Raw genomic sequence first — 72,089 nt, 5'->3', positions numbered from 1 at the left:
GTCAGGTGGATATTAGCTCAAGTAACTGATAATGTTTAGTTTGGTAAAGATAAGACTTATGGGGCACTAGACAGATATCTAATATTTAAAGGAATAGAATGATGGGAAAAGGATTAGCTTTATTCTATTTTTTTCACTGAATGTAGAGCTTAATTGAATTGAAAATATACAAAATGAGTTTACACTTGCATTATACAACATGTCTAATAATTAGGTCTATAGAAAAGTAAAATGGGCTATCTAGTTAGGTAGCGTGTTCCCCTTCATTGGAGATTTTCAAAGAAAACCTGGCGACCATGTATTGGGGCAGAATACTTTGTTCAGGTTTGGATAGGAAAAGATAATCTGTGAACTTCTTTCAAACAAGAAGATCTTATCATGTATTTCCTTACTATTGAATTTATCAAATTGCTACATTATTTATGGTGATATTGTGTGGCAAATTTAAAATCCTTTTACATGAAATGCTGGAATAGGGTGAGATATATTGAATAATTTGATTTTCTTGGCAATAGAATCCTACAAGGAATACTCTACATTTTCAGGTTTTTTTATAGGTTGTGCCAAGATGTTAGGTCAACATTTACCATTAATCTACTTTTTCTAGGTACACTTAGGTTCCCGAGATGATTTTTGAATTAAAAATACAGGCCAAATGAAAGGTTATGTAATTTTTGAGGTTATCATTTTCATTTCATTTTTAACATTTTCATTTTAATTTTTTAAAAATTGTAAACTTAGCAGACATAAACAACCCTAAACATGTTCATTCATATATGTATATATATATGTGTGTGTAATATCATGCTTCCAAGTGACCCTTTATAATTTGTTATTAGAGGTCAGTTTGTGTGTGTCAGTACAGGGATATATTCTACAAGTTTTCTTCAGTTTCCTATAGAGTCATTATACTTATTTGGTAAACAATTTGGTGAGGGAAATAAATGTTTAATAGGTATTTGCATGCTTCCTTAAATTGGAATTCAATAGGGGACTTGAATAAAATAATTATGTATTTCACACCAAGTATAAAAAAATATTGAATTTTTTTTCAAGGATAGATAATACAGACTAGATGTGTTTCTTTTAAGAATCCCTAAGAGGGCTATATTCAAGGGTACAGATATGCCTCTCGGCACCAAAGAATTGCAAAATCCCAGAATTGGAAGGTAAATCAGAAGTCCATCAAGTAAAAACAGTACCTGAGCAGGTATCCCTTTTACAAATAAATGTAAGGGGATAAAGTATAAAGGGCACTGGGTCAAAGGACCTGCGTTTTAAATCTTACTAAATACTTCTATTAATATCCTGTTAAATCCTTTAAATACTCTGAGTGACCTTGCTCAGGTCACTTCACCTCTATGAACCCTGATATCTTTAGTTATAAAGGACCTAGATTAGAAAATGTCTAGTTTCTTCCAACTCTAAATATGTCATCTTTGTCTAGTCATCATCCTGTCTTTATTTGAAGACTTCTGGTGAAGTCTAAACTCTTACCTCCTAAAGTCATTACTTCTACTTTTTTGAGTGACTCATCAGTAGGACATGTTTTCTTACATTAAGCCCAAATCCTTTACACTGTGAAGATTGGATTTGGCTATCTCATGATTGTAACAATGAAGGTACCTAGTTCTTCCTTGATAGTGAAAATAAAATTGTAATCCCATGTCTATTTTTAGATTTTAATCCCCAATGTGTGAACTCAGTATTTAAAGTAGATCTACCCATTTAACTACAAAAAGGTGTTAATTAACTACAAAAAGGTGTTAACTAACCAAAAAGTTGTAAACTAACTACAAAAAGTGTGACACCCATTTCATACATTGAGTGGGCAGTCCTGGAGAGGAGCCTCTGCTGTGATTGGCAGATGTAAAATTTAGGGGAGGTGACACTAGAGAAAAAGGTCTTCAAATAGAGGAAACAGAGGCACATGGAGATATATTGAATGATTAGTCACTAGGAGCTGGACTAGAGATTAGTGACTTGGGCTTGAAGTGAAGAAGAGTCACTCAGAGAAGAGACTGTAAAACAGACACTTGAGGAGAAACTGGAAGACAGACACTCAGATTTGGAGTGAAGACACTTGGCTGTGGAACTGGACCCCTGGAGGAGTTCATGCAGGAGACCTCAGACTGCTTTTCAGACTGCTTTCCTTTTAGAAGGTCATTGTGGTAAGTGAAAGGCTGACTCAGTTTCCTTGCCTTTCTGGAGGTATGAACCTCTGGGAAAGGCCCATCATCTTGAGGCTCCTTTCCCCTGGCTGGGGCTTAGAATTTCTACCTGACTTTGAGGAAAACAGAGCTCTCGCTCCCTCTCTCTCTCCCCTTTTCTCTCTTCCTTAATATCTCCCCTCTATTGTAAATCAACTATCATAAATTCCATTTACTTGAGTAAATTCATTTTGGGATTTAGAAATCAAATCCCTGGCAACCCCAATTTTAATATTAAGTCCAACCATAAAAAATTTAACAACACCATAACCTTGACTCATTTACTTCTAGTTCCTCCCCTCTGGTAGCAAGCAATGTAAATGTAACCCCTTTTGCCATGTGACAACTTATGGTTAACTTATGGTCAACTATTCATGTCCTCCTTTATAATTTTTTATTCAAGCATAACATTCTTAGTTCATTCAAATGATTGTCATGAGGCATGATACTCAGTTTCATCAGTATCCATGCCTTTTCCCACAGCTTGATATTTTCTGTAAAGAGGAGAACACAGACTTGCCAATGAATTCTGAACAGCCCAGACTATAACAGAACTAATTTCCTTCCTTGATCGGAATAGTACACTCTTCTGAATTCAGACTAGGATCAAATTAATCTTTGCTGCCATGTCACAATGATGGCAAACCAGAATCATGGTCCCATACATAGCCTTGTCATCAATTATCTTTAACTTAAAAGTATATAGCAGCATCTATCTCATCATATACTTTGGAAGTAAATTTTTTGAACCCAACAGTAAGGTTTTACAGTTATCCCTATTAAATTTAACTTCTTTAGATTTGCTGGAACATTCTCATTTGTTGAGATATTTTTTGCATCCTGAATGTGATATAGTGTATTAACCACTCCAGCATCATTCTGTCCTCAAATTTGGTAAGAATTATATTTATACATATATATATATATACATACATATGTATATATATATAGTAGTCTCTTGGTAACCGAGTATGATGATACACATACACATATGTGCATATTAAAGTATATATGCATTTGTGTGTATATATATTAGATATACATATATAGGTGTGTTTATATGTATAAAAATACTTTCATTTAAGTCATGGGTAAAAATTTCTTAAAGCAACAGCAACAATTATTAAAGATTTTCAAGATTTCTCTGCTAAATATTTTTCTTCTATATGCATGTCAGACCATTCATGATTGTTCTTTAGATACAGGAATGTACCCAGTTCCATAATCTACTCAATGGTACTTTAATATAACCCATATCTCCTATCACTGTCCAAAAAGACACTATAAATATTACTTCTTTTTATACTTTACAAAAATCTAAGAATATTATATTTATAACATTCCTAAAATATACCAAGTCTAGTCAAGCTATGAGACAAGGATGTCATCTTAATCTGGCAGGACTTTTTAATGCTGTCTTTGAGTTATCTTTACTTTTCATTCTCACAAACTATCTACAAAATAGTATTTTCTGTAGTTTTCAAGGGATTTCTTTGAAAGTTACTAGTCTTTAGTTTTCACTCTCATTTTCTGAACATTGTGATTATACTTGAGTTTCTCAAGTCCTATAGCACCTATATTCTTCATAATTTTTGAAAAGCTCCTGAACTTAACAGTCACATTTGGCTTAAAAATAATTATTTACTATAGAAAATGATTCATATGGGTGAATTTAATAAAGGTAGACACATTCTATTCCAAACTACTAAGTTAGGATGAATTTCAACTCTGTAATTTTTTTTAAAATTTAAATTTGTTTGTTACATTAAAATACCCAACTAACTCCCTCTCTCCCTTCTCCCCATTAGAAAGTCATCATATGATAAAAAAGATATTTATGTATATATAAAACTACATCTTACTTATTTTTTATGGGCTTCCCCTTATAGAATTTTAGCCTCTAGGCTTATACCTATAATTTCTCTAAATTTTTCTAGAACTTTTCCTCAAGTTTTTAATGTATGAAGAAATCTATGTCTAGCTTTCTTTTCTTTCTCTCTCTCATGAATTCTAAGAGAGTGGAGGAGTCAATTTCTCACTTTTTTCTACTTCAGCACCATCATTTTTTGACAGAATTAGTCACAATATATCTATTATTCCTATCATTTCCCCCCACTTTTTGAAGAATAGAAATGTTATTAATTTTCTTGTTTTATAGACTTTGTGTTGAGAAAATACTGAAGTAAGAGTAGTAGAATTTTTAACCATTAAATAAGTCCTTTCCTTAAGACTTTGTCATTTGATAGTTTCCTTTGTAAATGTGTTTTTTGGTGTAACCTATGATGAGAACTGAGCATGAATGTGTTATCACATTATCTTTTATCATTCAGGAGAGAACTGAGCCTTAAGTGACCTGAGACAAAGAGCAGAATAGTTTTATTTAAGGACAGTATGTCCCAAGCATGGAGCCTCACCTGAGGAGAGCAGGTAGTCAATTTTCAAGGGTAGAATAAGGGCTTTGTGGTAGAAATTCTGATATGAGAGGAACAAAGAAGGGGGTATGCCCAAACCAAATTTTGAACAGTATCATTTTCATAGAATTGTGTGATTATATTTAGCTATTGCCCAGGAAGAATCATACTTTTGACAAACTCAGTTCAATTAAAACAAAATTATTAAATAGTATGTGAAAATATACACACACATATACACACAGTCTTTGCCCTTAAGAAGTTTCCATTCTATATATACATACAAAATACACAAAAAGACTGGTATAGTAAGGGTTATATCAACAACTGGAGCAATCAGGAAAGGTTTCATAAGAGACGTGGAAATAGATCTATTTAACAAGAAAGATTTTCAAAAGGAAAAGGAGAAAACTTTTGCAATGGCAAAGAGATATAATGCATTATAGAAGGAATAATGAACAAAAGTTGTCTGGAATGTAAAGTGAGCTGCAACATCATGAAATCAGCCTGGAAATGTATCTTGGAGCCCTACTGTGAAGGATTTTAATTACCAAGCAGAAGAGGTTAAATTTTATACTAAAAGCGAGAGGGAGCCACTAATACTTCTCTAGAAGTAAAATGACATGTTGACAGCTATATTTTATGAATATCATTCTTGTAGGTATCTGAGAGAATGAAAAATGGAAAGGCTGAATGCAAGGAAATTAATTATAATTCTGACATAGCCATATAGGCAAGAGGTGAAGGTGGCCTGAAGTAGATAGTAATTTAGTAGCCATGTGAATAGAGGGAAGGAGATGAATGCAAGGGATGTTATCAAGGAAGAATCAATAGATTGAGCAACTAATAAGTTATTGAAGAAGGAGAAGGACAATCATAAAGTCTAAGGTTGTGAATAACAATATAGTGATTATGCTTTGACAGAATAAGTCACGGTATAGCTAATATACCTTTGGAAGAATAGAAATATGATTTTCTTGATTCATGGATTGTCTGTTGGGAAAATATCAGTTAGAGTAACACAAATTTTGATCATTAAATAAGTTCTTTCCTTAAGACTTCAATGTATACACATATTTGCTATCACATTACTTTCACTTACATTGGTTTGCAACTTTGGAATCATTCATCCTTGACTCTTCTCTCTCCCTCAACCTCAATAACTCATAAAATGATCAGGGGAAAGGAATGAGTAACGTTTGCCTCAAGATGTGTTGATGCACTTGAACTACATTCTCTATAGACATGTATAGTTGATACCATCAACAGAAATATAGAAGGTTGAAAGAGAGGTGAGTTTTCAAGAAAAGTCCCATTTTCTCGGTGTTGAGTTTGAGATGACTGTGTTGCATCTTGGTGGAGATATCAAGTGGTCAACTGGGAATGTAGAACTGGAGCTAAGAAGAGAGATGTAAGCTGCACCTTGGAGTCATCTGACAAGTGATAATAATTGAATCCATTGAAAAGAGATCATTTATCATTGAAGTGTAAAGAGAGAAGAAAAATGTATCCTGTATAGTCACAGAGTAAATCTACTTATAGCAACAAGAAACTGATGATATAGGAAAGGAAATTGAGGAGTAGATAGACAAGTGGAAAAGGAACCGAAAGAGAACAATATAATGAAAATCTAGAGAGGAAAGAGTATTCAGGAAGAGAAAGTGGTCAACAGAGTCAAATGTTGCAAAAAAATCTAGGAGAATAACTGAAACAAAATAAAAATAAGATATTTACTTAAATTAATTGACAATGGCTTCCTGAATCATGTTCTAAATCATATTTTGTAATGAAAATAAGACTTGTCTCAGTTTTTTATTCAGAGTCAAGAGGCTAGGCTTCCTACTTGGCTTATATAAACTCTGAGAACTTACTTGATATATACTTACTTTTCAGAAATGTGTGAGCAAATTAATATGTTTATAAACTGCTGAATTTTAAATAATGAATTCTACAATGATTTATTAATTGTGTATCTGCTCGTCCCTTAGACAGCAGGGAAACTACTTTAATACTTTAATACTCACTGCAGTCAAGGATCTCTTACCTTGTTGGGGTGACAGAAATACATGTACAGAGGTAAGAAAATAAAGATAGATGCCATATTAATTTTAAAAAAATCATGAAAGGCACTAACACCTATAGGAAGCAGTAAGGCCTCTTGGAGGTGGCAATGAAAGCTAAGACTTCTGGGAATGGTATTGAGAGGATTAGGGGAATGGCTTCAGGTAAAGAACAATAAGTAGGCTAGTTTGTTTTGAATGTAGTAGGCATAATGAGAAGTGATGTGTAATCCATCTGGAAAGATAGACTGGAGACAGATGGTGTAGCATTTTAAATGCTAAGCAAGAGAAGCTTGCATTTTATCCTAGAGGGAATAAGAGGCCATCTTGAGTAAGGAAGTGATGGGGAAATGCATGCTTTAGGGATATAGGTTTAGTAGCTAAGTGGAGTCGAGTCTAGATGCAAGGAGACCAAATAAAATACTATTGCAATAGTTTAGGTGAAGGGGGATTAGGGCCTTAAAAGGGGAGTTGTTTGAAGAGAAAGAATGGGATGTATTTGAAAGATGTTATAAGCAGAAAGTTGATAAGACTTGACAACTGATCAGATAAAAGGATGGTAGCAAGTAGGAATGACTCCTGGCTTGTGAACCCAGGTGATGGGAAAATTCTGGGTAACATTTGACAAGTACATCTACACACAATGTACAAATGTAAACATCTGACATACAAGAAAAGAATACAAATACATAATGATGATGTACTCCATCTTGCCTACAGCCACGTATATTGAGCTTCCACTGGTGGTAGGAAAGATTGTGCCCATTTGAGCCCTATTAAATTTTGGACCCAAAAAAAACCCTAATGTGACAAAACAGGAGATTTCTTCAAGATATTGATATAAATAAGGTTTAAAATTAAACCTGAAACAGGATAATTTACACAGAGAGGACATGTACACATATGTAAATATTTATTCCGGATGATTTCTCTGAACATAAGGCTTTTGATTTTGCTTTTTAATTTGTTGAATCAAAAATTTATCATGAGTAGGAATGTTTTGTACTCCTCAATACAGATCCTATTCTCTTTAACTTAAGAAAAAGATCACTCTTTTTGAATCTATAAGTATAAGAAGACCTTTTTTTTTTTAATTAACAGACTGGGTGAAACTACTGTAACTTTTTTGTATAATCTTCATGTACATAATAACATTTTAATAATCACATTCCTTATCCTAGCTGATAAAGCAATAACCTTACCACAATCAGATCTACTATTTGTATTAACAACAAATATTTTCTGTGTGTGAGGCAAAAGAAAAATTGTCCATATTAAGAAGAAAAATTTAAACACAGAGAATCCTAATAATCCCCCTTTTTTTTCAGTTCTAGATGATGTGAGCAAGGTTTCGTTACTAGACAAGGTAAATGAAAATTTATTCTAGAAATGAAATTATTCAGTAAATGAAAACATGAATGTGACATTTAGGTAGTAAGCATGAAAAACCTTTCCAAAATGTACAAGCTCCCATTAACCATCATTTAAATGTTGTCAATCAAAGCTGTTTGCATCTGGTACTGATACCATGTGAAATTTATTTATTGAAACTTTCAGTCACACTTGGAAAGTTTTGCAGATGGTGTCTCTTCCATTTAATTTTTTTCCATTCCCCCCTCTGTAACTCCAACTCTCAGTCCCTCTATCCCCCAATTCGATTCTTTTTTTTTAAATAGATCTAATCAGTGGCATGTTAAACAAGAGGGGATCTTTTATGTATTCTATGTTAGGACAAGCAAAGCACTGCTGTAGATCACTAGAATAAACAACTCAGACTGATTCAATTACAATGCCTGGGCCAGGCTTTTATCTGTTGGTGACATCATTTCAATCAAAATGTAAAATAATACAATCCCATAGATGCGAGAGGGAGAGATAGGACACAGACTGCTGCACTTAGTCATTTAATAAAAAAAAAAAGTGGGGGGAAGGCTCCCTCTGACAGGCTGCTAGAGCTTCCATTCCAAAACTCTATTACCTTCTATAATAGTATTCAAAAGAATTGAATGCAGGAAATTGTCTATTACTTTTTATTAGTAGAAGCTGTTATGCAGGATACAGCCTACTGCACTGTTTTTTTTTTCTTTGTTCCTTTAATTAACAAAAGCATGAAATCCCCCTATTGGCAGGGTTTCTCTATGTAGTTTCTATTGCCTTCTTTCCTTCCCAGTCATTCCTACCAAAATAGGAAAAGAAATTTTATGTTTCCTTTGAAAAAAATTTAATGGTGATTTTTAAAAGCACCACACCTTAATAGAAAACAATAAAAAATAGTTCAAGGGGAGCCAGCCAAACTGTAAGTTGTGACAATAGAGGCACTTACACTTCTGCAGGTGTAAGACTTTTAACAGAAGTTTCTTTGAGTTTCCAGACTGAGGCAGCATGGTATAGGGTAAGGAGAGAAGGGTATGTAAGCAGGAAGACCTCTGTTCAAATCTTGCTGCTGCCATTCACCAGCTATGTGACTGAGTAAATAACCCTTTAGTATCTTAATCCATTCTCTAAAATTTTAAGTTGCAAAAAAGATTATGACCTACATTGGAAAAAGAAGGTTCCTTACTTGCACGTTTCTTATGCAGAAGAAGTAAAGAGGGAAAAGAGAACTACATCCAGGAAAGATACAGAGTATACCTACTTAGAACAAAAAGACTATAATGATCTATCAAAGGAGACTGAAAAAGGAGCAGACAGGTAGGAAAATAACTAAGAGAACAATTTAACAAAAGTTCAGAGTGAAAAGAGTAGCCAGGAAGAAAAGAAAGAAGTCAACAAAGTAAAATGGTGCAAAGAAAACCAGAGGAATGATGACAATCACAGCTGAAATGAAAGCTGTTTGCCTAAAGTAATTGACAATGGTTTTGTGAATCCTGATTTCTTAAATCATCTTTTCTAATGGAAATAGGACTTTTTGCTCCAGTTTTATGTTGAATCAAGAGCATAGGCCCCTTCCTTGGCTTGTATAAACTTGGTTTATATAAATTTTGGTCCCTAAGCCTGTATTTTAATAGAATGTAAAGTCCTTAAGGACTGGGATGCTTTCCTTTTTGTTTTTGTCTCTCAGACTCATACTGTTTAGCAACCATCCATTTGTAATCAATTTATATTAGTTTACAAAATTTTTATATCCAAAATTCTTGCCTCTTACAGTCTCTTAGGTATAGAAACAAATAACCAAATCCAACTTCTCCTAAACTTCTTCTATGCCGTGTTCTCCTTCCATTCTGGGCTTTTTTCTTCATGGGTCAATCTCCATCCTAGCCAACCTAATGATTAAAGAGTTATCTCTCATTCATTCATTCAATAGTTATTGAAACTTGAAAGGTAAAATATTCACACTTAAAAGAATCTGTGCTCTCTGGAACAATCTAGTAGGCAAAATAAAGCCAAACTGTGAAATTTTAAATAACACCAAAAGAAGTAAATAACAATGTCACAAAATCAATATGTAATTACATTCCAAATGAATGGAGTGGAAAATAAATACCTGAAATTCATAGGAAAAAAAGAAGACAATGTGTGGGAATGGTCAATCAGTTTCATAGAAGATAGGCAAATAGAATTTGGCCTTGATTAATGAATGGGTAGGAACTGGATAAGTAGACAGCAATGGGGAGGTTTTTGAACTAGACTGTTCCTAAGGTTCTTTTTACCTCTGACATTCTTGGATTCTAATAAACCAGTGCTTTAGAAATAGTATCTATGGTTCTTGGCCACTGAGAAGTATCAAATTGACTTCAGTAAATCACATTGAAGTAATTTTTCACTTTCCTCTGAATCAGTGGCATTTGAATAGAAACGGTCAAGTCTAAGAGTTCCAGTTTACCATTGATAAGAACTTTAAGGATGTTTAATTGCTTACATACCTAACTCAGGAGTTGGGGTACATCCTAGAGATCTTGAGCTAAAACTAAACATGTACATCTTTGCTCTCTTCTATAGGTCTTGTCAGCTGTACCACCCCCAACACACACACACATATATACACACACACACACCCTTCCTGCAAATGCCCCCTTCCCTTTTTCTCACCCAGATTGGACAATTAGCCACTGACTTCAAATCTACTAGAGGGAAAGCAGAATCCTCAATCCAACATCTGGATCTTGATACTACCCTTGTTTTATTCTTTGGTTTACTTCCCTCCCCAGTGATGGTGTACTAGTCCCCATACAGGTTTCCAGTTGACTATTTAAATACCCAGATACATTCTAACTATTCTTTTACCTTGCATGTCATGGATGTTATCCCAAATTTAAGTACGAGCTTCCTGAGAGGAAGGGTATTTCCTACTTAACTGACCAATATCTGGCACATAATAAATGCTTTTACATTTCTCCATTTAGTCATAGCCATCAATATTATAGAAACTATTTTTAAAATGATATAATTTTGGAGAATTCTAAGAACAAAATAATTAATAGTATTGATAGTCTTGGGTTTGAATCTTTTTGTTGTATTCTTTATTTTAAAGACTATCTTACATATTGAAGAACCTGATAGACTCAGTCATCCAAAGCAGTTGTGAAATTCTAGATATATAATACCAAAGAAAGCCTTCTCAGAATAGAATTTAAGCCTGAATTTAATGTTTTGAATATCTGTTATTGTAGCTATGATTAATGAGATCATCACAAATATCCACTTTTTCTTATACTGTCTAGGCACAGTCACCTAGCATTTATTAGTTTTCTTAAACATTTCAGTTGTCTCTTCCTCTCTCTGTTCTTTTCTACAGACATTTACTTACATATTTGTATGTATGTATACAGTACATATATTTCTACCTTATCCCCATAATATATTACCTATATATGCATTATAAATGTATAGATATGATATATATTTTATAATATATGTGTATATTATATATGTGTTTATCTATAGATAGATGATAGATATGTGATAGATAAATAGACAGATTGGTAGATAGATCAATGGATGAATGGATGGATAGATAGATAACTTAAGCTCTTCCTGGTTTCTTATCTAATTTTCTCTCTCTATTTCTCTCTCTGTCTCTGTCTCTCTCTGTCCCTCTCTCTCTCTGTCTCTGTCTCTCTCTCTCTCTCTCTCTCTCTCTCTCTCTCTCTCTATCTATCTATCTATAACCCAAGTTTCTTTATAGTTCACTACTCCATTGCCAGCCTAATCAAGTTTATGCCCAGTCAGCCAGAGATGGTTTCCCAGCTTAGGTAGGCCGAACAGCCTTGCCTTCACTTCTTTAGACACAGAGAGTTAAAAGCAAAAGATCTTCTTTCTTCTGTCTGTTAGTTTCTCCTGTAGTCACTGCCAAACTTACTTTCTCTCTTCCAAAGTGCCAGTCTGGTATTCCCAAGGTTTGAAAGGGAAATCCCAGAGAGCCAACAACCACCAGCCTCCAGAGCCAAGCTCAGCTTCCAGAGACTCTGACAGTTGGAAACTCCAACCCTTCTCAGTACCTCAGAATTCCAAAAGGAACTCTGGCTCCAAGTTCCAAACTAGATCTTAAACCCTGAGACTGTATTCCTTAGCCACTAATCTCTTTTAATTAACCCAAGTCTTATAATATTCCCAATGCATAAGGATGCAGCCATAAGTGACAGTGTCTGGAGATATTCTAAAATTCTCTTAGACCTCTGCTTAGAAAGATTCTGTTAAAAATAAATAGCTTGAATCCATGCTCTTTAACACTGAATGCTGCTGATGGGCATCATCTGAAAAGGCCATTACATTTCAACTCTATGGTCTTTTTAGTCTCTTTTGGATACTGGCATTTGGCACGGTCTCATCTGGACTTGTAGATCTAAATATGCCTTAAGGCCTTGGCTGCTGGTCCTTGATGCTTAGCAGTAGAAGTAATTCTGATTCTATTTATTTTACTCCTTAGTTCATAGAATGAAAGCACAAAACAACAATAAAACCCTCCAAAGTATTCATTCATTACAGGAAATTTTACAAGATCCCAGTAAGAACTTACTCTTCTGGGAATTTATGAATACAAACATTATAAATATTTTTGGCAATACAATTATTATCAATTTTTTACTGTACCACACAATGGAATGAATCTTAACTTTCATTGGAAAAAGAATTTTGTAAAGCAATTGGGACCAAACTAATTTCCTTTGAAGATCATGCCTAAAATGTTTCATAAGTTTCATAAGAAAATACTAGGCATATTTTGGTACAACAGATAAGATTATACTAGTTTAATACAGTGTGGTAGTATGTTATTGGTGGACTGAGGCCACACTTTATCTTTCTTAAAAATGATCATCATTATTTTTTTATTTATTTATTTATTAACAAGCATTGATGTTGAAGATATTGTGCTAAGTCCTGGCATAATAATTAATATTATCTCATCGGGATCTTAGACCTTATAATCTTTTGACAGAAGATTATACAAAAACAGAGAGCAAAAGTGACAAAATAAAGTTATGAATGAATGGATGGATAGGCTGGAAAATCATTTGTTAAACATTTAGTATTTTAAAATCATTGCTCTAATCATTGAGGATGCAAATAGAAAAGCAAGAAAAGTTCCTGTTTCTAAGTTGCTCACATAGTTCTTATATGGGGAAATTGCACAACTAGGAGATGGTAGTTACAAGTTAGGGCTCCTTACAATATGGTGGCAAAGCAAATGGAAATATGCCTTAAATGCAATTATCATTGATAAGACCAATTGCTTTCATTAAGTTGAACCATTTGCCAGGGTTTAAGACTGTGAGAAATATTTTTCCTTTTAAGATCTGCAATAGCTGAGGCTGCTGAGAAGGTAGAGGCTATAGCGTCTGCTGAGGCATTTTATAGAAAGAATGCTAGTTATGAGTCTAAACAATCTAGTCAGATAAAGAATGTTGACTGGCCTGTTCCATTTTCTGCAACTTTCCATAGCCTCATATATAGAAATTGAATATTATTGGTGTAAATCAGATAATAATGCAGTGGAATATGCAGTGCAATACAATTCAGACTTCTAGCTTTGTGTTCACTTTCCAGTGTATGCTGGGATCTCACAGTCAAGAAAAATACTAGGTTTTGAAGAGTGCTTAGATTCACACTTGGTCTACCAAATTCCTTTCCTTGAAATGTAAGTTAATTTTTATTTCTTTTGCCTAGCATAACCTCTTTTCTACTCCCCAAATCCCCACCAATTCTATTTATCTATTTCTTGTCCTTCTTAGTGTATCCAATTGTTGATCTGGCTGGAACACGTAGATGCAAATTTGGTGCCCTCTTTAAGCCAACACATTTATTACTTATGTACTTTTTTCCTTTGAGAGAAACTTTCGTGCCCTGTAATTCTCAATGTACTTTCACATTCTACTTTGCATTGTTGTCCATTGTGCACATACCTTTGTTAGACTGATTTTATGTAGGAGTGAATTCAATGGATAGTACTTAAGAAAGTTGGTTTTGCAGAATTTTTGGACACATCTACATAACTTAAGCCAGGATCTCCAAATCGGCCTTTGACCTCATTCTCTCTCACATTTTCCAGGATCTTATTTAACTAATTTAATTATTTATAAAACATCATGTTTCAGTCATCCTCTATGTAATACTGTCTAATAGTTAATTTCCTTTTGCAGAGAACTTTATATCTTGAGGAAAAAAAAAACAATTTTCACTTGCCTTTCCTCTCTTATCTATAGTTACTATCCTATTTCCCATATTCCTTTTGCAACAACACATATAATGTATAATCTACAGATGCTGCTTCTGACTCCTTATCAGCCTTTATTCTCTTACAACATAACCTCTGTTAGTGAATCTCTTCTTTCACTAGCCAATGGGCATCTCAAAATTATCCAGGGTTAATTTATCTGTGTTCATCCTTGATATACAATAATTGACATTGCTCACCATGTATTGTATTGAGTTTCCTTTGCATCAGGTTCTGTGTTTAATATTGTGAAGAATATGAAGGCATAAGGCTATCTACTTTCTGCTGTGGAAATTTTGCAGGTGAGCAGGGGAATCAAATGGAACATATAGGACTTACTATTAATTGCATCAGTTCAATGAGAGATACAAGATGATAGAACTATTCTGGAAAAGGGGAGATGAGTGTTAGGTAAAGGCAATCAGGGAAGAAAATCCATTTAGGATTGTCCTTAGAATGAATTGTAAGGGATAAAGAGGATTAATTGTAGGGGGGGATGGCAAAAAGGACTGTAGGTAGACAAAGCAATAGGAGCAAAGTTAAGGATGTGGGATTTGGGACTGGTTGAGGAATTGACAAAAATCCTTTATGACTAGAATTGATTCAGAACCCTCTCCTTGGCATTCTTTTCATTTTTGGTCCTTTTTGATTTTTTCTGACCACTCCTTTCCCAACCCCTTCCCTGGTTCTGGCTTCTCTTTAATTTCCCTATATATGGATGGTCCTCATTATTCTTTTCTAACTCTTCTCCTTTATTCTCTTTACATTATTTTTATTAGAGATACATTTCCACAATTTTAAATATAATTCCTTGCATTATCATCCTGACATGTATCACCAACTTCAACCACTGTCTACTATTGTAGATTACTATTTCTGACTGCCTTATAGACATTTCTACTTTTCATGCCAGGATCTTAAATTCAGCATATCTAAAGGAACACATCATACCCCATTCCAAAAACCAGACTTCCTAATGACTTTCTTTTCCCCCTGTAGTAATACCAACGTCTTCCCAGTCACCCAATCTCCAAATTATAGAATTATCTAAAATCTTTGTTTTTTCCTCTTCCTTTACCCTGCCCCCATATCCAACTTAATTACTCAAACCTATCATCTATATCTCTTTAACAAATGTATTTAGGGGCAACTAAGTGGCTCAATGGATGGAGAACCAGTATGGGAAATGGGAGGTCCTGGGTTCAAAGACATTTTCTAAATATGTGACCCGGGGCAAGTCACTTAACCCTAATTGCCTAACCTTTACCACTCTTCTGCTTTGGAACTAATTCTTAAAATAGGTTCTAAGACAGAATAAATAGTTTTAAAATTTTTATTTAGAATATTTTTACATGGTTACATGATTCATGATTTTCTCCACCCCTTCTCTCCTCCTGGAACTGACAAGCAATTCCATTGAATTATACAGAAGGCATAGTTAAAAAAAGAAAAATGTTAAATTTTTTTTCCATCCCTATTTTATCCAAGTTCAGATCCTTATCACTTTATCTCTAAATTATTGCTTTAGTTTATTAACCATTTCTGTTTTTGCTAATCTCTTCCCTATCTAATCTATCCTGTCCACCTCTAAAGGCAGCAAGGAAAATATGACCCAGTATAGACTGCTACACATAAAATCAAGAAAGAACTCAACTTGAGTCACTTCTTTGGCAGATATTTGCTTATATAGTCAAGGCCAAGTCTTTTAACCTGAGTTTCAGTTTCCCCATATACAAAATAGCAATAATAACTTCTGTCTCACAGTGTTATTGTGTGACTCAAATGAGGATAATATGTGTGATGTGCTTTGCATGTCACAAAGTTCTATTTTAAGTGTCAGCTTTTATTTAATTTTTCCTAAAGATTCACCTTGACTCCAGGACTCTGTAACCTTCAATCATATTTCATACAAGATGAGTCTCAATCACTTAGCATTCAAAGTCTTCCAAAATGAAACCAATTTATCTCTTCTTTGCACATAGTAGGAGTTTGTTATGTATTTGTTGAAAAAAATGTGTTAATGAGGAAGTGAACAAAAGATTTGGAAATATTGGTCCTAGTGCTCTTAAATTGCTAATATGGCTCATAGCAAACCTGAAAAGCCAAAATCTTTAGTATGATTGGTTTCAACCATTATCATATAAAGATAGTTTGAGATAGTAAATTTTTTGCTTAATATTAAAATTTTATTCGTATTACATTATCAATGCCAAAATTAATCTGGCATTGACATCATTTTTTGTATGATTGATCTTTAGATATGAAAGAGTAACTGTTAATGGTTTTGTTTTCTGTGCCTAGAATCAGCAAAACCCAAACTTCAATTACAAATGAGGTGATAGTTGAACATACAGTAAAAATATTTCATAGTTCAATATACATTGATTCACTGATGAAGTAATCAATTCTAATCACTGAGGGGTTTTAGAAGGTCAATGTATGTTGCTTTCAAATGGATTTTGAAATGTTAGTTATTGGTCATTGTGTTATTAATGAGGCATTTTCAATTTTAACAAGTGTAACTGGTTTTGATTTCTTCAAGTAGAGTTTGCAAAAGTCATTCTGATATTTTGTCATTTTACAAGAGAAGGAACAGCAAAATGATATTCTCTCACATTTATGGACAGCAATGAGTTTTAAGTTAAATGATTAATTCATCTTATTTAGACAAAACATATGCAAAGCATATGTGCATTTTGTGTATGTGTTTGTACATATATTTTTAAACAGTCATATTTTTCTCAACATAGATTAAATCAGGGAAGTAAATTTATCCATTTAGGCCTTTAGCTACCATACAGAAAGAGATAGATATAACTATAGGCACACATACACACACAGAGACAGAAAATGAGAGAGAGAATTATGAATTATGATAAAACCATTTCTTAAGATTCAAAAGATCTTGGTTTGAGTTCAAGCTCAGTCTCTAAAGAGTTGGGCGACAATGACCAAATCAATTAGATTCTGTGCTTCTTTTCCCAAATCTATATATAGCACTTGAAAATCTCCATGACATATACCCTATTTCTCAAAAAAAGGCCAGGTTTGAGGCATTCTGTAGATCATCATTCATTCAAAACTGTATCACATGAGATCCCACCAGTGTATTTATATTTGATAAAGGCAATACTTGATTTTTTTATCCCCAAAATATAATTAATCAAATAGCATAGCAAATAGAGTGATGAGTAAGGAAAGCATATGGTCAGAGAATATATGTGATAAGGCACATGCCAGGTATCTATGAAAAGTAAGGGTTCATACATGGAGGAAACACTCATAGGAAAAATTTTTGTTCAGAAAACACATATGGCCAGGACTACTCACACTTCCAATGTTACATAGCTGCCAATGTCTTCTTGTGATATGATCTTCTCTGCTAGGCTTCACAATTCTGCCTAGTGTGTTTATCTTTTCTGTTGACCATGACATCTCCATTTAGTACATAACTTTTGCTTGGTGTTACATCTTTGTTTTGAGTATCATATTGCCTTTTCTGGCTTTTGTGAGTTCTGAGCTATCCTTCAGCTATCTGGGCCACACAGCATTGAAATCCATTGATATTATGGCTAGCTAAGGTGCAATAATTAGAAAGCCTCTCCCTTTAGGAACTTTTGCTCTTGTAAAGATTAGCCAACTACTACAAGCCATGGCACCCATCCTAATGGCACCCAACAACAGCCATCAGAATATCTTTGTCTAAATTAAGCCTATTCATAGCATTTTAAAGCTAAGATGAATTTGTGACAATATAGTCCAAATAATATTCAAAATGAATCCTCACCATAACAATTCTAAAGTAGTTATAGAATCTCTGCTTGAAGATTTCCAAATAAAAGGAAGAACTCGCTATCCCTCCACTATCCCTCCAGCTCTATTTATGAACAAGTTTTTCCTGCCATTGAACCTAAATTCACTTCTTTTCAATTTCTACACAATATTGTGGCTTCTGATTTCTGAGGATACACTGAGAAACTCTACGCTCCCAATGACATCACTTTGGACATTTGAAAACAGCTATCATATCCAGGAAACCCATTTTCTTTTCGTTAAACATGTTGATTTTCCTCAAAAGTTTCTCATTTGACATCAAGATTTTTCATAATTGTGGCTAACTTTCTGTGGTCATTCTCCAGCTTCTCATTATCCTTCTTAAACTCTGGTTTTCTAATCAAGCACAAAATTTTAAATGAAATCTTAATGCACAATGAAATTATCTTATGATGATAGAGTCCAGTGCACAATGGAATTTTGTCCCCTCTTTATTTCTGGAAGTTGTGAACCTGCTAATGTAACCCATGTTTGCATTAGCTTTTATTTTTTAATGGACACATTATACTGCTAACTAATATCGACTTTGCAATCTACTAAAACTTCCAAATAAATTTTCATATAACTGCTGACTGTTCAATAGAGTTTGCATTATGCTGTAGACAATTAAGATCCTTTCAGATCTTAAATCTGTTGGTCTCTATGGTAGCTATCTGTTCCAGTTTTTTTAAAAATCCTTACTTTCCATCTTAGAATCTCTACTATGTATTAGTTCTAATGCAGAAGAACAGTAAGGTCTAGGCAATGAGGGTAAAATGACTTGCCCAGGGTCACACAGATAGAAAGTTTCTGTGGTTAGATTTGAGTTCACGAGCTCCCATTTCTAGGTCTGGCTCTCAATCCACTAAGCCAGCTAGCTCACTCCAGTTCCATTTATACCATCTGCTAAATTGCTGAGCATATCTTCTATGTCTTTTACTGTTTCAACCCAAGACCAAGCAGAGATCCTTGGGAAAGATCCTTCCTGTCATATTGACATAGGATCATTAAAAACTATATTTTTAGTTCCCTCATTAAAACATACTTCTAAACCCAATCCAATCAATACATCCATACAAACAATACTTCTGATAATACTAATACTCCATTTTTACAACAAGAAAAGTGTGATATGCTATCAAAAATTTTCCTAAATCAAAATAAAATATATTAATTATTTTCCTAACATAAAGTAGTGTGATAACCATGTAAAACAAAAAAGTAAGCCTTGCATTGTTTATTCTTTTTTTTAAACCCACACCTTCTGTCTTGGAGTCAATACTGTGTATTGGCTTTAAGGCAGAAGAGTGGTAAGGGCTAGGCAATGGGGGTCAAGTGACTTGCCCAGGGTCACAGCTGGGAAGTGTCTGAGGCCAGATTTGAATCTAGGACCTCCCATCACTATGCCTGGTTCTCAATCCACTCTGAGCCACCCAGCTGCCCCAGCATTGTTTATTCTTGGTATATGGTGGCTTGCTGTAATTATTGCTTATTCCCCTTTTTGGATATTTCCATTTTATCTTAATGGCCTATTCTAAAATTTTTCCCAGAATTGAAGCCAAGCTCATTGGTTTATAGTTTTGAGAATGTATTCTCTTTACTTTCTGAAAATGTAGACATTTGCCCTTCTTTGAGCTCATAGTACTTCTCTAATTTTACATCATTTTTCCAATATAATGGATAATAAAGAATTGGTCAGTTATGCTAATTCTTTCAGTATTACAGGATGCAGCTCAGCCAGTTGTTGTGACTTGGACTTATTAGGGTTAATTAGATACTTTTTAACAATGTCCATTTTGGATATCAACTCTCTGTTAGTCATTTTCTTCTATTATATTGAGCAAATAGGTAATTCTATTTTGAAAACAAGGAAAATTAAGAACCAATCAGTTCTATATTTGCTCAATTTTTATTGTCCTTTCCATCTAATGCAAAAAGTAATTTCTTTTTTGAGCCTTCTTTTTCTCAGAACACTGCTAGATTTAAACTAACTCTGTGGTGATTATTTGAAGAACCTGGTTCTATAAAATCACCTCATTAAGGATCACAAATTCCTATGAAGTTACAGTCTGCAATGAGAACCTGTTTTCCCCAAATATACTTTTTTTGTGAATTTTCCCACCACCTTCCAAACCCCATAGTTCCTATAGGGAAGTTAGTAGTAGATTTAAACCTATGCCCAAGATAATTTTTTTATATACAAATATATAAAATATGTACTAAAATATATAGAAAAAACAAAATATATACAAATATATAAAAAATTTTTAATATACAAATGAAACTTAGATCCAGAATAACAGACACATAAAGAAAAACAGACACATATCCTTAAATACTTGAAGGAAACTAATGTGCTGCCCTTAAGTCTTCTCTTCTACCAGCTTAACACAACAATTTAATTCAATGTATTTTCTTCTGGAATGGTCTTAAGGTTCTTTTTCATTCTGGTTTATCTCTTCTGGACATTCTCTAGGACGTCAATATATCTGGTAAAACAAGAGCATCCAGAATTGAACAATGCTCCAGATGTTGCCTGATTAGTTTGGATATCCTTAGACCTATATTCCGTGACTTTCATAATGTAGCCTGGATTTATCATATTGTTCCATAATGGGCTTGGAGTCCACTAAAAGCTCTAGATCTTTTTCAAATGATTTGTTGTGTAGTTATGCCTGCCTCCCAAATCAGTGTGATTTTTTTAAGCCCAAATATGATCTCTTACATTCATTCTTATTCAATATGCATCCTATTACACTATTTAAACTTGTATCAATTGTCCTAATTCACAATAACCTTTTAATTACTATGTTAAAATTATCCAAATTGAATATATATTCTAATGGTTGAGGATAGTAAGTTCACTTTCACAGAAGAATGGTTCCCCAGAAGGAAATAAAATGTCTCATAGTGACTCATCAGTCTAAGTGAACTTAAAAGGCCCAAGTTTCCTTCCTTTTCCCTTCCCATCAATTTTCTGCTTAACATGAGAAGTAACCTTCAAAATCTAAAAAGTCACCTACAAGGTTACTTGAAAATATTTTTCCATATATGAGGTGCTTAATAAGTGGTTATTGAGTGGATTAATGAATGAATGAATCAATGAACTCTCAAAGGAGAATGTAATCTAACTCTTTTGTCAGGCAAAAGGCATAATTCTACTGTTAAAATGCACAGAGGGTTATACTCAGAAAAAGAAAATTATACTGTTCTATTGAGATACATATATGGACAAATGTGCTATTCATCATAACTTTCATCAGTTTTACACCAGAGCAAAAAAAAAAAAAACTTTTATGCCCTAACACAGGCTATTATATGGAGACATCTTTTAGAAAGGAGCTATTCTTAATATCACTTCACTATAATTACTTACAAGTGTTATCATAACAAGGTCTTATTAATTGGCACATGCCCCAGTGAAAGTAGGAACATTTCAATTAATTGATTCTTTCGATTATCAAGGACTCATAGGAATAGGATGTGCTAGAAGATAATCCATTTCATTTCATGAATTCCTTCAGAAAGAACCAAAGGGATATAGGGAAAAGTGGTGACTCATTTTCAGGGCAGCATCATGAAAGGAATTAGAAAGTCATTATTGAAGATTATATGTCAGGAAAATCAGCACTCATATAAGTAGAAAAAATTATCTCCATGGTTCCAAGGAATGGTTTCAGAGTTTAAGGTGATATGAATAAAATATGTTTTTAAGTCATCTAGATGATTTTTCTTTTGCAGTGACCCCCCCACCCCATACAAGGTGAACATATTCATTCTCTTTATCAAAGGTAGTGTTCAGAAGGATTCAATGGGATTTATGTTCATAGTTTGGGGAATCCCTGAATCAATAAATCTTAGTTTGCTTTGAAGTCAATAATCAGAAATGAACAGATGTTATATCTGTTTAAAAGGTTTTAGTGTTCTTGGATTTATGTTTTCATTAGAAACTTTTCACTGATTTTGATTTCATTTAGAAAAAAATAACCATACATTTTGTATATTTTCCAGGCTTCTATTTATTTTCTATACAAAATCATCACAATTTCATCATGAGGCTCAAGCTCAATTCAAAGTTAGGAATACAGGGATTCAAGTTATATTTTGGCTACATATTAGCTGTAGGATGATGGGTGAGTTACTTAATTTCTCAGCTCCCCAGGCAGCTCTCTAATATTATCAGTTACAGAGGAAGTATTAATATGCATTGGTAGAAGAAATTCCTTTCTGGGAATTCCCTATGCCAAGAAAATCACATACAATAGGTAGGGGTAGATCGATGAATAGATAGATAGATAGATAGATAGATATAGAGAGATAGATTGATCGATTGATAGAGATGATATAAAATTCCCTGAATAGCATTTATATCACATTTCATGCTTGAAAAATATATCATGACTATCTACTATCTACTACTAAGTGGATAAAATTGTTGCTTCTAACTCTAGTATATAAGGCCCTTTCAAATCTGATTCCAATGTCTCTTTCCAACAACATCTCCCATTACCTGTTACATAAACTACCTGGTCAAGACAACCTGGCTTATTCATGGCAGTCTAAAATATCTTGCCTATCCTTAAACTCAATCCCTTTGTTCAAGTTGTTTCTCCTGATTGTATTTTTTTTTGTCTCATTTACATCTTTCAACAATGTTAATCATGTTTAAGGATCAAACTCAAGCCTTTCTCTATTGAGTCTTTTATGACCAGTCAAGTCCCAAATTATTTTTCCTCTAAATCAAAAGGTAGCATATTGAATACTAGTCTTGCAGTCAGCAAGACAATTTTCCCTGACAATTTCTGTGTGATGAAAGGCAAATCCTTTAAATTCTCTAGACTTCAACAGATTCATGAATAAAATTAAAATTGTACTCAGTGGCTTCTAATTCCCTTCCATATGTAAGACAATTATTTTATATGATTTGTCCGTACCTCTCATTTAGTACTTAACTAATGGTTTGTGTTAACATTCATGGAGGGAGCATGATACCATGATAGCAAGACAGCTTAGTGGCAAGTACAGCTAAGTGATCCAGTGGATAAAATGTCAGGCCTGAAGTCAGGAAGACTCATCTTTTTTTTCATTTAAATCTGGCCTCAGACACTTACTACTTGTGTGACCCTAGGCAGGTCACTTAACCCTGTTTTCTTTAGTTTCTCATCTGTAAAATGAGCAGGAGAAGGAAATGGAGAACCATTCCTATATCTTTGTCAAGAAAACCCCAAATAGGGTCAGAGAGAGTCAAATATGATGGAACAAAAACATGGTACAGTGAAAAGACCTCTGGCTGAAGCAAGAGGACCTAGGTTCGAAAATTATCTCTGATAATTATTACCTGTTTGAATTAGGGAAAGTCCCTTGAACTGCCTGGGCTTCATTGTCCTTAGCTTTAAAAAGAAGGCTTGTACTAAATAATGTCTAAGGCCCCTTACAACTCTGGTTCTCTAATCCCTATGATTTTTTTTTAATAATACCTCCACTAATGACTTATCCTGTTGTCTAATTGTGGCAGAGAGGTGAGTTTGGATCCTCAAAGACTATACCAGTGTGATAAAAGCTCTGACAGGTCTTACCTATTTCTAATAGTTTTAAACATAGAGTGAATGACTCTATGCCTTTTATATAAAGACCAGGTAACATCTATGAAAATATTTTAGAAAAATAAAAAGTTGATTATGAGGCTTTTTTTTAACACTGCAATTTATATAACCATTTCAAAGGGAACAGAGTGTTTGAATTTGATATCATTGGCATGAGAGAAGAAATACACACAGTAAGGAAATCCAGTATCTTATGGAAATGAAATTTGAGGTTTATACAGCAAAATCGCATTTATTTACCATTATTGGTGAATGACTCATTTCACATAATGAACTTATTAGATAATTGAAGTTAACCCCCATTCAAGTACTGAAATCTCACTTATATTAGTTTTTAACTGAAATTTCCCTTGATTCAATAAATATACATAGAGGATACTGATGACAATATAAACTTCATTGGTGATTTAAGGACTTCATTAGAAATATCAATTATTGTTTTCTGCCATCTTACTCTTCTGTGTCTCCTCTGTACAAATATAAAAAAAAGATAAAAGACAATCCTTCTTTTCAAGGATCTTACATTCTAAAAAAGCAGGAAAAACATATAAAAAGTGAGTTGAAGAGAAGAGGGGAAAAGAATAGATTAAAAGCTAGATAATGAAGGATGAGTACTCTGAGCCCTTATTTAAAATGGAAATTGTCTGAGGGACTTACTAATGGGAGAAATGAGACATAGGAATAGAAGGATAAGGCAACTGAATCATAATGTTAAAATCAGGAGAGTGAAATATGGGTGGTATGGGACACTTGTAACAGTTACATTAGATTCTCTAATAAAAGTATTATATTTTTAGAAGTTTATTAAAGATTATTAGAAATCAAGGATAAAGAAATACAAAATAAGAAATAAAATAAGGTCACATAGCCCATTCAATTTCACTTACTACAAATTGAGAGACTCGTGTGCTTAGAAGCGGAAACAGAGAGACCAAGTCAGCAGTACGGTCAGTTTAAATACAAATTTTGTTCTCGACCCAGGTGCAGATTCAGATGAGATTATAGGGAATTCTGGGAACTGCCAAGGACTTCTGGGGATTGAAGTATGAGGTTCAAATCTCCATTTTTACACACTGAAGAAAATTAATTTTAATGTTGTGTCATTTGATTATAAATATTTTTGTAGTATTCCCTTCTGTGTTCAACAGTCTCCATCCCTTAAGTCTTGCTTAAAGGGAGAACTCTATTTTAGCCAGGTAATGTCATCATGTTCTAACTCCTGTGAAGACCAGATCTTTTGATTATTCTGTGAACACATAAGCCAGCATGAATTCCTCCCCAATAACTAAGAAGGTACTTTTGTGTCCTTGCTTTCTAATCAAATTTGGGGGTGAGATTTTCTCTAAAGGGGGGTCCTAATTATGATGATTCATCTAGCCTAGATTACTAGGGGTAATTGAATCACATTCCAGGTCACATTTCCCAGCTGACTCTTCCTCCCATAATGAGAGTAATAGGGAGGAGTTGAGAACTTTTAGCTAAACTCCTCCTTCAATGATCCTGGAGCCTAGACTATATCTACTGGTACAGATAAGTCATTCACAGTTGATCATCATATATTAAAGTTGTTACTGTGTATAGCATTCTCCTGGTTCTACTCACTTGACTTTGCATCACTTCATACATTTTTTCCAGTGTTTGTTTTTATAATCATCTTGTTTTTAATTAATTATGGTACCGTTGTATTTTGTTATGATAATATCACTATTGAGGGTTGCCTTTCAATTGTCAGGAGAGTTTCCAGAGATGACATACTGCCAGAAGAAAGACATCTTGATTTAAAGAACTGTGTGACTCTCAGTATTTTTACTCACCAAGAGACTACTGACCTCAGTTTACTATTGATTGCTGGCCTTAATAATAATACTCCAAACTCTGTCTTGGAATTTCATACAATAGAGCCACATTTTGTTGAACTTCTCTTAAGGTTTTATGCTATTGTCTGCCATAACCTTTCAAGTTCTTTGTATTATTAAAATTAAGAAGCATTATAAATACTTTTAATTCATTTTATTTATTGAGTTACTTTTTTGTTTTTTATGTATATGACAATATAATATATAACATAACAATAGAAACACATGATCATTATGAATGTGTCAAATTATGATAAATATGTTTATCCAAGAGAAATAAATTCTCAAATTAGCTATGCCCAAAAAATTTTATCTCATTCTTTATTTTCCCTCCCTCTCACTCCTCCCATCATCCCAAGAAAGCAGACACTATGATAAAGGCTGTACACATATATCATAAAATATATATTTCCTTGTTTGTCATGCTATTGAATCAAAACACATATTGCTTACACTAGAGAAAAATTCATAGAGGAAATAAAATGAAGAATAACATATTTCAATCTGTGTTTAGACTCCATCTAGGTCAGTGGAAATTTTTTTTCCATCATGAGTTCCTTGGAATTATCCTGGACCCTTGCCCTGTGATAACAGTTAAGTCATTCTCAGTTGATAATCATATATTATTTTTGTTACTGTGTACAGCATTCTCCTTGTTCTGCTCAACACAATAGTATTAATAAGTATTTAAGTGTCTACTATGCACTAAGCACTTTGCTAAATTTTTCTTAGTTATAATCTCATTTGATCTTTACATGGACCCCTGTGTGGTAGATATCCTTCTTCTCATTCTATAGTTTAGGAAACTGAGGGAGACATTGGTGAAGCAACTTGTCCAGGGTCACAAAATAAGTGTCTAAGGTCTAATTTTTGAACTAGTTTTCCTGGCTCTAGTCCCAGTGCTCTATCTGCTGTTCTAACTAGCTGCTAGAACCATGCACTATACATGAAGTGTGGTCTGACCATGGCAGACATTAGCCTGAGATTCCTTTAAATTTCTTTGCTTCCCTTCCATGTTATTAACTCATTCAGCTTGATTTCCACTAAAAACCTATAGATAGATTTTTCAGACAAGCTGCATTATAAGCATGCTTCCCCCATCTTATACTTGTGGTGTTGATTATTTTTATTTGAGTTCAAGGATAGGGATTTATATTTATCTTGAAATGTGAAACTTCCTCTCATGTGTTTTTTCCCAACTATTCTAGTTTCTCAAAATTATATTGGAACATTACTTTGTCACATAATTTGTTCACTATATCATTCAGTTTTTTTGTCATCTGAAAACTTGGTAAACAAGTATTTTATATCTTCATTTAAGACAATTATAAAAAATATTAAGCTGCATAGGATCAAGGACAAATTTCTATAAGTCTTCACTAAAGAACTCCACTTATGTTGATGTCAGTTCTTTAGGTCCTGTGCTTCATGCAATTCATATTCTTCTTAACATTACTGTCTTATATACATTATTTTATTCTATACATTATTTTTTCCATCTTCCAGAATGGCAGGGTCATAGCTTAGAGAATCAGCAATCATCTATTTGCACGCTCTACTTATATAAATGAAGAAAATGGAATCTGGGGAAGTTGACTGACATGACATCACACACATTTCTATGAGTATATCCTAAGAGAATTTGGCAGCCATTCTAGAAAAAAAGACTCTATTATATGCATATCACTATCAATAAAAATACTTGCCCTTTGTACCTGCTAGAATTGAAATTCTCAGTATTTTCTCATTCTCATGGGAAGTTCTTGTGGTATATTGTTCTGAATATATATTCTGTTGGCCAATTGCCCCTTTGGGGAAATCAGTTGCCAGTAGCTCTTGAAAGAGTATTTATCTATTATTTGTTAGTTTGATTGGTTGATCATTAATAACATTTTTTCCTCTCTTCTCATGAGATGATTACCTTTCAACTGCTTTTGAACTTCATCTAGCACTTTTCTGTCCAATGCCAAGGGCAAAACACTGTTAGCTACAACTGATAGATCCAAAGGAAAACCTCTTGCAGTTCTTAAATACTTAAATTTTTTTATAATTTTTGTAATCAGTTCTGGAAAGCAAATCTCTTATTTTTCTTCTATTCTTCCTCTGGTTAATTATATGAAAGTCACAACAGCATTTTTATGACTTTGTGGGTATTATTTCATGGTATCTAGAACTTTTTATTTGGTACTTTTTCAGTTGTATCCAACTTTTCATGATCTCTTTTTTTCTTTTTTTTCCAGCAAAGATGGTAGGGGTTTGCCATTTCCTTCTCAAACTTATTTTACAGATGAGGAAAGTAAGGCAAACAGGGTTAAGTAACTTGTCCAGAGTCATACAGTGACTATATATATGAGGACAGATTTGAACTTAAAAAGAATTTTCCTGACTCCAGACTGAGATTCTTTCTACTGAACCACTTGGCTGTCCTACTTAGGACCAGAGGTAATTTAAACTTCATTTAGGACAACTGTATTATTTTTATACAAAGTAGTGAATGTCCAGAGAGTTTACATTGAAAAGGTCACTCAGCTTGCATATGTAGCAAAATCAAAATTTGATTCCATTAGGAATGTTTTATCCACACTACAGCTTTAATACACATAGTAATTATTGTTTTTTAATAGCTGATTTTTAAAAATAAAGGATTAAAATCTTGGATAAAATAATAAGTTGCAAATGAACCCTGTAGTTGGATATTTATTTTTAAAATCAACTTGATTTGGGGCAATTAAATAAATATTTACACCATTTGTTTTTGTGCATTAAAATTTAAAATGGCCCTAGAATAAAAAGAAACTTTATTAAAAAGTATTTTATACTGTTATTATTATTATATAAAATGTCCAATGAGAGGGCATATTGCCCATCTCCTGAATAAAAGTGATCAATTCAGGGTTTATAATAAAATATGGCCAATTTAAGAATTTATTTTGCTTGGCTATCATATTTCTCATAAGGGTTTTCTACATATGATTGATCATGTGGTTTGATGGGGATATGATTGCGGTTTTGGCTTTAAAAGATCACTTTATTGCAAATAAGAATAATATGGAAATAGGTTTTGAACAATGATACATGTATAACCCAGTGGAATTGCTTGTCAGCTCCAGGAGTGGGGAGGGAAGAGGAGAAGGAAAAATCATTTATCATGTAACCAGGGAAAAATATTCTAATCAATTGATTATTTAAAAAATAAGGGTTTTTGTTTTCTTTTGGGGGGATGTTTTTATTCTGATATTTATTAGCTGTATGTCCATGGGAAAATCATTTAAACCCCTGACCCTCAGTTTCCTAAGCTCTGAAATGATGATAAAGATACTTGCATTATCTACCTCATAGAGATGTTTTGAGGAAAGTTCTTTTCAAATGTTAAAACTATATTAATATGTAAATTATTTTCCAAGGCAAAGATATATAGGAAATTCAGGATGGGGAAGTGGGGACGATCCATTTGTTTGTTTTCTTAATAACCCAAATGATCTCTAAAAAGGTGGAAGTTTAGATATGGATGAATATAGAATTAATTAGCTGCACATTTTTCAGATCTGATGGACAATTTACAATAATATAATTGTGCTTTTTACACAGATGATTCTATGAGCAAACCACTGACATAGAATGGAATTTGCAAAGCAAACTTTGTTGAGGTAATGAGGTGGCTCAGTGAAGAAAATGTTGGGTTTGGCCTGAAAAATGCTTAAGTTGAAATATTGACTCAAATACTTTCTAGTTGTGTGACTCCTGACAAGTTCCTTAATTTATTTCAGCCTCCATTTCTTCATTTGCAAAATATGAATAATGAAGGGACCTACCTCAAAGGAGTTTTGAAAGAATCAAATGAAATTATATTTATTCAGTAATTTATAAACCTTAAAGTACTATATGAATGCTAATTATTATTACTAATGTCATTATCAGGATGATGATCATCATCTTCTAAAATTTTCCTCATTTAGATTGTTATGAAAATAAACTCCCTTTTGAGAAATAAAATAAAAATTGCTATTAAAAATCAAAGATTTTTTGGTAAAGTTTTCTATACAAATAATTTTCTTAGAGAATATACTTAACTTAGTAAGAAAACATGATGGAAATATTTCAGTGAAGCTGACATCCTCGATGAGTGCAAAACTGATACGATAAGCAGAGACAATACCTTTTGATTGAAGTTGTGGTTGTTCATATGGACACTAGCTATACCAAATATCAAAATTATTGGCTATCTAATTAAATATGCATGCTATCATATCTGTCTTTTGTGAAGCTCACAATAATTTTTACTTATTTTCCTCTCAGGAAGTCCTATCATCTCCTTAGTCATACTTCCTAGATGTGGAAACAGATGTGGTAGCATTTGTTGAATTTCCATATATTTCTAATAATGTCAGTGTCCTTTTTGAGCAATGGGAATTGTTTGGATCTTAGGAAGAAAAAGCAGTGCCTTCCCAATCAATCTTCTGGAGAGATTGAGACATTTTGATTCAATCTCACAACCAGGATTTAAACTATGGAACTTTGGGTCAATCAACTGGTCTACTAAGTCCAATCACTAGTTTAAGCATGTGAATTTTTTCTGGGGACCATCCAACATATGTGGGGGGAGGGATCCACATAGAGGTTGGGAGATATTGAAGAACAAAGTAGGTGACATTTCAGGTGTTATGTTGCTTCTACATCTAAACTTAAAATTTTTGTGTTGCTATACATTTTGTTAATTTATCCTAGAGAATATGTATTTTAAATGAAATGGCTTGATTATTAAGGGCCCTTGAATCATATTTTCAAAGAAAGTGAAGGATATCGTGTTTACATTTGGGGATCATGTCAACAGATACATACATACATCCTCCTTGTGGGTAACCTTCATTTTATGTGGACAGACCATCAATGCTGTATATGTTTAGTGACTGAACCATCTTGTGAGGGCACATGGGTAAAAAGAAGAAAGAATGAAAAAGGTAGGACCAACATATTTCATGTCTCCTCTCTTTCCCTTGCTCTCTTTTTTTTCTAAACAAGTTAAGAGTTTTTATAATTCATCACCTGGCTGACAGATGAGTTCTGCCGGAGAATATTAGAGAATGTCTCAAATCTCATATATATGCTAATGGTATGCTGAGGCGGGTTGGTGGTATGCTGGAGTTTTTAATCTGTCTCGACCAGTGTGGAAAGTGGAGGAGACAAGTCATTGCACTCGACAATTTATGATCAAACAACTGAATTGTAAAGGAAGAAGGACATGCAGAAAGGGAGAGTAATTTTCTGATTTAACAGCGTTGTTACTACAAATAAAGAAATCTTGATTTTGACTGCACTCGACATTAAATGAGTTTCCTGTGCCCTGCTCTGAATTTTTCATTTTCAGATTTGTATAAAGCACCCTGCTTAGATACAAGTGACAGATAAGGAAACGATTGCATATGGAAATCAAATGTGTATAATAAAGCCATCTTCTGTTTATTAAATAAACACATGTAGATGACTTCTGTGGAGAATGCACTGATAATTCTTCATTGTGTTCCCCCCTCCTCTTTTTTGCAAGTCAAAAAGAATCTTATTTAACAACCAAGAATGACTAGACATAAGCTTTTTCAGTTTATTACCTTTCAACAAACCAGGGGGTCCAATATATGGCATTTATAGCTAACATTTTATTTTGATTCTTCAGTCCCTGCTTCCACTGTATTATTACGGTAAATCAATGTGAACACAACCATAATTTTGGAGGATGTGCCTTCACATTAATATTTTCACCAATGTTATTACATTTTCATTATAAAAATGGCAAGGATGAGCCAATAAGTAAGAAGAGTGAAGCATAATTCTAAAAAGCTTCTTTATGTAGTCTTTCAGTTTTACCATTATATTATGACATTAATACAGAACAATATCCCAGGAGGTGAACAAAGCAGAATTAGCCTAAAACTTGAGCACCAGATCTGAACTTCAAATGCTGTTAACATCACAGAGATGAGCTTGTTGAAGCAGTTGTGTGAACGTGCATCACACATTCTGTTTATTATTATTATTATTATACATGATTGGAATCTTCAAGAAATAGACTGTTCAATCCTCCTCTGTGCACAGAGTGCAGTGAGGAATGACCCATTCTCTTTGTACTTCTCACACTATCTCCTGGAGAGCTTTGGGCTCCTTAGAAGGTAATAGAAGAGAGGAACACATGCATCCAGGCCCCTGGGGAAAAGCCTAAGAGTGAACATAGTGAGCTGTTTATCATTGAGAATGAAGATGTAGAATCATTAGAGGTATTGTCTTCTCACTTGTGTGTAGTCAGGCAATCTTCCTTTTCTGTTACCTCTGGGATAAAGCTTAGGAGGAATCAGAGATTTTTCTTTTAATTTGAGAAATCTAAGTGCAATTTCAAACTCATGTCTTTTCTTTCTGACACCAGGAAGCTTAATCATTAAAATTATAGGGAAGAGAAAATTTCACAGATAACAAGTTCAGATCTTTCTTCATCTGTTAGCTGTGTTCATTGAAGTTTCCATGGAACTCTCCTTAGGTCAGGATGCTTTAAGAGGAGAAGAGCTTAGAGTAGTAGAAAGTTTTAGATTTAGAACTAGTATCATCTGGGTTCAGATCTTACTTCAGGCATTTAATAGTTGTGACCCCAGCCTTAATTTGACCATTTGGAGGCTTGATTTCCTATATGTAAAAAGGAGAAAATTATAGCACCTATCTGAGAGTTGTTATGAAGAATAAATGAGATCATATGTGGATCATATGGAAAATGATATGCAAATCTTAAATTGCTATATAAATATAAATTATTGTTATTATTTAAATTATTGAAAAGGTCACAATTAGGGTTGATTCATGCATGAATTTGATACAACTGGGTAAAAAAAAACTGTTGCATTTGAGATACTATATTCAAGATGTGATATAAAGAATTCCTGGACTTTCTCCCTACATTCAAGTAGGAGACATATTTGCCAACATTGCCTTTGAAGTTATTTGCTCCTTTTTTCTCCTTTCTCTATTCTTACTGTCATCTTCCTAATTTATTCTTTATTCCAATTGAACCATCTTCTCCACTAATCTTTCTTCCCTGCAACAATTTCGTTGTCTCATACCTCTGCTCAAAAATTCTCTCCGGTATTCTACAAATTATTTCATTGTACCTACATTTCTAAGCCTGGCTTTAAAAGTCCTCCATAATCTCCCTCCACCTTACCTGTTATTTTCTTCTATTTCTCAATGCTCAGGTTCTATGGCAGTCAGGAGAGAATGATACATGCCCTATATCCACCCCAACTCCTACATGCCTCTGCATTTAATCCTGGCAATTATTCATACAGAAATCCTACTGTTCCTTACTTTGCTAAGCCAAACATTATAAGACTCATTTTAATTTTTTCCAAGAATAGCCCTGCTGTTTTTGTTCTCCTGGATCTCCTACTTTTCTGAGATTTTTCCAATAGTTATTGACCCTTATATCTGCTGTTGTTCCCAATTATGCAATGTCTTGTGTTATTCAATGCTGTTTTTCATGTGCTCAAATTGTCTCCTTATTTGGAATTTATGTATTGCCTAATGATTGGCACTCATTAATCTGATCAAGTGGTTTACATGAGTGGAATTTTAAATAAAATATCAGAAACCTGAAGGAAATTTCAAGGTTGATAGATTGAAATAGCATATCACTGTCATTTTGCAAACCAGAGAAATTTTCCTTTTTAAAGAAAGAGCTCATGCATAGTTACAAAAAACAAATCCAGTGACTTTGGGAGTTGCTAAAAATCCCTCCAATAACATTTCCATTAATTTCCACTTTGGAGAGACACAAGTTAATAGTCAGACTTGGAGGGTAACAATGATTATGTAGTTAATAATTTTGATATTGACATTTTGTTTTCACATAATGTTACTATACTTACCAACTTTATATTTTATTTGAAACAATATTAATTGGCATTTCTATAGAACTTTAAAGTTTGCAAAGTGCTCATAAGCATTACCTTATTTGAGCATCAGAAATATCCTGAGGGTTTATATTAACCCTATTTTCCAGATGGAAGTAGTAAATCTCAAAGGCATTAAATGATTTGCTCTTCATCAATCAGCTAATAAGTGTCATGGGAAGGTTTTAAATCTACTTCTTCCTGATTCTAGATTCAACACTTCCCCTGTTACCATATCTTCCTCTCAAATTTAGTATTCTTGACTTAATGATCTAGGTACTGTCATGATGTGATCTAGGCATTATTCCTATTTTGCAGATAAGAAAGTTAAGTCTTAAAGAATATTAAGTGATTTGCCTAAGGTCATGTAACTTGTTAGTGACAGAGTTGAAGATAAATATACTGAATGTACTATAAAATCCTGTTAATGAACATTTATTTTCAATAACATATTGCTGAAACATTTTATCAGCCTTTTTCTAGAGACTAAAAACTTTAATGGGCGAAAAGTACAATTTCATTGTTCTTCTATTTTTAAAAATTCTATTACATTTTTTGAATATGAAAAAAATTGAGTACAGATATTGTCATATTAATAGCAATAAAAGAGATAACTTACTCAATCTGAAGATACATATAAGAAAGAAAGTAACTAAAGAATTTGAAAATGAGAATCAAAGATCCCAAGGTGGTATAAGAGAATATTTTTACAAAGTCTGTATAAGAAACAGTGATTCTTTTATGAATACATATGTTTTATATGCATGCATGTACCAGTATATGTGATATACTTATGTGTATGTATATACATATATATATATATATATATATATTTACTGTATGGAATTGCTTTGTATCAAATTATTCAATGGCTCTGAATGTGCAAACTGGCAAATATTTTGGTGTATAGCTCTACAGTTAATGCAAAGATCAGGGACTATGAAAAGAAGTAGTCTAGTGAGATGAAAGTGAAGCTCCCTCTAGAAAGGAAGAGAAACAAGAAGTTACAAGAGTGACTTTGTGCTTAATAACCCCCTCAAATATCAATAAAAGTATATAGAATCACCAAAGCTCTTAAAAAGGAAATTTGAACATGAATGGAAAAAGTAAAATGAAATTTCATTTAATGAAAAAACACATATTAAAAGAAACAAATCAGTAAAATATTTTTATTTACACACACATATATATACATACTAATCATATCAATCCAATGAATACCAACAAAAATTCCAGAAGAGAAACTAGAATTGTATCAAGACAAAATAAAGTAGATATTGCTATATTAAAGGGATAAAAGGTAAAATTATAAAAATTCATATCATTAAGAAGGTAAGAAAGCAATAGAGTATGACTTTAAAATCTTAGGATAAGATAGTAATAAAGCAGCAATTAATAGATATTTATGTAAAATAGGAACAAATATTCATATACATTAATATGAATTATTTCATAGGATAATAAAATTACTTTCATAGGATAATAAAATCAGAGGAAAAATAAAACATGTTCAGAAAATTACTTATCTGGAAAAATGGAATATATATGTACATATATAAGTAAAATGACATATAAGGAAGCAATATCAAGGAGAGACAATTCAAAATTTCAAATTTTCCAAATTTTTGAGGAAAAAAGAATATGGCCATTATATTTCAGGAAACTACACAAGAAAAAAATTTCAAAAATCAGGAAAAAATAAAGAGAAGTGAAAAATTGATGGAATTTATTGGATATCTATGAATGCTACCTTAAATTTATTACATATGTACATAATATTCAAGTCATTTGAATATGACAATAAGATGAATTTGCAATTATCTAACAAAATGATCATTCCATAAGCAAAAATATTAGAATTTCAAAAGTTTTTTTTTTTCTCTACAAGAATAAGACATAAGAAGCTAAGCTTGGCATACTGAGAATTTCAATAGATAGAGGAGAGGACTTCATTGCCAAATTGGCATCTTGGAAAAGCTAAACATATTTTTATAAATAAAAAAGAGTCATTCAATAATTCAGATGAATCTGAACAACTTGTGGAGAGTAGAAAAATTAGAAACCATATTTTAATATACCAAAAGAGGACTGAATCTGAATTGCACCAACAAAGTAAATGCTAGTGACATATTCTTTTGCAAATGAGTTATTTGAATAATTACCATGAAAAGATAATAATAATACACATGAGCTTGAGGGGGAAAATAGGAGGATGAACAAACTGATAGTGTCATAGATCAATAATGTAAGAATAAAAGAGTAGGTTATTAAAGAGTAAAAATTATTTAAATATTCATGCAATTTGACACAGTGACCTCATTGTCAAAATTACACCATAAGGAAATGATGGACTAGGAAGAACCACTCTGAGAAAAATATCCTAAACAGTTTTGATACATACATAATAGAGGGAGAAAGAAAGACCCCAAAGCAACTTTAGTTAACAATTTTCATATGTTAATATAATCAAATAACATAATGCTTAGTCTAGAAACATCTAAGGACTTAATTTGCAACAGGTACTGTGCTAAGATCTGGGAATACAGATACAATTAAAAGGAACGACCATCCCTGTTCTGATGGAGCTTACTTGAATTCTAATGGACAAAGACAATACACAGAGGGAAGCAGATAGAAGTGGAAGAAAATGGAAGGTAGAGTGAGTCTATAGTTCAACTTGGATGGAAATGAGATATGGGTTGCCTACGCACTTTTCATCATATGGAGATTTTTGAGGACCCATTCAATCAGAGGAGAGGGCTCAAATATTGCAATGTTCTTTTTTTTTTTTTTTGGTAATCACACCACTTTATTTCCTGTTTTTTAATTTAATATCTACCAGCATGTAACACTGTGAAAAACATACTATTTTTATGCTTTTATAATTGCAGAATTGCAAGGGACCTTAGAGGTATTTACTCCAACCCCCTGTAACTACCATTAGCACCAATGGGTTCAACATGATCATTTAGTCTCTGCTTGAAGAGTGGAGAGGAAGAATCCATTTTCTTTAAGGCAACTCATTCCCCAAGTGGATAGCATTAATTGTTAAGTTTTTCAAAATTACTGAGTACAAAGCTATTCCTTTTTAATTACTGCTAAATGGCCATATTTCTAGCCTTCAGGATCAGAGTAAATCTAATACTCCAATATAACAAAGTGCCAGATATTTAAAGACATTTTTCTTATGTCTCTCTGTATTTTAATTTCCCCATTATGAACATTCTATCTTTTTTTCAGTTAATTCTTATATGGCAACAAGCTGGTATTTTCTGTCTGAATGAACTTCAATTTATCAGCAGCTCTATTTGTGGCACCTAGAACTGGACAGAGTACCCTACATATAATTTAGTCAAGAAGTACAATAGGATTAGTACCTCCTCTACTTTGTACTCTAATTCTACTAATTAATACAGCTGAACACTAGATCTTTATTATTACTATAATCACATTAATGGTTCATTATTAATCATGTAGTTCTTTAAAACTCCTGCCTTTTTCACACATTTCTAGACATAGAGCAAGGCCCTATTTTAGATTAATGTAGATGATTGTTTTGAATCTGTGACAATTCTTACACTGATTTTTATTCTGTTTCATGTTCTTTAGCCTCAGCCTGTTCTATCTGTTCTATGATCATCTTTTCAAAATTTCATGTAGAAACAATTTTTGACAATTGTTTTCTGACCCTTTGTGATTCAGATTCTCTCTCTCCCTCTTCTATGAGGTGGTCATCTGCTTTAGATTATACTAGTGCTTTCATGCAATATGTATTTCCATATTAACTATGTTGTGACTGAAAACACATATTACATATATAATTAAAAGAAAACCACTGAAAAAAATATAGTGAAGGATGGTGTGCTTTGATCTGCAATCAGACTAAAGGTTCCTTCTTTGGCTGTGGAGAGAATTTTTTTTTTCATGAGTTCTTTGGGGTTATTTTAGAACCTTGTTTTGCTGATAATAATATAGTCCTTCACAATTTGTAATTGTGTAATATTTCTGTTGTTCTAAACACTGTTCTCCTGGTTCTTTGTACTTCAATTTGCATCAGTTCATGTCTTTCAAAGTTTTTCTTTTTCTTTTTTTAATTTTTATTTGGTCATTTCCAAACATTATTCATTGGAAACAAAGATCATTTTCTTTTCTTCCCTCCCCTCCCTCCCACCACCTCTCCCATAGCCCACGCACAATTACATTGGGTATCACATGTGTTCTTGGTTCGAACCCATTTCCATGTTGTTGGTATTTGCATTAGAGTGTTCATTTAGAGTCTCTCCTCAGTCATATGCCCTCCAACCCTGTAGTCAAGCAGTTGCTTTTCCTCAGTGTTTTTACTCCCAGAGTTTATCTTCTGCTTGTGGATAGTGTTTTTTAGATCCTTGCAGATTGTTCAGGGACACTGCATTGCCACTAATGGAGAAGTCCATTACCTTTGATTGTACCACAATGTATCAGTCTCTGTGTACAATGTTTTCCTGGTTCTGCTCCTTTCGCTCTGCATCACTTCCTGGAGGTTGTTCCAGTCTCCATGTAATTCCTCCAGTTCATTGTTCCTTTGAGCACAATAGTATTCCATCACCAACAGATACCACAATTTGTTCAGCCATTCCCCAATTGAAGGGCATCCCCTCATTTTCCAATTTTTGGCCACCACAGAGAGCGCAGCTATGAATATTCTTGTACAAGTCTTTTTCCTTATTATCTCTTTGGGGTACAAACCCAGTAGTGCTATGGCTGGATCAAAGGGCAGACAGTCTTTTATCGCCTTTTGGGCATAGTTCCAAATTGCCCTCCAGAATGGTTGGATTAATTCACAACTCCACCAGCAATGAATTAGTGTCCCTACTTTGCCACATCCCCTCCAACATTCATTACTTTCCATAGCTGTTATGTTAGCCAAACTGCTAGGTGTGAGGTGATCCCTCAGAGTTGTTTTGATTTGCATCTCTCTGATAATAAGAGATGTAGAACACGTTTTCATGTGCTTATTAATAGTTTTGATTTCTTTATCTGAGAACTGCCTATCCATGTCCCTTGCCCATTTATCAATTGGAGAATGGCTTGATTTTTTTGTACAATTGCTGTAGCTCTTTGTAAATTTGAGTAATTAAACCTTTGTTAGAGGTTTTTATGAAGATTGTTTCCCAATTTGTTGCTACCCTTCTGATTTTAGTTACATTGGTTTTGTTTGTACAAAAACTTTTTAATTCGATGTAGTCAAAATTATTTATTTTACATTTTGTGACTCTTTCTAAGTATTGCTTGGTTTTAAAATCTTTCCCTTCCCAAAGGTCTAACAGGTATACTATTCTGTGTTCACCTAATTTACTTCTAGTTTCCTTCTTTATGTTCAAGTCATTCACCCATTCTGAATTTATTTTGGTGTAGGGTGTGAGGTGTTGATCCAAACCTAATCTCTCCCACACTGTCTTCTAATTTTCCCAGCAGTTTTTATCAAATAATGGATTTTTGTCCCCAAAGCTGGGGTCTTTGGGTTTGTCATAAACTGTCTTGCTGAGATCATTTATGCCAAGTCTGTTCCACTGATCCTCCTTTCTGTCTCTTAGCCAGTACCAAATTGTTTTGATAACCACTGCTTTATAGTATAATTTGAAATCTGGGACTGCAAGTCCTCCTTTCTTTGCATTTTTTTTTCATGATTTCCCTGGATATCCTTGATCTTTTGTTCTTCCAAATGAAATTAGTTATGGTTTTTTCTAATTCAGCAAAGAAGTTTTTTGGTAGTTCAATGGTATGGCACTAAATAAGTAAATTAATTTGGGTAGGATTGTCATTTTTATTATGTTAGCTCATCCCACCCATGAGCAATCAATGTTTTTCCAATTGTTTAGATCTAGTTTTAGCTGTGTGGAAAGTGTTTTGTAGTTGTGTTCATATTGTTCCTGTGTTTGTCTGGGCAGATAGATTCCTAAGTATTTTATATTGTCTAGGGTGATTTTGAATGGTATTTCACTTTCTAATTCTTGCTGCTGGAATGGGTTAGAGATATATAGAAATGCTGATGACTTATGCGGGTTTATTTTGTATCCTGCAACTTTGCTAAAGTTGTTGATTATTTTGACTAGCTTTTTGGTTGATTCTCTAGGATTCCTTAAGTAAACCATCATATCATCTGCAAAGAGTGATAGCTTGGTCTCCTCATTGCCAATTTTAATACCTTCAATTTCTTTTTCTTCTCTAATTGTTACTGCTAGTGTTTCTAGTACAACATTAAATAATAGAGTTGATAATGGGCATCCTTGTTTTACTCCTGATCTTATTGGAAAGGCTTCTAGTTTATCCCCATTGCAGATGATGTTTGCTGATGGTTTTAGATTTATACTGTTTATTATTTTTAGGAAAGGCCCTTCTATTCCTATACTTTCTAGTGTTTTCAATAGGAATGGGTGTTGTATTTTATCAAAGGCTTTTTCTGCATCTATTGAGATAATCATGTGATTTTTGTCAGTTTGCTTGTTAATGTGGTTAATTATGTGGATGTTTTTTCCTAATATTGAACCATCCTTGCATTACTGGTATGAATACTGCCTGGTCATAGTGGATGACCCTTCTGATCACTTGCTGGAGTCTTTTTGGTAGTATCCTATTTAGGATTTTTGCGTCTATATTCATTAGGGAGATTGGTCTATAGTTTTCTTTCTCTGTTTTTGACCTGCCTGGCTTTGGGATCAGTACCATGTTTGTGTCATAGAATGAATTTGGTACAACTCCTTCTTGGCCTATTCTGTCAAATAGTTTGTTTAATATTGGGATTAGTTGTTCTTTGAATGTTTGATAGAATTCATTTGTGAATCCATCTGGACCTGGGGAGTTTTTCTTAGGGAGTTCTTTGATGGCTTGTTCAATTTCTTTTTCTGAAATGGGGTTGGTAAGGTAATTTATTTCTTCCTCTTTTAGTCTAGGCAATTTATATTTTTGTAAGTATTCATTCATATCACCTAGATTGCCATATTTGTTGCCATATAATTGGGCATAGTAGTTTTTAATGATTGCCTTAATTTCCTCTTCATTAGAGGTGAGGTCTCCTTTTTCATCTTGGATACTGTCAATTTGGTTTATTTCTTTCCTTTTTTTAATTAGACTGACTAGTACTTTGTCTATTTTATTTGTTTTTTCAAAGTACCAGCTTCTAGTCTTATTTATTAAATCAATAGTTCTTTGACTTTCAATTTTATTAATTTCTCCTTTGAGTTTTAGGATCTCTAATTTAGTCTTTATCTGAGGATTTTTAATTTGTTCACTTCCTAATTTTTTAATTTGCATGCCCAATTCATTGACTTCTGCCCTTCTTAATTTGTTAATATATGAAGTCAAGGATATAAATTTCCCCCGAGTACTGCTTTGGCTTCATTCCATAGGTTTTGAAAGGATGTCTCATCATTGTCATTTTCTTCAATGAAGTTATTAATTGTTTCTATGATTTGTTCTTTAACTAACTGGTTTTGGAGAATCGTATTGTTTAATTTCCAATTAATTTTCGATTTACCTCTCCATGTTCCCTTACTAATTATTATTTTCATTGCATTGTGATCTGAGAAAGTTGCATTTATTATTTCTGCTCTTTTGCACTTGTTTGCAATGTTTTTATGCCCTAATACATGGTCAATTTTTGTAAATGTACCATGTGCTGCAGAAAAGAAGGTATATTCCTTTTTGTCCCTATTTATTTTTCTCCACATGTCCACTAACTCTAATTTTTCTAAGATTTCATTCACTTCTCTTACCTCTTTCTTATTTATTTTTTGGTTTGATTTATCTAGTTCAGATAGAGGAAGGTTCAGATTTCCCACTAGTATAGTTTTTCTATCTATTTCGTTCTTGAGTTCCTCTAGTTTCTCCTTTAGAAATTTGGATGCTATGCCATTTGGTGCATACATGTTGAGTACAGATATTTCCTCACTGTCTATACTGCCTTTTATCAGGATGTAATTACCTTCCCTATCTCTTTTAACTAGATTTATTTTTACTTTGGCTTTGTCGGATATCATGATTGCGACGCCTGCCTTCTTTTTGTCAGTTGATGCCCAATAGATTTGGCTCCACCCTCTTACTTTCACCCTATGTGTATCTACCTTTCTCATATGTGTTTCTTGTAGACAGCATATAGTAGGGTTTTGAACTCTAATCCACTCTGCTATTCACTTGCATTTTATGGGTGAGTTCATTCCATTCACATTCAGAGTTATGATTACTAGCTGTGTATTTCCCAGCATTTTGATTTCTGCTCCTTTACCTGCCTTTTCTTCTTTCACTATTTCCTTCTACACCAATGTTTGCTTTTGAACCATTCCCCTTGTTCCCACCCTTATTTTACTTCCCTTTTTACCCCCCTCCCTATTTATCCCCCCCTTATTTTCCCTGTAGTCTTTCTAAAATTAACCCCCCGTTCCCTCCCTCTCTTGTACTGCTTCCCTCCCCACCAGACCATTTGTTACCCTTCTACTCCCCTATAGGGTGCAAATCTATTCTCTGCCCCGAATGGATTGGATTGTTTTTCCCTCTTTGAGTCACTTTCAAAGCATGTAAAAGTTGAGTATTTTCTGTCTCTGATCTCTTTACCCTTCCAGTGTATTGATGTTCTCCCCCCTCCCACCATGAGCTTCTTTATGACATATAAATTTACCCCCATTTGTTTCTTTTCCCATTTCTTTTAATATTAACCTATTTTAAGCTCTAGTTATATATGTAAATATATATATACATATATATATGCATACTCATGCGTATTTTTTTGCATGCATATATCTATATACCTATTTGTGTCTTGTCCTTTCATCCTATACAGTTTGTTGCTGTTCTCTCTAAATATACTTCTTTTTGCTGCCCAGCTAATAACAACAGTTTTTAAGAGTTACCAATGACCTCTTTTCTTATAGGGATACATATCATTTTAACTTATTGAGTCTCTTAAATTTTTTTCCTTTTTTCCCTTCTTTTTTAATTACCTTTTGATGATTCTCTTGAGTTCTGTGCTTGGACATCAAATTTTCTGTTCAGGTCAGGTCTTTTCTTTACGAATTCTTGAAATTCTTCTATTTTGTTGAATGACCATACTTTCCCCTGTAAGAATATAGTCAGTTTTGCTGGGTAGTTGATTCTTGGTTGTAGACCTAGTTCCCTTGCTTTCCAGAATATCGTGTTCTATGCCTTTCTTTTTTTCAGTGTGGTTCCTTGGTATCTGAATGACTTCTTCTTGGCAGCTTGTAATATCTTTTCTTTGATCTCATAGTTCTTGAATTTGGCTATAACATTCCTGGGTGTTTTCAGTTGGGGATTAAGTACAGGAGGTGATCTGTGGATTCTATCAATATCCACTTTTCCCTCTTGTTCAAGGATTTCGGGGCAGTTTTCTTTAATAATTTCCTTTAATATAATGTCCAGGCTTTTTCTTTTGTCATGGTCTTCTGGTAGGCCAATAATTCTTAAATTGTCTCTCCTTGAAAGATTTTCTAAATCCTCTGTTTTGTGAATGAGATGCTTCATATTTTCCTCAAATTTTTTCATTCTTTTGGTTTTGTTTTATAGTGTCTAGCTGCCTTGTGAGGCCTCTCGATTCAAGTTGTATTCTGGTTCTTAAAGACTAGATTTCATCCTTAGTTTTTTGGTCGTCCTTTTCCTTTTGGTTGGATTTTCTTTGGAGGTCATCTTTCATCTGCTTTGCCTCATGTTTCATCTCCTTTGCCTCATTTTCCAGCTGGTTGATTTTGGCTTTCAAGACATTATTTTCTGTTTCCAGATTACTCATCTTAGTTTTTACGTTCTTTTCCCAATTGTCTTCAGCCTCTCTTAATTGTGTTTTGAATTGCATTTTGAGTTCTTCCAAAGCCTGTATCCAATTCACTGGGATTTCTGATTTTTCCTTTGCTGGGTCCTCCCCCTCTGTTTCATTCGCTCTTTGCTCATTACCTGTGCAGAAGCTGTCTATTGTAATTTCTTTCTTCCTTTTCTGTTGTTTGCTTGAGTTTATCCCTTCTTTGCTCCCCATATTTGGCTGTGCTCTTGCTCCTCTCATTTTGTTTTGGTTTTGGGGCTGTCAGTCTCCCCTCTTGGAGCTTTGTCAGATCTCTTGGTACAGTCTCTAGGGGAGGAATGTTAGCTTCCCTGTCCTCTGGAGGCTTTTGATTGGATTGACTTCAATTGGGTTGGGCTATATGTGGTATGAAGCACTGAGGATCTGAAGACTCCTGGAAGGTTGGGCTGCCCAGGCTCTCTCCAGTTCTCTCCAGCTGCTTCTCAGCTGTCCACAAGTGCCTTTGCCAGCCTCCCTAAACTCTGAGGTGTTCTGATGGGATTAGTTCAACTGGATTGGTCTGGATGTGCCCGAGGGAAGGGTGAGACTGGAGCCTGATGGAGGGACCCAGCCACTGTCCATTTCTCCCTGGCTTCCTCCCTGCTGTCCAAGCTGGATGCTCCGAACCCGGTGCCCCGCTGCTCACAAGGTAGACCCTGCAAACCAGCACCTTTGCCCGCTCAGAGGTTCCCGCTGCTGCTGGGGGCTCAGCCCTCTGGGTTGTGGGGGAGGGGTCCTGGGACCTTTGCTCTGCCTTCCCCTTAGCCCTGAATATTCTCAGATTCTGGCTTTTGGGGGGGCGTACCTTTTGATTTGAGTCCAGAAGGAGGGTTCCCCGCTTCTGTCCTATTGTTCAGATTGAATTTCGGTGCCCTAGGAGCATTCAGTCTATATCTGTAAGGAAGGGTCTTCCACGAGGTCTGAACTTTTGCTGCATGCTAAGCTTCCATCTTGACTCCGCCCCCTCAAAGTTTTTCTGACCTTATCCTGCCAATCAGTTCTTATGTATATATAATATGTATATACATTGTATATATATATACAATATATGTACATATACCATACCTTGTTCAGCCATTTCTCAAGTAATGGACAAGCTCTCAGTTTATAATTTTTTTCTGCTCCGAAAAGAGTTGGTAAAAATAATTTTGTACAAATGGACTTTTTCCCATTATCTCTGATCTCTTTTTGATGTGGACCCAGTAGGGATACTGCTGGGTCAAAGGGTATGATAGTTTAATGGCCCCTTAGGTGTAGTTCCATATTGCTCTTCAGAATAGTTTTTTATCAGTGCACAGTTCCACTAAAGGTGCATTAGTGTCCCAAATTTCCCACATCCCCTCCAGTACTTATAATTTTCCATTTTGGTCATGTTAGCCACTCTGATAGGTGTGAGGTGGTATCTCAGAGCTGTTCTAATTTCCGTTTCTCTAAACAATAGTGATTTGGAGCAGTTCCTTATATGACTCTATGTAGTTTTAATTTCTCCCCCTTCTCTTCTGCCCCATTCCTAAACTCATCTTCCCTATCCCTTGCCTTCTTCCCTTAGAATAAAACAGTTTAATAAGAACAAGTGGCTGACTCCATCACTTCTAGAGAAAGACTTGAAGTTAGGGGGATGGAAGTGCCATCTCTCTCCCCAGGGAGAAGGAAGCTAACTGTATCAAGCCTGTTTAGCAAGGTCTCTGAGGGTACCGATGTTAAGGTCTGGAAGGCAACCAGAGTGGGCTTGGTCAGGGAGAGCTGAGAGGGAAGAGGGAACAGGGGGTCCCTAGAATAATTGAAATCCCTTCTCCCAAAAGTCTGGCAGATCAGGCTTTGTTGATCTAAACCCCTGGGGTCAGTTAGTGAAGAAGCCCTGGTTCTCTAGCTGCCTTGGCAACTGTAACCAGTCCAGGACTTTAGGGGATCTGGAGGAAATCTTTCTTCTAGTGAACAGCTTCCAGGTGAAGTCCTATTCACTTAGTTGTCTTCTTGAGGTATTGGGTCAAGCTTTCACAGGAGGAGATGAGTGCTGGTTCAGAGATCTACCCAGTCCACCTTCCTGGTAGTCTCTCAGAGAGGAGAAGAATCTTTCCAACTGTCCAGGTCATCTCACTTACTCTCTTTTTTCCCCAGAATTCTCTCTCCTTCCCACCCTTCCCCCATTCCTGCAAAATTCTCCAGCTTGCCAAATCTGCTTCTGTCTTTTCTGCTGGCAGATTAAATCCAGTCCCTCTCTTACAATGCATATTAGTTGTGTAGCTATTCCTGATTTCTTTCTTCTCTGTCTCAAGCACTAAAACACTAATTTACAAATGAGTTGATATTTTGTATTATTGGGAGAATTTTCAACATTATGTGTTCTCATCAAAATAAAATCAATAGTCTAAATTAAAAAAAAAACACCACCACCAAACATTCAATTTCCTAGTCAATTAAAAAAAACATCAAGAGGCAAAAGATAGTACAATTACTATATTGTTACTTTTTAGATATTAAAAAAATTAAACAGATGAAAAACTATGAGTAGGTCAGCAGCATATTAGAAGGAGCCTCTGTGGAAAAGTTACAGAAACATATAAAAAACAGTTGTAGTGATGAAGTATGGAGGTATTATAAGATACAGTCATGGAGGGAATATGCAAACTGAGGAGATCACAGATCCATCTCACTAACTAAAATATAGATAGCTTTTATTCAGGGAAATATATTAGCCATTTTTGTCATTTGCTCTCTTTTAAAAACATTTACCAACATTGTGTATGAGTTTTAAGGCAGAAAAGTGGTAAGAGCAAGACAACAGGGGATAAGTGACTTGCCCTGGAAATTTCACACAGTCAGGAAATGTCTGAGGTCAGATTTGAAGCCAGGACTTTTCATCTCTAGGTGTGGATCTCTTTCCATTAAGCCACCTAGATGGCCCCTTGTCATTCACTTTTAATCATTTGTTGCAGAGAAGGCTTTTAGAAGACCCAAACTTATTGCTAGCAGTCTGTTTTGAATCTCTAACATTATCTTTCAACTTGGGTTCATCAGCTTCAAATGAGTGCAACCTGGACTCAAGATATAATTGATGAATAAAGAACCTCTTAAATTTAAAATGGGACTTAGAGGCAGAATAACATTTTAAAAACTCAAAGAAATTTGCAAAGTATTTATCTCTACATCATGCTCTATCATAGCAGTTTTCTTGAATTAAACTGAAGCCTGTGATGATATTCTAAGTGGTTGCCTTACACAAAAATCTCTTTTGTGAAGCAAGGTGATGAATTGACATAGGAAGAAAGTCATATCATTTGAAGGATTCTCCTCTCAGTTTTCTTCCCCAAACAAACAGATTTTGGAAGCAATCTTCTTTGAAAGAAAGCTAAACTTTCTGTTACATAAGGAATATGCAAATGGGACCTGTACTTTCATAGTTATATCCCATTCATGCAAGTGCTCAATGAGGACTTTTCCCCTAGTATCCCCAGTAGATATTGACAAAGAATGGCTGTTTGATTCCTTTCTGTTAGTAACTAATGAAGTTTCCATCTCTTCCTTATTTCTTTGATATAAGATCTAACACATCCATGGAGTTTTTGATTATGAGATTTTCTCCCTAATTCCAAATTCTACAAGCACTGAAATTCATATATTTTATGAATCTTGAGGTAGAGTACCACAGTTTCAAAATTGCTAATGTCAGAGTCAGATAATGTATGTTCAAATCTGGCCTATCACACTTACTACTGATGTGATCGTAGGAAAATCTCTTAACATTTCAATGTAAAATTAGAAGATTGTACTATAGGTTCTTTGTACCTAAAATTATGTTCATATGGACACTTCCTATATGAATTTGAGAAAATAATTCCCCATTACTTCATTTAGTTTTTTTGTTTGTTTGTTTGTTTTTAAAGTATAAAATGAGTTGTTGGATTAGAAGCTTCTGGACCTCTCTTCTAACTCTGAATCTGTGATCTAATATTATTCTTCTTTCTTACACTTATATATAGCAAATGCTTATTTCATAGAATGCCCTAAAGGGGATGCCAGGTATTGTTCCAATAGTCAGATTACTTGAATTTATTAGCAATAGGGAATTTGTCAAGAGCGTAGATGATATTGAATTCATTGGAATGATCTTCTGAGCAGCAACAGAACTGTCTTTTTTCCCCTGATAGATATTTTGCTGCTGAAAAGGGGATTGATTGCATTGATTTATGATAGGCACTAAAATTATTTCAGCTGAATTAAAAATGGCATGCATATTTTTCACTTTCTGGAAGGTATGTTATATCCCTAAAAGAAAAGATACATATTATTATTATCTACTCCAAGTTTCCACATTATAGATTGCTAAGGATACAAATAAAATGGAAATGAAATTTAGCTTCTTTTAGTCTAATAATATGATTGATCTATGTTCTATCTGACATTCTTTTAGACCAGGAATAAGCAAACTTTTTTGTAAATGGACAAATAGTAAATATTTTAAGCTTTGAAAGCTGACTCAAAATTAAGGATTTTATATAAAAGAAAGGAGAAAAGTTTCTAGAATTTTTTTTAGAAAATCCAAATATAACAACAACAATAATAAATTATTTTTTAATACAGGCCTACTAACAAGAATGGAATTTTTTTGGGGGAATGTGTTTTGCTTATAGGATTCAAAGTTAGTGTTCCTGGAGGAATTCCATGTAAACTGGAAACATCTCCAGGAATTTATGCAGTGAAAGGAGCAGAACCAGAAGAACATTGTACACAGAGATTGATACATTATGGCACAATCAAATGTAACAGACTTTTCTACTAGAAGCAATGCAAAGACCCAGGACAATCCAGAGGAATTTATGAGAAAGAATGCTATTCATATCCAGAGAAAGAATTGTGGAAACAGAAATGCAGAAGAAAAACATAGGATCAATCATATGTTTTCATAAGGATATGGTTAAGGTTTCGATGTTAAAAGATCACTCTACTACAAATATGAATAACTTGGAAATAAGTTTTGAACAATGCTTGCCAGTTCCAGGAGTGGGGAAGGAAGATGGGAGGAAAATTAAGAATCATGTAACCCTGGAAAATCATTCTAAATAAAATATATAAATAAATTAAGTTAATGTTCCTTATTGTCAAATTTTGCTCCAGATATTCTTTTGGCAATTCTGATATATAATTAGATTTTATGTATTTAATCTTTGAAAATGACCATTCCTACATATAGGAATAACAAAATACTAATATCAGTCCATAATCATGATTTTTATTGAATACATTCATTACTTGAAAGACATTTACAGAATCCTATTAAATTCTCCTTGATTTTTTTTTATCATATCATCAAATTTCAAATTAACATTCCCAAATGAAGGTTACATGGAAGTTCATCAACTGCCAAGTTAGATATATTTTGACACAAGGAAATGTAATTTGCATTTGTATTGAGGTTTAGGAAACACTGCTGAAACTGTAGTTTGAGCTCAGGAAACATCTACTTCAAATTTGTATGAGAGGCATTTTTTTAAACTTTGGACAGATCAGGAAATCAGTAAAGCAGCTTAACATTTGTGATTCAAAGATCAACTATAATTGAATGAACTTTACCATGGTATCTTTTATATATGAATATTGTTTTGCCTTGTAATTTTAGGTTGATTTCACAAAATATTATCATCTTCAGCAACAGCTAATTTCCATAGTCATTAAATGTCCAGAAATAATGATTGAGAGCAATTCTTTTCATTCAGAAAAAAATTCACTCATTCCTGAGCTCAAAATGTCAAAGTAAATTTTCCTTTTCTTTTCTCATATTTAGAACATGTGTAGGTATTTGTAAAATGAAATAAATAAAATCTCATGGTATCAGTGATATGTATGACTCTAGAAACACTATCAAGTTATAATGATGTCACTGAGATTTATAGTGTGCCAAGGAGCAGCACAAAGTAATGAGTGGCACATACTCTTTCTGTTGCATGTACTCAACTCTGCTATTACATGATAAAAACAACCATAAACAATACATGAATGAATCAGTGTAGTTGTATTCCAGTAAAACTTTATTCATGGGCACTGACATTTGAATTTTGTATGATTTTATGTGCCATAAAATATTACTCTTCTTTTGATTTTTTTTCCAACCTTTTAAAAGTGTAAACATTTTTAGCTCTCAGGGCAAACAAAATGAGACTGGCAGATTGTATTTGGTCTTAGGGCTATTGTTTGCCTATCCCTGGTTTTGACTCTATAACTACTTTGCTTAGTTCAACATTAGACATGAAGTAGGAGGGAAAATATTACTAAAAATTGATCATACTTTTTTTCTGAAAAGTCATGAATGGAACTTTCGATATAACTAAGTGATTTCATTTTCCTTTGGGCAAAGGAGAAGAGCAAAATGCAGGTAATAGAGCAGAAGAGTATATAAAGGTGAAGACTGGAGAACAATTAATTGGCTGGATTTCAAATCATATAGAAAGAAGGTTACCATCATGGCTATATGTCAGAATTGGAATGGAACACAGTAGCTAAAGTGTGAATTAGTGGAAAGAATGCTAGATCCAGAATCAGGTATCTTTAATTCAAATCATTATGCTACTACTTACCCACCATCTTTGTGCTCTTGGGCAAATAGTTTAACATATCTGAGTTTCAGTTTTCCTGTCTGTAGATGGTAGGTGAATGGAATTGAATCTGATGGCCTGTGAAGACCCTTCCAGATTAAAGACTATAATAATAATAAGTGCATCAGCTTTATTAAACATTTAGCCTCTTTACTCTTTCTTTGACTCTACTGGTGGCAACGAGACCCCATTTAGTCCCAGAAGATTTGAACCAATAATCAGGATAACACAGTGTCTCAAATTTATTGCTCAACAGAGGAAAATTCACTGATTTTTACTGTGATTTATCCAGATTAGTCATCTATACTATGAGATCTTTATTGCATTTTACCTTTAGAAAGTCTGAGCTTGCAAGTTATTCAGTTCTGGGGATAACTGATCTCATTTATTAAATGTAATAAGGTGCCAAACACTCAAAAAAGCTTGAAATTTTTTGGGAAAATAGACAATATGTGGTTTTATCCCCTGGAAAGTGAAATAAGGCAAATATTTTTAAACAATCATCTTAAGTCAGTGTTCCACATCATAAACTAATTGGTGACACATTTTGTACACATACGTGCCTGTGTGCAGATTTCTGAGCCAGGACAGCACAGCTGAGAATGTAAAAACTTTTGTTGTTCTCCCTTTGGGGAGGTGAGGAGATTCTTTTTCCTCTGTGTGTTTCTTGCAAATGTTTGATGAAATGTACAATGTACAACTTGGAGAAGAGGGAACATTCAAGGAAAATTCCAAAGCAGGTTGTGGACACAAAAGTAGACAGAGTGTTTCTACAAGTGTGCCAGCTTCTGATTTATAATCCCTTTTGATTCTTTTGAAGGCTGTAGAATCTTGAAGGAAGGTTTGATGTTTCTTCAAATCTCTAATTGTATTCTTATTTGGATTTTCCATAATGCAATCAGATTAATCACTGACTCAGGCAGGAGGCTGCTTGGAAGAAATTTGACTCCCTCAAAAGGCTCATTTCAGTTCTAAGATAATTTTCAAAAGGAGATGCAACATTCTTCTCTCCCAAATGTTAAGTCAATAATTTGATGATCCCAGAATCTACCTCATTCCACCTGATATTCTATTTGACAACTAAAAACACAGAAGAGAGAGGAAAATCATATATTATTGATTTCTCAATATGGAAAGAACCTGAAGAAGTCTTTCAGTCTGCTTTCAAGAAACACTCCTATAATCCTAAACATTATTTTTGTACCCATTTCCATAAAAGGAGATTCAATTCAATAAATATTTATTAAAAACCTCTGATGTGGGATGCACGATAAAGACATCAGCAAAACAATGAGACTGCTATGCATTATTTGCATTTAAGGAGCTTGAATTTTACTCAGAGGTGCAGTAGAGAATCTACTTATGTTCTTGGTAAATGATTCAATTTCAACACAGGTGTTTTCCTTTTTTTAAGACATTTTTTGTTAATAAAATTTCTTGTTCAAACTTCTACCTGTCTTCTTATTTGTCATCATGATATGAAGAAGACCCTAAGTTCTTGAAATTTATTCCTGAAGAACCCAAGCTTGGTGTGGGATATTTTTAAGGCTAGGCCCTCAATAGATAAATCAGAGTGTGTACACATATGTATATAGGTACAAATGCACACACATGTATTTTCCTCTTGTCAAAGACTTACTAGGTAAGTTTGGAGAACATCATTAAGAGGGATCTGTAAGGCAATGAATTTTTTTCAATCACTACTCCTAAAAGTTGTCTATTCATTCTTAGTGGCAGTATAGAAATACTCATAGAATGCCTCTATAGATGAAATAACAGAGCTTTAAAGTATTCAAATGTAAGTTCCTCTTTCTGAAATGAGGACCTTACTTTTTTCACCCATGATAGACATAGTAGAACTCCTTTTAAATGCTGAAGGTTGTTATGAAATATATTTTATGACTTCAACTTTAAAGTGGATCACCTCATTAGTAACTTTTTACTCACCTTTGTTCCAATTTTGTCTCAAAACTATAGGGCACCGATTGATAAACCATAGTTTAAAACAAGTCATGGAATGTTTCAGTACTCTAGCAGACTAAGAATTTTCCCAGAAGCTACTTTATATATTACTCCCATAACTGCCATCATCACTAATTCTTCTACAGGAGAACTAGGCATAGTCAGTAAGTCCTGAGTGTGAATCCTGCTTCTGACACTAACTAGCTGTATAACCACAACAAAGTTATTGAACTTCTCTCGTAGCTTTAGTGTCCTAATCTGTGAAATGTCAGGACCTACCCCGCAGAATTGTTGTGAAACTCAAATGAAGCAAGATATGAAAAGTACTTTGAAAACCTTAGGAGGTTATATCATTTTGTTTAATCATGTCTGACTCATCATAACCTCATTTGGGGTTTTCTTGGCAAAGACTCTGGAATGATTTGCCACTTTCTTCTCCTGCTCATTTTGCAGTTGAAGAAACTGAGACAAACAAGATTCACTTGTTCAGGGCCACTTAACTTGCAAATGTTGGAGACCAGATTTGAACTCAGAAAGATGAGTCTTCCTATCTCCAGGATCACTATCCACTGGGTAATTTGGCAGCAATATAAGTATATATTATTAATGATGCCTTGTTGTTGGTCTAATGATATAATAGTTACAAAACACTTAACACAGTACTTGAAAAATAGTAGGTACTTAATCAATGATTGTTCCCTTCTCCTCTTATTGTCATTGACACTGGGATACAAATTGATATAATGGCTAGAGAGCTAGCCTGAGAGCTGGGGACTTTGGGGTTCAGATTTTTCCTCCAACTTATGCTAGTTATATGACCCTGGAAAAGCCATTGAGTGTTTTAATACCCTAAGACATTAAGATTATAAATTGTAGGGCAAGTGTTGATCTTCAAAGTCCTGGATCTAGTTCTTATTTCCATATCGTTGCTGCTACTTCTAGTTCTACTTCTCTTTCTACTACTAGCTTATTCTTGAATAGTACCCTATGATTTATATAGGACTTCCAATACATTGTCCCAAATGATTCTCAAAGGAAGCTCATGGTAGATAGGACAGCTATTAAAACACACTTTTTACAAATGAGAAGACTGAAGGTCAGAGACTTGTCAAGTAAAGACAGTATAGCACAGCCAATTTGTCCCATATGGATTAGAACAGTTCCTTACTAACCAGGGTATGAACTAGTTGCACTGTAATTAAACATCATGAAATTCTTTTTTCTTTTGCTGAGATTTTTGGATAGCAGATAACAGATTTCAAGACTAAATTATGTCCTCAGGCTATCCTGAGGCAAAATTATCTGGTAGGTAAAATTTATCTTAACTTAACCCTTTCCATTAGGCATTGTACTAAAGCAACTCATGAACAGCCTTGCCCTGGAATAAGTCAATAAGCTGCCCGCTGACCTAGGGCATAATGTCCCTGTTTTTTTTTTTCCTCTAACTCTTCACTTCCATAAAAAATTGTGTGACCTTTATTCTATTCCTTCAGGATTTCTTGCCTTCTAAATGATACCTTTAAGATGTCAAGACAATTCAACAACTAATTTCAACCTAATGGAAGAGGTTTAAAAAAGATAAGCCATTTGTAACCTCAAACCAGGACTTTCCAAGCTAATTTGATCATATATTAAAGTTGGTCGTCTGTAAGCTGACTTTTGAAAACCGTACCATTTCTCTTTATCTCAGAGAGATGAGAATTGAGGGCTACTTAAAAGGAGAAGCATATTCTGGGTCAGATGGAGAAAATGTTTACAGGGGAATCAGTGACTGGCTTACAGAGGTCTTCAAACCAGACTGCATGGGAAAAAATGTATGTTAAAGCTTGAAAAGACCTTTGAATTCATGTGGCCTAACCACCTCATTTTTTCAGAAAAAGAAAACAGAGCAAGTCTCCCCATAAGACTGGCAATGATCTCTAAAAAGCCTTCCTTTGATTCTGCTAACTATTGTCTTTTGTGACCACTTTCAAAAAGGAATCTAACATTGGCTACTTTCACTTACTATCCTCTCATCTTTCTAAACTTCTAACCTAAGATTCAACTGAAACATCTGTCTGCAAAATTACCAATGATATTATAATTGTCCAATTTAATGGCCTTGCCTTTTCCCAATCTCTATCTATTTTTTACATTTATGCATTATGGTTAATATTTTCTTTTTTCCTTTATATATTCTCCTCTTGAGTTTTATGGAAGTTCTTGTATTCTTCTCATTCTCTTCTTCTTAATATGCTAGCTCTTCCTCAATTCCTTTTTCTTGGTGGTCTACTGGTCTCCTCTGAATTCAATGATCATTTCTATGGAGATCATTCTTAGTTCTATGAATACAGCTATAACCTCTTTCCTGACCTTGAGTCTCACATGTCTGTGAGACTTTCTATTGAAGCATCTTGAACTTGATATCCTAGAATATTTTGATTTTATATAAATATCAAGGATGATATATGAATTAAAAAACAAACTGGAAGAGAGGGGAAATCATACTTCTATATTTCCTACTATATAAATAATTAGTAGTCACCAAAAGTATTTGATACTAACTAGGCATAGATAAATGGACAAGAAGAACATACAATATAAGTAAGCATGCTTAACAATCAAACTCAACACTTAGTGTTCAATTAACACATGAGTATAAGTTACACAGGGAAAGACTCCTTATTCAACAAGAACTGCTAGAAAACATGAGAAACAATTTGAAATGTAATGGATTAAATCATCTATCTTATACCATGAATCATGATGAGTTCTGAATAGATAAGCCCTTATACCCAAAGATTCTACTACTATGGTATATATCAGAGTATAAGAAAATTCCTATATTTTTTGAAACACTATTTGAACTTTTTTGTGTTGAAAAATAATGGGAAACACACTGCATTCCCATCAATTAGGGAATGGCTAAGCAAATTGCAGTTCATATTTTTAATAGCATAGAACTGTGCCATGACAAATGAAAACTTAGTCAGGGAATGATATCTTTTTCTTCAAGGCTACCATATAGTATTTTTGAAGTTCTGCTAACCTGCAAAGGAAGAAATTAGGAGAAACTGTTTGAAATTGCAAAGATACTTATTTTGATTCAATATAAGCAAAAAAGAGTTCTTAACAATAGTCATTCAATCATTTCTGACTCTTCATGTCACCATGGACCAACTGTTTGTGGTATTTTCTTGGAGTGGTTTGCCATTTCTTTCTTCACTTTTATACAGCCAAGGGTTAAGACTTGCCCAGGGTTACACAATAACCACATCTTAGGTCATATTTGAACTCTGATCTTTCTGATTTGAAGCCAGGTTTTCTATCCACTGTACCATTTGTCTACACCTCTAAACACTTAGGTATATTCATAATTTGGAGTGGGATCTGCCTTAGTAAAACATTCCCTCCTCCACCCCCACCCCAAACATACTGGAAGTCCTCAGTCAATGACGAGGTTTTGACCCTGGTTCTGGCAGTGGAAAACTCCAGCTAAAACCCTAAACAGCCTCAAAGTTTGGCCCATCTTAATCCAGACTTCATGGGGATTGAGAAATACCCATTAAATTAATTAGAATAATCAATACTTCCCACCACCTCATTCCTGAATGTATGATTAAATGGATCTCATATATTTCAAAGTACTTGATAAATTGCAGATTTCTAAATGAATCCAATATATGATTATTACTGCATATGAGATACTTTTAATACATAAGCAATTTTATTCAAAGAAAATACCAAGATTTTCAAGTGAAGTAAATAGGGCCTTTAAAGTATGTATTTATTTGTTTAGCTTGTCCTGTGAATCAGATAGAATAAAGAGTCTAGAATTCTTACCTATTTTTCCAGAACACTAAGCTTGAAATGTTTTCTCCAGATTTTCATTTATTATTTGGATAGGAACTATTTTAAAAAACCAAATCTGCTCTCAAAAGTTATTTGGCACCCAGAATCATTGTAACATGTAGACTCTGAAAATGAAAATATCCCAAACTGACATATAGCTCCCTCTAATTAATTGGGGGCAGCCTAGATAAATATGACATAAATAATGATAAAAATATGCACTTTTTATAACTAGAAGAAACCCACCAGAGTTATAACTAGGTCCGTATGACTGCCACTTTGTCTGAGGGCACTGAAATTCAGAGGGTAAAGATTATAGTTGCTACAGTTAGAATCAATTTCCCCTCCCCAAACAACCAAATTAATATTACTTCTTGTATTCTCTTCATATTATAAATTACTAAGTTAATTTAGGGGCTTTTTCATGATGCTTTCCCTGGGCATGCTGATTTCCTAGGCACTAAAATTGGTATTTATAGCTCTGGAGGACACTCAGTGATAACCAGGCTACAAAATATTTTCATTTGATTAGTATAATGAAAAGAACTTCTTTAAAATCTTAAAGGCAATTTTTTAATTGAAGGGAAATTTAGTTATTCCTTTATACAAAGGAAATCATGAAAATAATCTCAGCTATCAAGGTCAAAATCTCCAAAATACTATTATCATTATTAAGGCTTTTGAAAAAAAATCCAGGGAAAACTAAGAATAGATTCAGGATTTAAATTGTTCCTCTAGTTCAACTCTTCTCCACATTCAAATTCTAGTTTGGCTATAATGTGAACAAGGTGGATATAGGTGTTAAAAATTTTAGATTTTTCTTAAAGAACACAGCTAATACAATATTATTTTTAAAGCATGCTATGGTTTTACAAATTGAAAGAATACCTTGTATGAAGAAAAATCTTACCAAGAATCCTCTGACAACCCATGGGTGACCAAATTATACCACATAATTTACACTGTCGCTAATCTTTAACAGAGTTTTACAAGTAGATGTAGTAAATGACCACCAACTTATTCTTTTGCAGTTTGATTGAGTGGTCCTAGCAGATAGGTCCTTAAACTCTTACTATTCTTTTCTATTTCTAGATAATATGAGATATTAGATTAAAATTGTATCTCTGGATTACTAATGAGAAACATTTTATTGTTGAAAAAATTTTACTTTTATTATGAGAACTATTATTTTTCTCTAAACACATATATGTATATGTGCATATGTATATATATATATATATATATATATGTATGTATGTATGTAATTTAAGACAATAGTAACAAACTGCATTATTTATGTCCAATTTGGAATTTGGGGGTGTTGTTCTGTTTTGTTTTCCTTGATTTTTTTTTAAATTTTAATCTCTACCGTACCAACCCTAATCTCAATTTTCTCCCTTCCGCTTAAATAGGAAGATCTCCCTTATAATCCAGGAAAATGTACCAATTTGTGAGAAACTCTCATATTTAGTTAGTTAGAGAAAGCAATGGCCCACTTTCATGAACACAGATGACATAATCTGGTCCCAGTTTATTTCTCTTTTTTCTTTTTTAAACATTATTTTATTTGGTCATTTCCAAACATTATTCATTGGACACAAAGATCATGTTCTTTTCCTCCCGCCAACCACCACCTCTCCCATACCTGACATGCAATTCCACTGGGTATCACATGTGTTCTTGATTCAAACCCATTTCCATGTTGTTGGTATTTGCATTAGAGTGTTCATTTAGAGTCTCTCCTCAGTCATATCCCCTCAACCCCTGTAGTCAAGCAGTTGCTTTTCCTCGGTGTTTTTACTCCCACAGTTTATCTTCTGCTTGTGGATAGTGTTTTTTTTTTCCTCCTAAATCAATGCAGATTGGTCAGGGACGTTGCATTGCCACTAATGGAAAAGTCCATTACCTTCGATTGTACCACAGTGTATCAGTCTCTGTGTACAGAGAAGACATGGACAGTGATTGGTAGATGTGAGAACTGAGGGGAGGGAACATGGATGGTTTCCTTAAAGATAGAGGGGTCTGAGGACCAGATGTGGGTGGTTGGAGAGGTTTTGGCTCTGAGAGGTTGTGCTGGCTCTGAAGGAAGCTGGAGGTGGAGGCCCCTGAGACTGTTTCTCCATTTTGGTCACGTGAGTAATAGGGACTGATCTCCTTTCTTTGCCCCAGCTATCTAAGGGCTTGGGCCTTTTGGCCCAGCCTAAACTGAAGGGGTATATAAGCCCTATTCCCTTCTCTCCCTTTTCTCTCTCCCTCTCTCTCTCTATCTCTAATACCTTTCTTCATCCTGTTTGTAATTAAACTTTATAAAAGGTTGACTGCTGACTTAAGTTTTCATTTAGGAATTACATAGCTGAATTCCTTGGCGACCTTAAATTAATATATATCAGTCTTTTAAAGTGATTTCCTTGTCACAGCCATTCCCTAATTTTCCCAAATATTTACACTTTTTCTTACTCCTCTCTATTATTTGTCATATAGCCACTTCAGTTGTGTTTGATTCTTTGTGATTCCATTTGTGATTTTCTTGTTATTTTGGTTTGTATTTCTTTCTATAGCCCATTCTTCAGAAGAGCAAACTGAGGCAAATTGGCTTAAGTAACTAACCCAAGGTCACACAGCTGTAATTGTATGAGGTCAGATTTGAACTCAGGAAGATAACTATTCCTGATTCTGCTAATCTATCCACTGTACCACCTAGCTTCCTACTCCTGTCTATTATTCCACAATGCAATGACCCTGGCTTCCTTGTTTTTCCCCAAACAAGGCAATCTATCTCTTCTCCTTGTGCATTTTCATTAGCTATCTCCCATGACTGAAATTCTATTTCTTCTTCTCCATCTGTTGGTTTCCCTGCTTTCCTTCAGAGCTCTACAGGATTTCTCCTTTTTTGCAAGAAACCTTTCCCAATTCTCCTTAACCTTAGTATCTTCCTGCTAGGATAATCCCTGTTTTATAATGTATATATGCTGCTTGCACATATTTGTTTTTAATTTAAATTTATTTGTTACATTTAAATATCCAGATAATTCCCCCTCACCACCCTTCTTAGAGAAGGCATAATCTTATTTAATAAAAAGATATATGTATGTATAAAACTATGCTGATTTCAATTTATCAGTTCTTTTTTTCTGGAGGCTGACATGCATAAGTCTTCATTCAAAAAGTTTTTATGGTGCTGTATGTAATATTCCCTTGGTTCTGTTCTTTTTACTCTTCAGAACATCATATATATTTTCCATGTTTTTTTTTTAAATTAACCTGTTTTAATTAACCTGTTCTTATGTGGCAGTAATATTCCATCACAACCATACACTACAACTTATTTAGCCATTCCCCAATTGGTGGGAATCCCTTCAATTTTCACTTCTTTGCAAACACAAAGAAAGCTGCTATGAATATTTTAGAATATGGAGGCAACTAGACAGCTTAGTGGATTGAAAGCTAAAGCCTAGAGATGGAGAGTTCTGGATTCAAATGTGACTTCAGACACTTTCTGGCTATGTGACCCTGTACAAGTCACTTAAGCCCCATCACCTAGCCCTTACCACTCTTTTGCTTTGTTTCCAAAATAGAAGATAAAAATTTTATAGTCTTTCTATCTGTCTGTCTATCTATCTATGTATCTAATGTGTGTGTATTATAATAGAACATATAGATTGTTTTCCTGTTCTCCTAATTAATTAAGGAAATAAGCTTAATAATTATTTACATATTTCTTTCCCTTTAGATTGTGAGCTCTTTGAGAGCAAGTATTATTTTTGTGTTTGTTTTGTTTTGTATCATCAGCACTTAGCATGAAGTCTGGGATGTAGTTGACATTTAATTAATGTATTTTCACTTAACTCTTTTATGCAGTATTTGATTGCAAAGTATTTTCCATACAAAAAATCTTTGAGATAATCTAATTAATGTCTCATTTTTACAGAAAAGGGAGTGAAATTAAAATAACTTAATATTGCTACAAAATACATAATCCCATAATCGTATGGGTGAGGCATTTAGACCTTTGGAATCTGATCATTGTTAATACAGGCATTTAAGTAACAATAGAAGAGCCTGACACACTTGAAGCTGGAATCTTATGGCAGAGAAGGCAATAAGAAATCTCGACTTGGATTTTGCCTATCTTATACATTAGAGAAGTAAAGGGAAAATAATTAATGGTACTGAGATAAAGGGTAGTTGAATTACTTGTCCAAAGCCATGCAGTTTGTGTGTGAGAAATAGAACTTAAACCTGGTTCTGCCTGACTATAAGACCTGTTCTCTAACAACTACTACACCTTATAGTCTCTTCTGTCTTTTACATGATTTAAAGAAACTCTAAATAGATTATAAATGTGACAATATTTTTTTCTACTTCCTTGCCACCCAATATTCTGTCTTGAATATAATATTCAATTTTTATATAGATGAAAAAGGAAACAAAAGTATTATCATGTCTATTTAGTCAGCTGAATAATTTCTGTATCAGTTCTTAAAATCCCTGAATCACAAAACTGAAGGAGAAAAGGGGCATCTAAGCCAACCTGCATCCCACATATAAGATTGAACCTAACCTCCAAATGATGTGTATTTTGTAAACTGGAAACACAATCATATTTGTCTTCCTAGCATGGAATTTATTAAACACTGCTTTTCCCTAACATTAACATCAGCCCCACTCTACCTTTAACAACCTGGAAGCCACTTCATTACTACTAGAGTCACAGCAGAAAGAAATAAGCAGTTTGATATATTTTTGTAAATTGTTAATTATACCATCTACTCAAATAGCTTCAGTAATGCAGATAAACAAATGTTTTTCCTCCTTCAGTTGGCTCTGTTTCCTGTTCCAATTGTCATTTTATTTCCTGGAGGCAGCCATTATGTTGTTGACTCATCAGGACTCCCCCAGTGGAAGTCAAGGAATGGAGGACTCAGAAGAATAACTTGTGACTGGAATGCCTTGGGTTAAATATTATTGATTTAGAGTGCAATGAGCTTGTTTCTGGCAGCAAGCTCAAGTTCTCAAGCAAGTTCCCAATGATTTCATTTTTTTTTAAATTCTTGTTGCTTAGTTGTTAGAGCTAAGGCAGAAATAATTGGTCTGAGCAGTACTATTCTTCTGGCATATCCACACTTAAAATTTCCCTAAATTGATTCCAAATATAGAACTTTCCATTTCCCCCTGGAAAATCCCCTTATTTACATTTGAAGTCTTTTGTATTTATTAACTATGAGGACTTGTTTTCTTGAACAGAACACATAAACATTAAAGCCATATTTTTCCGGGTAACCATGGACCAGCTAGGATCTTTGATTTAGAAATTGATGGGCCTTAGAAATCACCTGGTCTACAGTAGCCAAACACAGGCCCCAATGGGAACCAGATTAAGATATAATTCAGAATTAAAAAAAAAAGATATAATTTGGAAATTTTAATGAAAATATATAAAAGTACAATAAATTTAATATTAATGAATCTAATAATAAATAATGTACAGATAGTTTTCAGAGTCAATATGTATCTCTAGGAGTCTTTATATAAAGTTTGGTGGCCCTGTTTTCTATTTTCTGTTTAAGTTTGATTTCTATATATCTGGGCAACATAAGCTTGGAGAGGATAAGTTATTTGACCAAAATCATATATTTAATAAGTTTCAGAATCAGTATTCAAGCCCTAATCCCAAATTAAGTCCTTTTCCTACTTAAACCATACTCTTCCCTAAGTATTGGTTAATTATAATTCAATTCAATTCCACAAATATTCACTAAGTACTTATGGTATTTAAGCAAATCCTTATGTATTAGGGATATTAAGACAAAAACGAAACACCCTCCGACTTTAAGGAATTTACAATCTATTGGGAGATTAATCGAATAAACAGATAATTAATTATGCATTATTATTATTGTTGTTTTGTCCTTTGCTTTAGAAAATGGCAAATGATACCACTGGTGATGTCTTAACTTGTGCATAAATTGATCTTAAATGAGTCAGAGTTGCACAAAGTTGTAGTCACTGCTCTCAGAATTGTCAAAGTCCGATGGCAAGACAAAAGTCAGGATGACTGGTGATGGTTTGGGATGCAATAGTTAATCTTAGTATTTTTGATATCTGAGTACTGAGTACCAGAGTGCTACTTCAGTTACCTTCATGACTATTGGAACAAATTTTTCTCATTCATCAATTCCATATACTTAGAGTTCATAATCCCCTAACTCACTGATGGGTTTCAGTACCTGTCTCACAATATTCCTCTCCCCTCCAACTTCTTTCCTCATTCTGAGGAACTTCAACGTAGATATTGATAGTCCCTCAAACATCCTAACTTACTAGTTCCTCAACTTACTCTTTTCCCATGACCTAGCCCAGTGATGGTGAACCTTTTAGAAAGATAGTGGCCATATCCCCAGACCACATGTCATGCCCTACCCCCCAACATATAGGGTATGCCCCCCTTATCCCACACAGGGGAGGGAGAAAGCCCTCCCATTGGGCTTCTGGACAGAGGGGTGGGTGAAGTGAGGAATGTTCTCAGTCAGTGTAGGGAAGGGAGTGGCCTGAGCACTCCACTTTCCTCTACCTCTGCCTACTGTGAATTACCTACCTTACCCCTTTTGTAGTCCCATTGAGCTGCTGGGCAGAGGAGTGTGGGATGTGATAAAAAAAATTCATCAGGCATTTTAGAGAGGGGAATGGAGCAGCTCTGCCCAAGTCTCCCTGCCTTTCTACTAACCAACTCTGGAGGGGGTGGGGTAGGGAGGGAAAATGGCTAAGTGTCCACAGAGAATATTCTATGTGTCATCTTTGGCACCCACACCATAGGTTTGCCATCACTGAACTAGCCTTTTATCTTACCTTAGCTGCACTGTAAAGTGGTCATATGCTTGATATTGTCATTGCCCAAGAGTATCACAATTCCATGTTCATAAATTCTGAAATTTCTTTGTGTGATCATAATCAGTCATTCTACAGTCCCCTTTTCCTTGCAAGTATTAACCTTGTTCCTCTTCCTCATTTTGTCCAAGGCTAGATCATCTTTGCATTGATTACATTTTTCAATTTTCCTAATTTTGATCCTTTGGGGAATCAGGGACATCTTCTCTTAATTCCGTTGCTCTTATTCTATTTTAGATTTTACCTTGTCAATATTCAGCCTTGGTAAACCAATCATGTGTTGTCTTTGCTACAACTTGTGTGCTGCTGGAAACAAGCTAGAGAAATAGTCAAACAGTGCTGATTGGGTCCACAATAAATTTGTGTTCTATAATCTTCAATGAGTCCTCACTATAGCAAGCCAGTTCACTTATACTTCCCAAAATAATTCACTATTCCATTTCAAACAGCAATGTTTCCAAGTTTTTTTATCCTCCCTCAGTCTTTACAGAGATAAGCATCCCTCCTCTCATTTGCTTAGCTTATACCCTTGCCCCATATTTCACTGGAAAAAAATTAATAAGAGCTTATTCCTTTCCCCTCTCCCTCATCTCATGTCATGAAGCTTCCTTCAACCACTATCTCTGTCTTCACTCCTTGCTTACAAAAAGTGGTGGTCCTCCTTGCCTTGGCAACTTCTTTTATGTGCACATGTTCCTATTTCATCCTGTCCTCCAAGAGATTACACCCTCTATTATCCTTGTTCTCCCTTATTGTCAGTCTCTCCTGTTATTGGCTTCCAATAAATAATACAATCTCTCCCTCATGCTCAAAAAATACTCTCTTTATCTGACCTTGCTTTTTCAGCTATTAAATATACCTCTCCTTTTCATGACTAAACTTGAAAAACCTGTATTCAATCTGCATTTTTATTTCTTTTTCTATTACTTTATTTTTAACACTACAATTTGACATAATCAATTGCTGAATCTAATGGTCTTTTTTCAATCCTTATCCTTTTTCACTTCTCTGCAGCCATTTAGATGGTTGTTAACCATCTTCTCTTTAACAGTCTCTTCATTCTAAGTTTGTCTTACCCTGCTGTCTCCTGGTTCTCCATCAACTAGCTGTAGCTTCTTAATGTCTGAAGAACCAATTATAAAATCCTTTCTTTACCCTTTAAAGGCCTTCATCAACTGGCACCTTTTCTCTTTCCTATCTTCTTGCATTCTACCCTCTCTCCTTTCACCAAAATCTTTTGTGTTCCAGTGACACTGGTCTCCCTGCCATTTTTCACAGAAGAAACTCAATCTCACCAATGTGCATTTTACTGGCTGATCTTCATGCCTGGCATTCACTCCCTCTTCATTTTTATCTTTTGGTTTTCTTGACTTCCTTCAAGTCCCTAGATAATATCTCACATTCTATAAGAAGCTGTTCCTGGTGCTTCTTAATATTAGCATTCCCATCTTTAATTATCTCTAATTTATCCTGTCTATATAGTGCTTCTACCTAGTTGTTTTCATGTTGTCTTCCCAATTAGATTGAAAAATCTTTAACAACAGGGACCATTTTGCCATGCTTTTTGCCTTTCTTTGCATCCATGGGGCCAACATTTGGCACATAGTAAATGCTTAAAATATTTTTGACTTGGGAATGAAAAATGTCCTCGTATTGAAAGGGTATGAGAGAGCCATTGAAAGAAACATCTCAATAGGTGAGTGGATGATCAGGACCATACCTTGGGAGGACTGTTTTGGTGGCTTTATAAAGAATGAATTAGAAAGGGGAGAAAGTAGAAGCAAAATAATAAGCGAACCATTCAAATGGGATAGGTTATTTAGCTACCGCAAACTGTTTCCATTCCAGGAGATAAAAGGTCTACAAAAGACTTTATATGACTTTATGGAGACTCACTCATGCGTTAGGATGCTATTTTTCTAGCAATCCTCATATATGCTTACCTTCTTAGAGAAATTTAAATAATAGGCTAGCTCTGTAATTTAAATAAGAACTTTCTAGGAATTTGTAGCATAGGAATAATATCTGGAGAAGGAAATGAAGTTTTGCTTCTGTATAGTGTATTAGGTATCTCTTTTCCTGTGTTTCTGAACTTTTTAAATAGCTTCTTTAGTCTGTAAATTTTTGGAATTATCTGAAGAGTGGAATAATGACTGACATCTTGAGTGCTTGTAAAGGAACTAAGAAAACTTTTTATCAGATCTATGGAAATCTAGACATGAGATGTATCCCAAGACTATATAGAAGGAATCTGGGTGGAAGCAATAATGAGAAGCCTTAATGTCTTTTGCACTGATACCTAGAATCAAGAAATGAAGAAACAGGGAGCTTTGAGTCATGGGTTACATAAGTAATACAAACTCTCTTGATATACATATGCCTATATGTATATGTACATGTGTGTGAAATGGGAGGGCAGAAAGATTGACAAGAACTTACCTGATGGGCTGACTCTGGCCCAAACACAAATCAATAATTAAGAATGGAAAGGAAATTTGGAAGTCAACTATTCCAGCACTTAAAAGTTTGCCCTAGGAAACCCTGAATGAACTTCCCTGACAGATTGTCTGTGAGATCAAAACAATATTAAGAATAATATCAATATAATTTAATTTCTAGTAGAGCAAATATCAATAAATTTAAACCAGTTAATCCAAAGATCTTTGGAGTTGCTAAAATATTTTTGAGTGTAAAGGAGTCCTGACATCTAGAATGAGGATCACTGATCTAGTCCAAACTCCTTATTTTGCAAATATGTAAACTGAAGCCTACAGAGGTTAAATGATTTTCCCAAAGTCAAATGAATAGTTAGTATTACACATAGTATCCTGAATCTAACACTATCCCCATACAGATCATTTATAGGGGAGGCTGGGAAGAATAGTGAGGGAGATACAAGTTGTCATTGCTATCTATCCCTATCTCCCTTGTGCATCATTTTCTTGATTTAAAGGGTGTAAGAAGTCAATCTGGATTCAGGCACAAGGCACTTGACAGCTTTAGCAAGAAAGGATGCCTAACCAACTCATTGCTATGTAATTAGTGCTGACCTCAACTAAACCCAGAGTTTAGAGTTAGAATAGAATGAACAAACGGGTAAAGAAATAATATGGGTATTATGTTACCCTAATATTTAGAAAATAGATTTTTAAAAATTGACCAGTAGGTAGATGCTATCTTTCATAGGATCATATGGAGATCATAAACTGAAAACCAGAATTGTCCTTAGCATTGGTTCCACCAACCTCATTTTATAGCTGAGGAAATTTAGGCCTAGAAATGTGAGGTGACTTGTCTATTAGCACCCATGTAGTAAGTGGAAGAACTGGGATTTTTAAAAATGGCTTTTTAAAAAAATATTTTTCCAGATTACATCTTGGTAAAAATTTCAATATTCATTTTCTGAAATTTTGCAATCTATGTTCTCTCCCTCCCTCTCAATTCTCCCCCTTCCCCAAGATAACAAGTGATATATATATATATATATATATATATATATATATATATATATATATATATATATCAATATATATACACACATATATATGTTACATATTTATACAATACATATTTCTATGTTCATCATGTTGTGAAAGAAGATATATCACTCACACTAGAGAAACATTCATGGAGAAAATAAAATGAAAAATGACATGTTTTAATATGCATTCAGCCTCTGTCATCTCCTTCTATAGCAGTGGATAGCATTTTTCATCATGAGTCCCTTGAAGCTGTCCTGGACCCTTGCATTGTTGATGGTAGGTAAACCATTCACAATATCATTATACTTTATTCCTCTTACTGTGTACAACATTCTCCTGATTATGATCACTTTACTTTGCATTATTTCATGTAAGTTTTTCCCGGTTTTTCTGTGATTATTTGGTTTGTCATTTCTCATGGTGCAATAGTATTCCATTACAACCATATCCCTCAACTTGTACATTGATTTCCCAACTGATCAACATCTCTTCAGTTTCCAGTTCTTACCACAAAAAGAACTCCTTTAAATATGTTTGTATAAGGATGCTCGATATAGACCTAGGAGTGATACTATTGAATCAAAGAATATGCACAGTTTTATGTCCCTTTGGGCACGATTCCAAATTACTCTGACAAATGCCTTTATCAGTTCACAGTTCTACCAATTGTGTATTGGTGTTCAAGTTTCTCCACATCCCCTACAATATTTAGCATTTGCCCCTTTTTTGTCATATATCCAGTCTGATAGGTTTGCAGTAGAACCTCAGAGTTATTTTAATTTTAATTTCTCTAATTAATAGTGATCTGGAGCATTTTTATATGATTAAATATAGTTTTAATTTCTTCAACTGAGAATCATCTTTTCATATCCTTTGAACATTTGTTGATTGATGAATGCTTTGTATTCTTATGAATTTGTCTTAATTCTCTATATATTTGAGAAATGAGAAATTTGTCTGAGATATAAAATTTTCCTATAATTTGTTGTTTACCTTTTATTCTTCATTGTATTGGTTCTGTATGTGTAACCCCTTTTTAATTTAATGTAATTGAAGCTATTTATTTTATATCTCATAATGTTCTGTATATTTTATTTTGACCTAAATTCTTCCCTTTTCCATAGATCTGACAATTCTATGCTTCTCTAATTTGCTTATGGTTCTGGCCTTTATTTTGAAATCATGCATCTATTTTGACTTTGTTTTGTCATATAGTGGGAGCTGTTAGTCTGTGCCTAGTTTCTTTCATACTGTTTTCCAATTTTTTCAGCTGTTTTTGTCAAACAGTAAATACTTCTTCCAAGTACTTGGATCTTTGACTTTGCCACTAGATTACTATGGTCATTTCCTACTGCATGTTGATTGGCAAGTCTATTCCATTGATCCATTACTCTATGTCTTAATCAGGACCAGATTGTTTGTATGACTGAGGCTTTATATTACAGTTTGGGATCTGTATAGTTAAGTCAACTTCCTTCATGTTTTTTCCCTTCCATTAATTCCCTTGATATTTTTGGCTTCTTTTCTTCCAGGTGAATTTTGTTATTGTTTTTTCAAGCACTATGAAATAATTTTGGGGTAGTTTGATTGATATGGCACTGACGAGATAGATTAGTAGAACTGACAATTTTATTAAACTGACAGCCTATACACAATAAATTAATTGTTTAGATCTGCCTTTCTGTGAAAAGTGTTTTGTATTTGTGATCATACAGTTCCTGGGTTTAATTGAGGTCTTCTAGACTGGGATTTTATTCTGCATCCATATAGACTAGGTTTTTAAAAAAAAGAGTCATGAAACCTTCAGCAAGACAAGTGATATAGGGAACTAAGACTAATCTGTATTTCAGTTTCCCCAAATGGATAAGGAGTAAGAGTTGGTAATCCTCAGACTTGATAGACTTTCTAGTGCTTTTTCTTTCAACATAGACTTCTTACTGACAAAACATTGTATCATAGCAAATGAGGAGGTAAGAGTTGTATCCAACTAAAACAATGATCCATTTGAAATAATATTATTTCAAGGTTATAGCAAATAAGAGAGTCTTGTTTTGTCTTAACATATAGTTTGAATCACTAGACCTATCTGTATTAGAACTAACACTGAATATAGAGATAGAAATGGGCACACGTCATAAAACACTACATCCAAAAGGGACTTTAGAAATAATCACGTCTAATTTTTACTTTTATAAAGAATATATAATTCACATGATTTAAATTTCTCACCCAAGGTCATACAACTAAGCTATTTAATACTATTATATATTCAACTAACATTTACCCCTTTCTTGATCCCTCCATTGTAGACCTTCTTATACTGAGAAAACTATTTTACTTATCCTTATAATATTAAAATAGATCTTATTCTTATCCTTTGATTTAGAGAGGGATTCTATGTGGGATCACTGTTAAAATCTAACTTAGTGTCTTTCAAAAGTAATTATAATGCAGAGATGTTTAGACAATTCATAAGCTGACTGCTTCAGAATTCTTCAAACATTATAGCAGAAGATATTGTATCAAGGTCTTGCTACTTCTAAAAGACCAATTATTCTTTACACAATGCTATTTGTATATAGTAAAATGCTCATCACCAGTTCAGGTAAATATTTGTCTATTGCTATAATATTTGATAGTTGACATGTATACTCTATTTAAACAATAAATTGGAAAAGGATTAATTTGGGGTGAACAAGGAAGAAAACAGACACATTTTTCTGATCCTTATTTACTTAACATCTTTGGGAATGCAAGATCTGTAACTTCATGTTATAATTTCCTGATTTTAATGGTGTCTTTTTGAATCAAAAGTAAGCAAACTATGCAATATGCTTGACATATATTTATTACAACACTTTCTGGAAGCAATTTCCATTCTGATATACTATTTCCCAGATTGTGTTATTAAAAAGTTAAGAAAAATGAAGACTAGAAGATCAAGATAAGATCTTTCACAGATGCAACTACAAAATGAATGGAGCCCTGGAAACTAGAGATAAAAGGAACAGTAGCAGAAGTTCAACAACTATTAAACAGAGAGGTGCCTAAAAAGCTGACTGGTTTACCTTTAACTTCCAACATCAAAATTAAAATCCTACTGTATTTTAGACTGATTAGGCAACCTCCCTCTACTCCCCACCTCATGGAATTACAGGTATGTTAAATGGAAATGGTACAGATGGGAAATAATAATATCCACAACATTTTTTATCTCTGTCTTCAGGGTACCCTACTTTTTGATTCACACTGAATTCATAGAGACCCAAGTTTATATTGTTATTACACTATTGAACCTCACCATTAAGGATTGATGTTCAGATCAACTTTGCTACATTCATTGAAGTGTTCCTTCTGGAAAATAAGGCAAAACAAAACAAAATTAATAAAGAAAAGCAAAGTTGACATATTTCAATGGATCCCTTTTGCTAGGAAATTAAAAGAAAAAATCTAAAAAAACAGAAATTTATAGAGTACATGTGCCATATCCTAACTAAACTAGGGTCTATTTATGAATTATATTAGATTCCTAGCCAATATTGCTGATAGCAGTTTTAATCATTTTATTTAAAAATCATACTTTCATTAAAAAGTTTTTCTACAAATAAAACTAATGTAACTAAAATTAGAAGGGAAGCAACAAATTGGGAAACAATCTTCATAAAAACCTCTGACAAAGGTTTAATTACTCAAACTTACAAAGAGCTAAATCAATTGTACAAACAAATCAAGCCATTCTCCAATTCATAAATGGGCAAGGGACATGAATAGGCAGTTTTCAGATAAAGAAATCAAAACTATTAATAAGCACATGAAAAAGTGTTCTAAATCTCTTATAATCAGAGAGATGCAAATCAAAACAACTCTGAGGGATCACCTCACACCTAGCAGATTGGCTAACATGACAGCAAAGGAAAGTAATGAATGCTGGAGGGGATGTGGCGAAGTAGGGACATTAATTCATTGCTGGTGGAATTGTGAATTGATCCAACCATTCTGGAGGGCAAATTGGAACTATGCCCAAGGGGCAATAAAAGACTGTCTGCCCTTTGTTCCAGCCATATCACTACTGGGCTTGTACCCCAAAAAGATAAGGAAAAAGACTTGTACAAGAATATTCATAGCTGTGCCCTTTGTAGTGGCAAAAAAAAAAATTTGAAAATGAGGGGATGCCCTTCAATTGGAGAATGGCTGAACAAATTCTGGTATATGTTGGTGATGGAATACTATTGTGCTAAAAGGAATAATAAAGTGGAGAAATTCCATGGAGACTGGAACAACCTCCAGGAAGTGATGCAGAGCAAGAGGAGAACCAGGAAAACATTGTACACAGAGACTGATACACTGTGGTACAATCGAACGTAATGGACTTCTCCATTAGTGGCAATGCAATGTCCCTGAACAGTCTGCAGGGATCTAGGAGAAAAAAACACTATCCACAAGCAGAGGACAAACTGTGGGAGTAAAAACACCGAGGAAAAGCAACTGCCTGAATACAGCGATTGAGGGGACATGACAGAGGAGAGACTCTAAATGAACACTCTAATGCAAATACCAACAACAGGTGGTGGGAGGGGGGGAAAGGAAAAGAAAATGATCTTTGTCTCCAATGAGTAATGTTTGGAAATGACCAGATAAAATAATGTTCAAAAAATATCATACTTTCAATGACATTATTCTCATTCCCAATATTATTCTACCCTATGAAACTCTGCTGAAATTTAGAAAATTAATTATAGCTATACTATCTAATAGCTTGTGTAATTCTACTCTAGTTCTTTGCCTTTCTCAGAGAGAAAGTATATAATGTCTTAGGACTTTTGTATCCAACATCGAAAATGACATTTAACCAAGTTCTGATTTCTTTAAATGTTTTTTTTTCTTTACTTTGTTATAATAATGTTTTTTTCCTTTATTGACTGTATTTTCTTCTTTTATTTGTAAATTCCCATATTTGAATTATTCATATTTGCTTTTACTTATTGCTAATACTTATAGCCTCAAAGTATTTTATTACATTAATATGCCATGATTTGTTCAACCATTCTCCTGTAGATGGGCATCTGCTTTATTTCCAGCTCTTTGTTACCACCAAAAGATCTAATATGTACTAATCTCAATATTTTTGTATGCCTAAGATGTGTGTTTCTTTGCTTATAGGACATATGCAAAATAGTGAGAATATAGACCAAAAGAAATAGATTATTAACTTTTCTTACATGATTCCAAATTGTTTTCCAAAACGAATGGACTAATAATCTATATCTCTACCAACCTTTGTTCTGTTCAAAGGGACACTCAAATTTTGAAACAGAGAGAATTAAAATAATACTGTGTATGTACAGAGAAGATTATAAATAAAAACAGCATTGTAAAGGCAACTTCTGAAAGACCTAAGAATTCTTTTATAAAATATTTTTCCTATTGTTATTATGTATTAGTGTACTTGACTTCCCACGGTGCCTTAGCATTTAGTTCTTTCTTTATCACCTTTATGATAGGTATGATGTTGCAATCATAGAGTTTTAAAAGTCACAAAATAATTCTTTCTTCCCCCAATCCTATTTTCCACTGGGAAATAAGAGCTAGAAAAAACTATCCCGACTTGCAATCAAAGTTAGATTTCACTTCTTTTTGCTAATTCTAGGTATTTGGGATTCTCAGTTCTATAATCAATTTACACATCTGGTAGTATATACAAGTTCTCTCAAAATCTGTTTTGTAGTTTTGTATCTGGGTGCAGGAATCTTGGGACATATTATGTGGTTCTAATAGTCTTTCTCTATTGAATTCTTTCCTGGGATTTTGAACAAGGAAAGCAAAATCTGGGTCCTAAAGATTCATTCTCTAAGCTGCTGCCTTTCCCTTTACTAGATGTATACATGAATCCAGGCCCTTAGAAATCCTACACTTTCTTTTGAACTATTTCTGTTAAGCCACTTCAGTTTACCTGAAGTATATTTAATTGCTATCTGCTGTTCAGTCGTTTCATT

This window comes from Monodelphis domestica, chromosome 3, assembly GCF_027887165.1.
Source record: "Monodelphis domestica isolate mMonDom1 chromosome 3, mMonDom1.pri, whole genome shotgun sequence".
Lineage (NCBI taxonomy): Eukaryota > Metazoa > Chordata > Mammalia > Didelphimorphia > Didelphidae > Monodelphis > Monodelphis domestica.
The sequence above is the reverse complement of the archived record's forward strand: the minus strand, read 5'-3'. Positions refer to the sequence as shown.